The 65,894-nt window shown below is 41.0% G+C and overlaps 1 protein-coding gene across 1 annotated transcript; it reads left to right on the forward strand.

The window, feature by feature from the left end:
* Positions 1-35,982: 35,982 nt before the first annotated feature.
* On the forward strand, positions 35,983-45,490 carry ATF3 (activating transcription factor 3). The gene is made up of 4 exons (XM_038133202.1): positions 35,983-36,110; positions 40,355-40,598; positions 41,472-41,579; positions 42,548-45,490. Exons 2-4 carry the CDS (start codon positions 40,359-40,361, stop codon positions 42,743-42,745), a joined length of 546 nt encoding a protein of 181 aa, XP_037989130.1. The 5' UTR covers positions 35,983-36,110; positions 40,355-40,358; the 3' UTR covers positions 42,746-45,490.
* The last annotated feature ends 20,404 nt before the right edge of the window (positions 45,491-65,894 follow it).

A 65,894-nucleotide genomic window follows, 5' to 3' on the forward strand; every position in this document is an offset into this window, starting at 1 on the left:
TAATCAAGAGCTCAAAAGCTTCCTTATTCATATTTTACAGTATCTTACTTCCAGCACTTTCACAGTACTCTATTACTTAGACAAAAGCAAGAATGCAAAGTTTACCTCAAAGGGGTTAGAAGTTCAGGAAAAAAAATCTTGAAAATCTTCTTGAATAACTTTTTGAGTTTCCTTATGCTGCCTTCTAATTCTATGATTGTTCAGCCTCTCATAGGATTATCTTTGAGGGAATTACTTGAATACAGACCCTCCTCTGTGTCCTAAACTTGCCTTCTGGAATTAATATATCTGGTATAATCTTTAAAAAAGTACTCAGTTGGTTACATCTGTACTTATCTGGCCCTGAAGAAGAATGATATTCCAATTTCTTTCCTTTTCTCATCAGATGGGTCAATGTGACATAGAGGGGACCCGACCCCCTGCCTTTCACAGGCAAGTGAGTCACTCCAAGGATTAAGAACACACACATAAATGTACATCTGATCTTCAAACACCAAGGTCAAATCAAACTCTCTTCTCTTTCACATACTATTAACTTTGAGAATATGAGACATCTTTCTTTCCAATTTAGGTTTCATTGAGTTTTAATTCTAATTTATTTTTAATATAAAGGATTCCCTTCTTGAGTTCCATTTTTTAATAAAAGTTTTCTTAACATTTTCCCCCAGAATTTAAACTCTCCTTTCTTCCCAAGGTTTAGATGACGTTATAAAAGCAATGCTGTTTCTTTAAAGCTGACACAGTGAGAAGGAGCAGGCTGTCTTAGATTGCAGGCCATTTCATTTCTCATAAGCATGCTATCATTAGCTACCTTTAGGAGAATGAATTGTATTGATTGGTTCAAATCAAACCTGTGACCTGGTGGCAGCATTAGATGTTTGTTACAGAGCCTCATCTCGTCATTAATCTTTCATTAGGCAGCATGATCCGAGAAGCAGCAGCAGTCACACCACGCTTACTCTCTCGAGTGATGCCACCACAGAGCTCTCCCTTATTGGATCACAGCAATTACTGGCCTTACAACACAGATCCTGAAAGCTTTATCAAATTTCCTCCCAGGGATGGCAAGCTTACAAATAATCATGTGCTGTTTCTTGGGTGAGGACATCACAAAATTACACCAGAATGCAGTAAACTCAAGTCATTTGCAATTAAACATGTGACCCTCGTTTCTGAGATGATACATCTTCATTTACAGCATATGAAGTCTTTTACAGAAATCCCAAATACATCAAATTAAGGCGTCTTAAAAAGTTCCAGTCAAAGAATAGGTAGGTGAGTGCCAAATAACATTTCTGCCTGGGAGAAATGAAGCAGAACCTCTGCTATGTGGATTGCTGGCATCTCAGTGCAGTGATTTAAAGAGCTGGGAAACAACTGCAGGCAAGCAGCAGGAGAAAGATGTGTCTGCTTCCCAAGGACCTAAGCACTGCTATAACAGAGCCCAAGAGGGGGATATCAGTTCTTGTTTTCAGCTCAACAGCACATCATAACAAGGTTGGGAGGGGCAAAAGTTGGAAATTGTGCACCTCTAACAATCATGCAAATATCGAAAAGATTAACATTTTAGTGCCTCTGAGTGAAGATCCTTTACATACTGCAACTGGCCTATAAATCCACAGATCCTGTACTTCCTAAGGTTTACAAGTATAAGGGTTGTGTGTCTAAGCTATTTTCTGCAGCCACATAAAAGCAGCATTAAAATCTGAACACAAGACCCATTAACCTCAGCAACTATTAAAATACAAAGGCCTAGCAAAGGGCAAAGTAACTCCCTATTTGAAGAGAACTTAAAGACCCATACTGCAGAAAGGTTCTTACTCATGCAGTTTAATAATTATTCTGGCTAAATCATATTGATTTTATCAGGGATATGGAAAAGCAGCATGCACAGCACATCTGGACATAATGCAACCACCTCACTGTTGCCTCAGGCAAGGTGGTGAACCCCTTCGTGTCCTACAGATGTTACAGCTCCTACAAACACCACCCATGGCCATTCCCCTGGCAAGCCCAAGAGCTGTCCACCATCAGTATGGCTGTGAAAGGACTGGCAGCCTACCCAGAATATCAAAATTAAGATTAACATCTTTTCCCATCCTTTTCCCTTTCTTTCCATGAAAAAGACATGTCCAAGATAGGCAGATTCAGGTAAAATACAGAACAGGTAGGTGTGGCCAAATGCTCTAAGTTGTGGATTCATCTCCTCATAGGCAGTACAAAATGCCAGTGTCTCACTTACTACACAAACTCCAGAGGTTCAGAGTTTGGAATTCATTCTTGAAAGGTAATTTGAGCTTTAGGAAACTGAAGTGCCTCCTTTTTTATTATGCTGTTGACTTGGGCACTTAGTTTTATCTCCTCTTGTGTTCAGCAGGGAACATCTATCATTGCTCTCTCAAGTCCCTCCAGCCAAGCACACAATTTGCAGAACCAAAATAATACTACTTTAATTCATATGACCTACTCCATAAGATTTTGCATGATAAAAATCAGTCCCTAGTCTTGTACACCTGGGTTGTGATAACAGCAAAAACTGGCAAAGTGAGCTGACACAGATTTTTTTAAGAGGCAGATTCACTGTACAAATCTGGACTTGGTATTTATCATCCAAAAAAAAAAAATCAGCCTTCACTAACCTCAAAATATTTCATCATGTTGAGGTTCTTCAGTGAGGAACATGAACCTTGGAAAATTTGAACTGTAATGGGCTGGTTTAGTTCATGCACTCCTGTTCTCTGGAGCTACCAAAAAAATTTTGGTAAGATACAAGTACTAGGAATAAAATAAAAAAACAAAAAAAAAAGAAAGCTCTGCTGAAAAATTTCTCAAAAGTGAACATGCCATTTGATGGAAAAATTAAGACTCCTATGAGAGGAAGAAAATACATAAGCATTTCCAAGAGAAAATTAAAAAAGACCAGATATGATTATGTATCTTTATCTGCACATAACACATATTTTTTTTTTTAATACTGAAATTTAGTTTTTTCTAATGGAAAACTATGCATCTTTCATAGCCTTCCTGTGCATTTACATTACAGAATTTAACATTTTAGCAACAACAGTTGCTAGATTACAACAAATTTTCCAAATTCTAGAAATACAATTGTCAGGCTAACATGCCTCAGGAAAACTGCAAGCCAACAGACAAGACTTCCTGGGTGACAGCCCTATGTCTTGACAAAATGCATTAATCATAACAAAAATAAGCCTAAAAGCCTAATTAATACTGAAACACATAAGTATGAAGAATTTTAAGCAGTGAAGCTATCTTAGAAGTTAGCCAGAGGTTACTTCAGCCCTAACTGAAAGGTGAGCAGCATCCATGGGGCAAATGGTAACAGCTGTGTCACACAAGTGTTTTGGTAGGGGAACATATTCCAACTGAAACTGCAGAAATCCTTTAGGCAGCTATGTAAACACAATTCAGGAATACAGAGGTTAACGACCTTGAAAAGAATCTTTGCTCACCATAAATGGCTTCTTCTCAAGACACCTCTGTATCACAGCTTTCCACTGCACCTTCCCCAAATACTGAATCTCTGACACCAATTCCTAAAGCACAGAGTCAGTGGATGCTTCTAATCCAAGGCTTTTTTTGAATGTTTAGTGAACGTTGATCTTTAAATCCAGAAGCTTCCTGCACAAGGAGACCTTGAAAATAAAGACATAATAGCTGCACTTTTGTAAATGAAATAACTGTGTACCTCCACGCTGCCCTCAGGCTCTTGCTTGTTTGGCTGGAAAACAAAATTAAAGGAAGCAGCTCATCTGCTTCGCAACAAGATGACAAGAATTCTTTTCACTCTAAGAAAACATTTTACATTTGATTGACATCCAAAAAATCCTACCAGAATCCTCATATCACCAATCCTAATTTCAACCATTTCACCAACTGTTATTTCTCTGGTCTTTCATAATTCCTTACCCCCAAATCACAAGTCCCCGTCTTTCTGTTTTACGTGGTGGCTTCTAACTTTCTTTGCTTGACCATCCCGAAATGCTCCAAGGAGCTAAGGTACATAAAATTAAATAAACTTAACAGAAACTAGATCTGTTATATATAAGACACTCAGCTGAAAAATTCAAAATTATACCGAGGATATTCCTTGGAGTTTTGAAATAAACAGTGTGGCTTCATTAAAATATTAAGACATTGCAGTCAGAAATACTCCTGTCTTGAAGGTTAGACCTTACTTTGCTCAGAGAGTATCACTGATATCATTCTGTTGAATTAATAAATATAGTTGAATATGCTTACTGAATTTTGTCAGAAGCCTGGCAGCAAGTTCATTGCAAAAAGGAAATCCTTTGGAAAGCCTGTGTAGTGATACCCTTCTCAATATATAATCAGGGCAGGAAACAAAAAGTGAGACAAAAAACCCACTGGATTTCAGCTCAGAGAAGGACATGATGCATGCTTATATATGGATGACAGATTATGACATGACAGACACTGTAACTTATTTCTCATTTGATACAGAGAATTTAATCTCACAACTGTAACACAAAACCTCAAAAAGTAGTCCAATAATTTTTTTGTATTTGATTCTGTTCAGAACTCTTGTTCCTGCCTTCTTCATGTTTATCAGAGAATAACCTATTTCAAATTCTTTTCAGAAAATTCCAAACTCTCAAAGGCTCAAACCAGAAATGAAACAAGGAGGAAAAAATAGCTTGTCTGAGAGAATTTCCATTAACTGACAGTTCTTGTCAGATCAATACAGAAATTGGGTTCCTAGACTTATCCAGCCTGGCCACTGGCTTTTTAAATCTTGTATGGGTGATGCAATACTTAAGTGTTGCAAAGGATTAAATTGTTAAGCACCGACAGAGCAGAGCGTTTAAGCAAGTAAGCCTAATGAAGTGAGCAACTAAATAGGAGATGTGACCTCCACGAAAAAAGTCACTCTAGGAGAAGTTTAGCAGAGGTTTCTACAGCCAACTGTCAGACATACAGGATTAGAGGAGGAGGAATAACCCAGAAAAAGCAAAAATATACTTAATATGTTATGCAAATAGGTAAAGCAGGGTATAAAAACCCAAAAACCTATTTAGTACATTCACCTATGAAAACCTGAAAACAGTTCTGTCAAGACCAGTAGCAACTTCATATGCTATTAACAGAGCAAAACCCAATTTAAAATTCCCACATTGCATCTTATATGGTGAAGTACTGTGCTGCAGCCAGAGTAACAGGCTAATAGGACCTGATCGATTCATAGACAGAACATTTTTCCACAGGCATACATTAATAAACTCTATGACTGAACAGAGGAAATAATTCACCTGTACTGAAGGATGATAAAGCAGATATTTGGACTTTAGACATCAGCATTCATTTGGAATCTGGACTGTTTAGCTAAGAACACATGATATAAGGATGATTGGTAGTGAGAAGAAATACTGTGAACAAGTTCACATAAATCTCATTCCAAAAACAGACTTTCTGCTTTGTGAAACTTCAAGCTTAATGCCAAAACCCACCAAAATAGTTCACAACCCTGAATCTGAATAATTACATTGATGCTAGTTTTGTCACAAAATCATGCAATTTCATTAACTGTACTATTTCAACATCAGAAATACATAGTCTGCATGTTTGTGTATGTTAGTTAGCACACATTTCCCAGACATCCACATCAGCAATTACAGTGACATCCTCTTAAAAGATTTGCAAGCATGGATGAGCATTGCTCACATACAGAGTGCATAACAAATCATGAAAGTTTACCAAGAGCTTCTGGCACGGCATAACTCCATTCTATGATGTCATTCCAGATCACAGATTTGAGAAAAACAAAACATGCTCTCATTTACATTTCGGTCTGTGGTACACCATACCAAGGATGGAATTTCTCCGTAAGCAACAGTCACTCAAGTAGAGCATCATTTATCAAGAGTTTGGGAATGCATTAAGAATTCTGATACAATCAACAGTGTCCTTTCCAAGGACTGTCAAATGTATATTCTTCAGAGATTACGAATTACCTACCACAGTGAGTTGCACAAAATACCAATACTTGTTCTCTTTCCAAAACTGAAAACTAAATATTTACTGTAAATGACTGTTGTTTTTGTAATATGTTTTGCCATTCTATAAATCAATCATTTACAAAAAATGTTTCATTTGCATGTGACAATATGAAGCAACACCCACTACAAGGAAATAAATCCATTATCTGGCATGTGACAATATGAAGCAACACCCACTACAAGGAAATAAATCCATTATCTGTGCCAGGTAGTTTTTAATAACTTCCCTGTATTCTTTTTCTTCATGACAGAACTTTTGATTAGAAAGTCATATAGAAAATACTAAACTGGAAAATAAATCCAATTTACAACCAATAGGAAATATCAAACCCATTGGAATAGCAGTAAGTTACAGACAAAAATGATATTTTTATATGTATTCATACATATGCATAAAATAAACTACTTATTACTAAACTGTATGATCAGTACTCATCTAGAGCACCAGTCTAGTAAAGAATGGATACCAATATAGTGGTTTTTAAAAACCCAAATAACTTATCAACCAAAATACAGTAATTTTGACATTAGTTTGTGAAAAACCTGGCAGAAGATATAAGGTTTTAGATTAGCATAGACACACAAGTTGCATTACTGGAAGGTTACCCTGAGCAGTTCTGTATATATTTTGAGATGTATTTGACTCAGTAGCTATACTTTATAATTATGTATAACACAATGTGTTAAGAAAAATATTTAAATCCCAAACTGATATCACCAGGGGAACAGAACTGCCTGTTTTCATGTGAAAAATTAACATTGTCAGCTAAAAGGGATGGCCATTTGAACAGTAACTAAAAGGAGAAGTGCAGAACTCTAGATGGAAGATTTATTGGAGCAGGATTAATATTTGAAGAAAATGTCTGATCAGCATTCAGAGCAATAAAAGAAGTAGCACTGTACATCCAGCACAGGGAACAAAAAGAATCCATAAATCCTATTTTCCCAGGATGCCAACAGGACCTCCCAGTGCATGGAGGCAAGAGATAAAATAAAGTTCTTGAAGATGGCCATGGATATAGATACTCAGCAATGAAGGGAAGAGAGAGACCACTTTCACCTGGGAAATTCTGCACTCCATTAGCTCCCAGAAGAGCATTCTCATGAAGCCAAACTGCTGTGTGGATTTGACTTTTTTTGAGCCATTGATAGCTATATTTAGATTAAATGATACCTAGACTAGAAAACTTCAGGTCACTTAGAATTCTAACAAGTCTCTTTTTTCTACTATAAATAGTGATGTTCAAACTCTTACCTGTTGAGAATGAGTGAATTTAAGAGTGGGACTAAATCCCTAATGAATTTAAGTCAAACACTAAAGATTAATTCAATATGGCCCATTTCTGCTTTACATCCTGCACTGCTTGGTATGTCACTTCCCTACCAAAAACCATCTACAGAGCTATCTCTGGTTGATCCATACATGACTAAATCTGGGTATGTGGAAAAATAATTCTGTAATTAGAATGTCCAGAATTACACAAGATGCATGCATCATAAGGTCCTTTTTAAAGTTACTTTACAACCTCTTCTGTACATCATCATTTAGAATATTAAAAGCGTAGATTGCAACTGACTTACTTTCTGGTTTCATGCAAGATGTGTTCATACTGGCATACCATTTTTTTTTCATAAGAAAAAGCTTTTATACTCCTTTAGCCTGAGCAGTTTTTATCTTACACCAACAGAAACAATAAAATCAAAGAGAAACAGAAGTTTCTCCAAGAGCTGTCCTCATAAAGGAAAGAATTATGTTAACTCACAGTAATTATAAATGCAGTCATAACACTGGCTGCAATATAATCTAGACATGCCTGTTCTAGCTTTGCAATAATTTCCTGGGATACTTGCAGAGATCTAGGTGGGGCAGCACAGAGCTCAGAGATGACTGGCAAAATGGTCTATTTTGGGCAGTCAGAAGCTCAGTGGAATTGAAAGCTTTACAACAACAGTACTTTACAACAAAAATACAATTTGAATCCTTACACAAGATTAACAAATCAAATGTACAACTACACTTCCTCTTAGTCTTCAACATGCTTGGATGATCAGTGCCCTCACTTCCTTAAGTTTTGCCTTTATGTTTACTGGAATTAATATTTTCATTCTTCAAAAGGCACATACATGGATGAGACTGGAATTTCCAATCAACCATTTCTATTTGATCCAAGATACACAATCTCCTTCAGGCTCCTTTGAAATTCAGTATTAGATTTGATTTTGGTGTAATCTTAGCTCAAGTTGCAAGTTAAATATTGACATTAATTTAAGTCCTATCTATGCATTAAAAAACCCCAACAGCATAGCTTGATATGACACTGGAAAATTAAAGAACAGGTAAAGATCAATTTACACAACTTGTCAGTTGCTCACACCACAAATTGCTGCTTGCAACACTCATATGCTATTAAGAGTTTCACAGATATTCACAATTACTTCCACCTCTCCAGAATAAACAATCCTCTAATAATTCTAAGAATCCACTAATAATAACTAAGACACCAGCAAAATCCACTGTAATAAAAAGAACCAGGAAATGTGCACCTGAGTCCACCCTGCCACACAAAAATGAGTGATGAGTGGATTTCTTGTACGGACAATTTATCTCACCACCACTTTGCATTGTGGTGACTCTGGGCTAACAGGAGGACACGAGTTACACAGCAGAAAAAAACCCCAGTACCATGCTCTGGAGTCACAGTGGTTTTCCTTACTGTGTGATTTCTCTCAACACATACAGACTGCCCACACCAACTCAGATCCACTGCTCTTCCATCCCAGCAGTGGTAGAACAATGAAAGGGATGTGGCCTGTGCCTCCCTCAGTGAAGGTCAGGGTCACATACAACCATCAGCACAACTCAGGGCAGCCCTCCAAATTCCCCAATGTTGCTCCTGATGCAGTCCTTATAAATTATTCCAGGAGAGCTGGCCATAAAGCCATTCCAGGCTGTCTGCACATAAAAGCATTCTGATGGCTCAAATGACTCCTGTGCTCAGGCCATGTACAGGGGCCAGGAATGCAGAGATGCTGTAGTGGCTATGAAAAAAAGGAGATGGTGGAACAGTGCATAGGGAGGAAGACAAAAATCTTTTTACTCTATTGCCTCAGGGCAGCTATCAGAGGACAAAGCAGACAAAAAAAAACCACTCCTAAACATAGAATCAGTACAGAATTATGCTTCCATGTTAATAAAAACAAACAAAAAGCCCAAACAAACAAACAAAACAAAACATTTCCCCCTCTGTTACCGTTATTATCTATTTCTTTTTTTCCTCAGGTAGGAAATGAGACTTTAAGCAAGAAAATCACTGATACTTGAGGTAAAAGAAGATCCATCAGAAAATTTTCCTCCTAGAAACTTAATCTGCGAGTAGAGACATCACTAAAATATTCTAGGACATGCTTTGTTATCTAATTGCCTCTTATAAAGAATTAAAGTTGCATTACTGTGCAGAACAAAAATGCACTCTACAATCTACTTTAATACATTTCTTTTCCTAGGCATAAAGACAACAGCAACATTAATCAAAGAGATAGTAAGTAATTCTGCTACAGAAAAAGTAGCTCATCTTCCCTAAGAGATATAATGATTCCTTATACTGACTTTTATCTGTATACTATTCTGACCTGTTTTCTACTCCATCATGTGAAACTACTGAGGGATGCACATAGTGAAATGTAAGAAAAGGCAGAAGACACCTCACAGAGTGAGAAACTCTAAAAAGGAATAAAATGGTACTCTGATCATGTTAATAATTCTTCTTTATATGACTTCCAAAACATCCTTTATCTATCCTGAGAATCACAGGCTATTTAGGAGGTACAAACATTACCAAACCTGCACCAACCCTCAAAGTGACAGTTCTTTGCAATGATACAAATGGGTGACCAAGTAATTTGTTTGCAGAACTACAAAAAAAGGGTGACTTCTCAACTATATTGTGCATGTTGTTAATAAATTTTAAGGTAATTTAAGTGATGTATTAGTAAGGTAACCTAAAAACACATAACAAGCTGACACTTTATCTCCTCAGTAAGACAATACTTTCCAACAAATATTTGTTAGATGTTTTCAACTTTGTCCAATGTTATATGACATTTATATACAAGAAGCGATAGACATTTTGCTCCTAAAATAAGAAGTAACGCTGTAGCATGGGTACTTCCCCCCAGATTTCACAACTAAGAAAGGAACACTACAGGTTACTGCTTTGCTACAGTTCACTATTTCTAGTAGGTTTTGAAGGTGTTCATTGAACTGGCAGTGCTCTCTTCCAGCAGCGCTGTAGGGCACTTCCCGATAAGCAGAAGGAAGCAGGAGAAGCGGAATGAGTGTTACTCTCTGCAAAAACGGAGTCACAGTTACAAACCTTTATGCAACAAAGGCCCCGCCCTTTGTGCCCTCCCGCTTACAGGCCGCAGCAACCTTCAGCAGGCTGCAAGTCGAAAGTCGTGTTGAGAAACCGAACAATGAAATCAGCAACTTTTGTAACAGGTCACATGAACCTGTGACTATGGCTTTGAGAAAGTTCTAAGTTTAGCAAACGTTGCATCTACTATTCTAATAATGTGACAAGGAGGTATTGTTTACAGGGTTTATTTATAACTCTGTGTAGGATGGGGAGGTTCAGCCTGAAAATAAAAATGAGGTATTATTGGGAACTGACTAACGGCGACAATGGCCACTAATGGTTCTCCATTATTATGTGTGGGCTCATAGTAGGAACATAGCAGGGAATTAATCAACGCAGGCTTGTTATGTCATACAGTGACCAACTAATCCAAGTCAATGGGGAGATTTGTGCTGCTTTCAATAGCATTTGGATCAAACAAGCCACAATGCAAAAACAACCCAACCCCAAAACAACTGATATCAAACCCTTGGGCACGTGCTGAATGAGTACGACTGAGGTTCCCAAACTGACACATTGTCTGCGAACAGCCAGATCCCCAGACTTGTGAGCACTCACAAATAGAGATAATTGCCAGTAAATCTGGCAGCTGTCTCAGCTTTATGTAGGTCAGAGTTTATAGAGCCAGGCTTTGCAAACAGTGCTAGAAACTCTTGTCACTCTTAGAGACCTGTTAATGCATCTGCTGACACCCAAGATCTATTCACCCAGCAAACTGATGATGTTTAACATACTCTTGCCTTTCTGCAAAGGGTTAACACCACCAAACAGAGAGGAAAAAATGTATGAACAAACTTAAACAAGAAGCAGCCTGAACTCTGCTAAATGAACACACCCTCTGTGCAGCTGAACTGCACTGACAAAGCTGCACAAGCACCTAAATGCCAACTGCATTTTGAACTACTGTATCTCTAGTTCAGTGTACAGGATCAAGCTGTAATTGCATTTTGATGGTCAGTTTATATTATTACCAAATTTAGCTAAATGGAACAGGATGAGACTATTGTACATGTTTAGAAAATGACGGAGGCAAAGAACCAGCACTTGCCAGTTTCAAAAATGTTACCTGTATAAATGTTACATTTATACAATGCAACATGAGCTTTTATATTATCTGTATATTCCAATTGTGCCTCAATGGCCCAAACTACACACACTGTCATGACATATGGCTACCATGAACTCATTTATAACTTTGGGATCTCTCCATGAGCTCAATGAGATGGAATAGCATCCACAGAACACTTCAGAAAAGGACTCTTTGGATTTCCAGTGTCAGATGTAATAACGGCTCTCCATAGACCACAAAGCTTTTGAGAAGAGCTATCTGAAGATACCCAAAAGGGGTACAAGTGGCTTTCAATATGTTCTCTGTATATTGTTTCATACAATGAAAACAAAAGGAGACCTGAAGAAGGGGTCAAAAGCATAAAAGCATTTCTTCCTCTGTGTGACTTCTCTCCTTTTATTTACTTCTATTCTTAGATAAATGCTCTTTGACGAATCTAAGTATTTAGCAAAATCAGGCAAAGACCACACAAGTCAGCTTCCCAATCTCAAAACTCCTGTGACTGAATGATTCAAGAGTTAACGATACAACACATTGAAGGGACAGTTTACACGAATGAACTGTCCAAACTGTAGGTCTTATTAAGAATATCATCATAATAAAATATTAGTTACAAAATGTTAGAGAACGCAAATAACCAGAAACTGCCAAGCTCATCTTTGAGAAACATTGACTCTGTGTGTGTGCGTGTGTCTGTGCCTGTGTGTATGTGCGTGAAATAAAAAAGTAAAGACAACTTCGAGTAACATTCCTTGCTGGTGTTATTAGAAATTATATAAATCTACACTTATGGCATTTAACACATTCTAATACCATTACGTCCCACCTCTGCCCTGACCTTGTATAGAAAAGGGGAGAAGACACTAAAACTGGGGGCACAGGTTATCTCCTCTTGGAGGATTTGCAAGAAATTAATGGGACAGTGAAAGTTTCATAACGTGAATGTACTCCTGAATCAATGCAACTAAGTGTGGAACACTTCCACAACACTCATGTGTTTTTCAGTCCTAGAATCACTATTACACATCACCAGCTACTTGCTGACAGCCTCTTGTGTGCTCAGTGAGAGAACGGATATGGAAATCAATATTTAACCAAGCCTTTTAAATGATTGCTGAAAATAATTTTAAAAGAGTCTTTATTTGTGTTAAAGATCTAAATCAAACATGATTTATTTTCTTTCATACAGAGAGTCATTCTATTCTGTATCTAGGTTTTAATTGCAGCACCTAATGCTGTACAAGATTGCAGATTCTTGTCCACTTAGAAATAGCAAAATAACACTTAGAACACACATTTCCTCAATGCACAACTAGGAATACTGATTAAAAAATGTATCACCTCATTTTATAAATGTTCCCAAGAAACATCTGGTTTGTATTCACACCAGTTTGGTTTAAATACATATGTCAACAGGTAAACCTCATATTCAAAGTCAAGTGAAAACAGACCTTTTCAGCAAATTCAGCCTCACCCAAATTCATTCTGACATAAGTGATAATTTCTACTTTATTTGGTGGAGAAAATCATCCCCTAGTGCTAAAACTCTCAATGAACTTCAAAATCTTACCTTGAATAATCAATTCTTACCTCATCCTGTTATCACTGATCTCAGCAACACAGGAATATATGCTAAGGGATCGGGAATATATGCTAAGGGATCATTAAATAAACAAGCCTGTGCCTTTTTAGATTTGAAATTGTATTTTTCAGAGAACTGACAACAAACATAGAAATTAATCATGATAACCCTTATTACAGATGCAGTCTTACTCTCAACAGCTGAAAACTGTTTCTTCTCAGTGCAAAATAATTTAGCATTTAAACACAACAGCAATCATGAAACAACAAAACTCTGCAGCAGTTCCCAAGAAGCAAAATAATAAAACCTGGCTTTCTTCATCTGCATTTTCAAGCCCTTACAGAGATTGCAGTAAAGACAGCGTAACTACCCAGGAGGTAGAAAGACTACTACACTGTAACCACAGCTATTAAAAGCAATCTGAATCAGAGAAGTTGAAGCAAAATCAGGGGTAGTTTTAAGTCATCTTAATGATGTTTAGTGTACTAGAAAAGTTTTAAAAAATCAGTTTTTTTCCAGATTACAAAGGGCCTTTAGGATATAAGCTACCATGACAAGTTATTTTAATTAATCTTTCTAAAATAGGCATATAAATTATATGAAAATTAAATCAAAGAAAGTTTTTGTAGAGTTTTGAGTAACATTTAAGCAATATGCAACTCAATCCTTAAAAATAATTTCATTTTTGTAACACAAATCAAATTCAAAAGCCTAAAAAAATCAACTTATAATTAGGCATGTGGCAGCATCGAAATGCTTTTTCAAAAGTAATTTAGTGATGTTACTGAGGTGGGGGAGGAACCAAGCTTTTGCAGGAAATCTCTCAGTTCCAGAAAGTATGCCAAATTAGACAGAAGCTAATTAGAAAGCCTTAGAACACCCTGTTTTTACAACAACACAGACATAACAATCAATCTGTGTGAAGAAAGAAAACCAAGAAGGAGCAAACTCTGCCGCCCAAAAACCTCCACACCCAGTCATGCATCACTTCAGTTAGCAAGATATGTCACTGAGCTCCATAGGGACAGGGTCATGCCCCACTTGCAAAACAACTTTACCTTACCTTCCTTGCTTCTAAATGTTGGGCAGAAAGAAGATACCATCTCAGAACAATTCAATTAAAAAAATATTTTAAGATCTAAGCACGCAGAAAAGTCAACAAAATTAAAGATTAAATTCTCATAGGGCAACTTCTGATAACATTTAAATTTATTGCCATGACACGTGTTCATGCATTGGTTTTGCCTCTGCTGTGATTTCAACTGAATGAGCAACAGATTTAGAATTTCTGCTAAGCATTGTGTTCACTAGAGAAATGTTCCACAGTGCACAGTGCCCCATTGTTTATGGAAGTTTCAAAATGGTAGTCATGATCTACTGAGCTCATTTTCAACATCTCAAATTTAATTAGGCATTCCAAGGCAAAAGACAAATTCCAAAGAATTTACTAACCTAAACAGTTACAAAAACAGGAGCCTTTGGGGAAAACAATGAGGTTTTTGCTTGTTTTAAACTTCTTTACACAACTGTGCCTGCTTTGCAAAATTTATTTCTCATTGTGATTTACAGTATACCACAGATGTTTCTTTGTGAACTTAATAAAGTTATCCATGTTTTTTAAATAACAGCTGAACACCAGAGTTCCAGTCCACTGACAGTCCTAGATAAAGGCAAGTAACACTCCAGAGCAAAAAAAAAAAAAAAAAAAAAAGACACAGTGGATAAAGACCCAGTGGAGTCAGAGGAAGCAACAAGAAGAAACAGAAGAAACAAACAGAAGAGAACAAAAGTTTCAAAGAGCCTGAGCTGCATCAAGGAGATTTACGAGAAACATTTTGACTTTACCCTCTTGGAAACTTTGATCTAAGGGTGGAAAGCGAGGTGGGTGAGGACAGGAAGGATTAGAAGGGAGAACAGAGAAAGAGAGCATAATGTATTTCTGAATTTTGAGAGCCATATTTAATGTAAGTTTTCAAGTTGCACTGTTGGTATGCAGCAGTGGAAACAACAAAAAGTTCATAAATTCTGTAATTCATCCTGTCATGATAAACATAACCAGGTAACAATCCTGCACTAAACTTGAACAGTAAACCATCAGAAAAATCTTTAGAGTTGAATGCTTTAAACTCTTATCAAGATTTAAGAGAGAAATAAAAAGGCACCTTTTTTTGCTAAGATATCCAAATCAAGCATGTAACAAATGCCACAAACAGAATAAATACATTTGTGAGACTATTAGACCACAGCAGAATCTGTGAAAAGCTACCTTGTTTCAGTTCATCAAGATGCTGCAGTGGCTGTTCTGCAGAAAGTACTCAATGGTCAAAAGAAACAGGTAACACCTTTAATGTGTAATTTCTAATTCTCTCAGGTACTTACATGATTAACAGTCCTAACATTATGCTGACCACATTGCCCTGGTGGGCATGATACACCTCCTCGTCTTTGTCAGAAAGCATTGAACAACTTACCCAAAACACCCCAAGGCAGACTGCACATATCCTAAATTTCTTGCTCTTTTTTCTTCTTTTCTACCTGAAAAGAGGAGTCACCATCATCATTGACAATTCTGCTTTCCTCAGAGAAAGGAAGTTATCACCCAAGGAATGAGATAAAGTAATTCCTTTATTTCTTAAAAAGCCATGAATTCTTTACTTTGGTGCTGCTAGAAACACAGGAGACTCCCATGAAGAAAGTGACAGGATACTGTCTTAGTGCCTATGCCTGATCAAGGGTTGTTCATAAGTAACAGCAGAACTGCACACACTTTTAAAAATCTTTTTTTAAACATCAATGTTCTCATATACCTTCACCATCCAGATTATCCCCACTTCTACAAAAACTTCTGTCATGTCCCTTCTTGACTCCCATCTTCCCTCATTAGCTCCAGAGGCATGAGAGTGATAAATAGCTCTAAGGGTAACTGCCATTCCCCACCTTGCATAACGTAACCATCTAATGAGAAAATGGGATCTCAAACGCATTTCAGATGCATCACGTTTTCTCCAGAATGAAAAAGCCAGACTGCAAGAACCAACTTGACATTCAGCCCTGGATCATACCACAAGGAAATCCTTGGGATTGTGAAGGAGAGTAGCATGTTCAAGTCACAGAAGAGACTCCCAATTAACTTTTTGGAGAACTCCCACAAACCAGGAGTGCAACACTGCCAAATCTCCTCTACAGCCACAGGAAAGGTATAATTATCATTTAGCAACAAAACAGCAACTCCTCCAGGCTGAACTAAATCACAAACATCATACTGAGAAACAGAAATTACTCCTCCTTTCCCTCTGCCCTCAGGCTTATAACTAAAGGAAACTCAAGAGAGATCCTCTTTATTTCTATTCCTTGAAAACAAAGAACCCTGTTGAGTCAGGGAATCCATCTTCCTCCAAAAACTTTCTCTAGTCTGCCCTGAGAAATGGTTTCCAGAGATAGAAGGCAACAGAAAATATATGGTGCCTTTTTAAAAATAAGATCAATAGATCTGTTAAATGTACGTGGACCTTCATAAGTCCCATAAGAATTAGAATGCCTTGATTATGCTGAAAAGCTAGATGTTTTCAGATAAGAGGGTAACTGACACTTAGAAGTGAAGAGAGGCCATCATGGAACTTGAACAGCTGTTAATTATTACCTGTAAGAAAGCAAAGGGCTGACAGGAAGACAAAATTAGGTGCCAAATTCGTGTTTCTGCTGAAGCTACAGTTTTTAAGTGTCCACCTGGGTTAAAAAAGTTAAGCTCTGAGCTTATGTTTTAGAGGTGCTCTATTAGTCCACTTGGACTGCTTTGTGAAAACATTCTCCAGCTGCCAGCAGGCCATTTCTGTCCTTCAGTCTGTGGGAGCCATCCCATGCCTGGTAGCTGCTTGGGTTCATCCCAATAACTTCCATGAGGACAGTACATTGAGCAAATACCTCACATTCTGGGACGAGAATGAGTAGAATCCACAGCTCTGCAGTCGAAGGCATTTATTATGCAAGACTCACACACAGACTGATACTGCTCAGTGCTCTCAGACTTCCTGGAAGGTTGTTTCTGATGGGAGGCACCACCTCAAAGCCAGGAAGGGCACATGGAAAATTCCAGGAAAGCTTCACTGCAAATCACAGGACTTTTTTTTCCAAGGTTAACAAGATTATTTAACTATTTTGCAGGGAGGTTCTAGCATAGGCTAGTACACTACTGCAGAGATATACACTCAGTACAGATTTTCTCTTCAGGTTACAGTAAGGTTTGCAATGATATTCTGGTGGCTCATTCAGAAGCCTGTTTTATTGTCAGCACAGAGTCATCCAGGTGACTAAACAGTGAAGTAAGCATTGCAAATTCCCTCTTCAGAGGAGATGCAGTGTAATCTCCAGACAACAAGTGTAATCTCTCAGGGCTGCTTTGCTGCACTTCAAGCAGTTATCTGTGAAACTACACATTTAAGGGTCCAAACACAGTTCTGTTTGACAGGTGTGTCCCTAGCAGCATGTAACCAGGAACACCTTAGTGGAAAACTAGCAGCTATTACATTTCTAGAACCTAATGAGTAATCCAGGTTTTTGATGGAGAACACTATTTTAAGAACAGCACAAATTTACTGATACGGTTTTCCAGAATTTCTTTTTTAAGGCAGCTGAAGGAGAAAGGCTTGTGTTCCTGAAAGCTTGCCCACCTCTCTTTTCCTCTGTATGACTCAATCTAATAAAAGACACAGCCACTCTCGAATAACCACACTATTCTTCCTTGGAATGCTCTGGGACAGCACAATCCAGCTCAGGTTTGCACTGCACCACGACATCACTACTCTGCACAACAAAGCCCTTCAAATGCCACATTCAACCTTCACAAACAGATGCCACTGTATCACAAGGAAAGGCTGAAAAAGAAGGACAGCTAACATTGAACAGTGCACCGGCACATAAGAAGGGCTGAACCTCTACTTCCTTCAATTTTCCAGTCAAGATTCTGGCTAAGCCTACTCAAAACCACTTGTGAATAATCCCAAATTAACTATTTGGTTAAGCTGTGGAATGAAAATATCCCTGGCTTAGATTTAGTTCAGATTAGTTTAGTCTATATTTAGTTCAACACTGACCTTTCAAATAAAAAAACCTCCAAACTTAAGGGTGAGAGCATACTGATGCAGACACATCAGCCCTATGGGGACAGAACTTGGCACACTCAGTTTTGCCTTCTGGAAATTTCAACCGACTTTACAGCTCCTCTACAAGGACCTTGATTTGGTGCTTTATTTGGTGCATATTGTGCAACTCTTGGTGAACTTTTTCTAGATCTTCCACACGCTCACAGTGACTAGTGTACCAGAAGTTACTTGTTGATGATATAGTTCTTTGTTTCATGTGGTCCACCACATTTTCTGTGAACATGAGCAGTCTGGGAAGATGCCATCTCAAATTAGAGACGTATTTGCTGTCTGGTCTGTCTAGAGAAAGCAACAGCTTTGGGACACAGACAGACAGTCATTGACTTTTATGAACAATTTCACCAAAAAACCCCAACCAAACCAACCGACCACAAACCATGACACCCCCACCCCCCTTCAGAAGGGATCAAAGAGGACCCAGAAGCTTTTTAATACCCGGTAGTGAAATACAAAGAGTTACAGTAAAGAGTATGCAAGCCTCGTCCACCAAATACTACTACGAAAAGCTTACACATGTGGCCCACTACCATTTCACATTATCTGATTCTTTGAAAAAAGATGAGGCCAGCTCCAGCAGGGGACTGTAAACAATCCCAGGCTTCAGCCTTTCAGAGAGAGTCCATGACCACAAAGGCTACGGAACATCCTCGGGCTGCTCTTGAGAGGCCGACTTGGCAAGCAGAACAGAAATGAGCCAGCATCCTTTTAACATTCTAGATAGAAGCTACTGCTGTCATTGCCGTAATTGAGAGAGCCACCGTAATATCAATGGCATCCTTGACACGGCACTTATGTAATAATTAATTGTGGGGAATGTCGTGTTCCAGCGGGCGCAGAAACCATCCCCCGGGGGAACGCATTGCTTTTCTGTACAGGGAGAGCAGGGCACGGACAAGAGCAGCACGCGTTGCTGTTCGCCCTCGTCCGCACAGTTATCCTTTCACTCATCACCCCGCCAAGGGAGCTCTGGCAGCGGCTCCCTTGCCCGTGCCGAGCAAAGGCGAATCCCCGGCACGACGCAAAGAAGGCCCCCGCTGTTTCAAGGGCCATCAGTGCCGGGCTGCAGCCGGCGGCCGTGGCCCGAGGCGGGGGCAGCGGCAGCGCCCGGGCTGCCGCGCCTCGCCCCCGCCGCCCTGAGGGGGACGCGGAGCCCCGCACGTGACGTGACGCCGCACGCCCGGCGCCGCGTGACGTCACCGCGCCCGGCTTCCCACCGGCGGCGCCTATAAATAGCCGCGCGGGGCCGCGCAGGCGCGCGCCCGCGCCGTGACGTCACCGCCGACGCGGGCACGGCCCCGCCCCGCCCGGCGGGCACGGCGCTCCCCGCGCTCGCTCACCTTCTATTTTTATCCCGCCTTTGTTCCCTGGGCCCGCCCCGCCGCCGCGGCACAGACACCGGCACGGAGCGAGGGAAGGAGGGAGGGAGGGAGGGAGGGATGGCGGGGTGACGCCACCCGCTTCCCGGAACGGTGACGCGGCCGCCGGAATGCGCGCGGGGCTGCGCTGCCTTAAAGGGGCAGCGCTCGGCGGCTCCGCCCGGGGGGCGGCGCTGACGGACGGGCGCAGCTGCGGCGCGGGGGGCGCGGGGCGGCCCGCACCGCCCGCCGAAAGGGACCCCTCGGGCCGGTGCCCGGCGTCCCGCGGTGCGGCCCGAGCGCAGTCCGGGGTGTGCCCGCCCCGGCGGCCCCGGGCGGCTCAGCCGCGGTGGCCCCGGGTGATGCTCCCGGAGCGGTTCTCTCCATCGCCGCTCCCGCCTGTGTCGCTGCGCTCGCCCCGGAGCGCGGGAGCCTGGCGGACACGGGGAGAAGGGAAACGCCGGGTCCTGCCCCGGGGCGGCGGCGGCGGCAGCAGCAGCGCACGGACAGAGTCTGGCCGCCTCCGTGGGGCAAACCACAAACGCGCATCGCTAAAAAAGCGATGCTAGTTTACAAAGAAAGAACGCCTTGATGTATTTCCTGTACGTTCCCACGCGAAACACGAGAGAACCAAATACTACAAGTAAAGGTTTTATGGTGATGTGTTAGGCATGAACTGTTCTACATAATAAAGCACAATTTTAACTCAGCCGGGAGTCGAGGGCTTCAAACTACAGGAGTTATCCATAGTAGGTTATGTCTGGGTCGGGGATGTGCTCTGAAATAAAGCCCCTCACTCATTATAAGGTCGAGATGATGCTGTACCATCATATTTAGATCATGGCTCGTAGGGAAATCTGGGGGGTACTTAGTCACCTATGGCGTGACCTTATATTCTCACTCAATTTAGTAACAACAGTTGGTTTCTTACAGGACATGTGAGATTTAATTTATTAACGGTTTCTAGGATAAGTGGAGGGAACTCAGAAAAGGCATGAGATGAGAAGTCAGCAGATGAAGGGGAAATGCTCAGAGGGATGGAGCTCCCAGAGAAATGTAAGTCTTGTCTCCCTCTCAAATAGAACATTAATGGAAATGCAGTCACTTATCAATAAGAGATTTTTATTATGTTGCCCCAGGTGATTTTTTTTTTTCCTGACTAAAATTATATGGTTGTGATTTTCAATTCAGCTTTTGCCTTTTGCTTACTTTTGAGCCTTTTTATTGAATAGCACAGGGGAATCTGTCAGAATGCTTGAACTCTTGTGTTCTGAGAATGATGTTTCAGCCATCTGGGGAAAAAAAAAAGTTTCCCTTTACACCTATTCATCAGGATGGCACGTGTGAATATTGATATATGTTTGAGCATGTAAAATCCTGGTAGGCAAATACCAGAGGAACTTGCATGTTCCAGAAAAAAAGTGCTGCAGCTTAGCCCTGAGATAGCCAGTGTGCCACAGATGTTTTCCCCCTTGTCTTTAAACTCTGGAACAAATTCTGCTCTCATTGGCCATTTGTCTGCTTTAAGCTGGGACAAAATATGTTACAAGATCTTTTAGCTTGTTGAAGGACTTTTGGCTTTTTGCATTATGATCCAAGCATCAGCTGAAAGGGTGTTATTTTGTTGGTGGTTTTCCCCCTAGCTGATCACTAGCATTAACTAAACCAAGAAAGAGGTAAAAATAATAAAATATCAGAGGAGGTTGGCTCTGAAATGCAATCTAATTAAGATGTCAATTTAAATAAATCACTTACTGCCATTGAAACTAAATAACGAATGTGAAAAGCTGTTTATGTGTGAAAGAGATCCGAAGTTTCCTTGAAAAAGTAATTGTTTAAAAATTCGGTATTTTTCATTCTTGCTCTCGTAAATAATCAGGCAGGTTTACCTGCCAATTTTATGTTTCAGTGAATCTAAGTTTGATTGTCACTTAAGCTTCCTTTTGAGTAATTATTATCACAGTTTCATATCACTCATTAAATGAAAGTTGTTTTTTCCCCTAAATCCCCTAACCTACTTCTGTCATGCCAACAGGAGCATTCAGAAACTGGCACTGAGGTGCAGCTCTGATAAAAGTTTTCTGTTTCCCTGTGACTCATTTGACATTAACATAATTATGCTACAGGAGTCAAAGTGATTTTCCAACTATGAGTAATGCACAGCACTAGACCGAATGTTTACAGGACACCGAGGCATATCAGCCAGCTGAAGTAACCAGCTGCTGATAACAGCTGAAGTAAGTTGGGGAATTAAAAAGTCTTATAACACAATTACCCTTCTTTGGCACTCGGTGTCACGCAGGGCTGGGAGGTGTCGTGTGCCCCGTGGGGAAGGATCCAGAAGCAGGGCTGTAATGAGGAGAAGAGCGAGCCCGTGGGCAGTTCACACAACAAGTTCTTCATAGTTTTCTTCCCACTTGCATATTTATGGCAGAGTCGTGCTCAAAGGGGAGCAGTGATCTTTTCAAGAAGAGGCTGTATTTACCAGAGTTCATTTCAAAACACAAGTGACACACATCCTCTCAGCCAGGAAAACAAGATCAAAATGAAACAGCAACAACAAAAAAATGAGATCATCTCACAAATGCTTTGAACCATGTGTATAGGAATAGCACAAAAGAAGAAAACCAATAAGGCAAAGGCAAAATTGAGTGCTGTTAGCACAACGAGATATCTTTTCTCTGTAATTAAAATATCTGTGCAGTTTAGTGACAGAAAGTACAGAGAAGAATTACAATGAATATGTTCTGGATAAGTAGCAGAAACAGTAACTACAGAATGTGTTAGCTATATGAAAAAAACCCTAAAAATAAAAGAAAATCTTAGTGGTCAAGACTTATTTCAAGTGTTTCCTGAAATTTTTAGAAATTATTGACTTCTCGGGATTTTTAAAAGTAATTTGAGAAATTAGTTATTTTTTTCTGACTTGGTTTGTTTGTTTGCATACAAGTAGATTCTTGATTTAAACTGTGTCACTTTGTGTTTATATGTTTGTCAACTGTGGCTGCATATCCTTCTGATGAGGCCTAATTCAGTAATGTGCTGAGCACCCAGAACATCACTGGTTCAATCCGTCCCGCAAGGATTAGCTGTGAAGGTGGAAAGCTAATTTTGAAATACCAACTCAAACCCACTACAATTTGCTAGAGTACTAGAGTGGAAAATAACCTGTTAACAACTTCCTTATAAAATACCACAGTAATACAAGTAGGGGAGAGGGTCAAATGCAGAAAACGGTGCTGATAGCAGAACTGTTAGCAGGAAGAATGTATTCCAGGAGACATATCTGAAGAATTCAGAAGAAAATTGCGCGTCACACTGCGTTCTTTATTTCACAAGAAAATCTGCTGAGGTCAGATGCTTGGCATGCTCTGATTATCGTCACTGACTCTCAGAGCTGGATGAGGACCAGAAATGGGGAAAAATTTTTTCATGGCTGAGGAAGGCTGGAGGAGGAGAAGTATGCCACAGTACCTTGTACTTACAACATTCCCCATTTGCCAGCGGAGTTGGGACTTGGAGGTTTTCTGTTTTCTCTGCTATGGTTTTCATGCTGCATGACAATGGGCAAACTCTAAATCTGTTTCCTTCAGTTTGACCACCTCTCACTTAACTAAGGGATGACTTGGTGGAGATTGCATTCCAGCTGCTACCACAATGACCAGCATGAATGTATTTAACAATGTTGATAAAATCAGCCAGCAGAACCCAAACAAAACATAAACAGAACAAACCATGCCCTATCAACAGAAATAAATTCTCACAGCAAAATTTAGCAGTCTTAAATTTAATCTGATTTGCTATAAGCTCATCCAGGACTGCAGTTTTATAACTACAAACATCCACCTCCGTAGCATGCGGTGCCACTGGATTTACATCTGGTTTTGCCGCTTTTAATTACCAATATCGCTAACTACCAAAGCTCAGCCCTCAGCTCAGGTTGTCAAAACATATTCCAGTATTACCAGAGCAGGTTCCTTTACTTCAGGTGTTATTCCTTAGAGTAACACAACAGGAGATGTTTGCAACACAGTTCTGCTCAGCTCCATAATTACCTGGAGTCTCCTAATAAAGCAGCTTTGAAAGAAGCACCTCTGCAATACTCTGCATTTCTACCTCTTCCTTTCCCACTTGGCTCTAGAAGAATTGTCTTCTTTTAATGATGTTCAGAGCAGCTGTACCCATGCCCCACATTTTTTCTTCTTGGGGGAACTACCATGTATTTGTAACATTTATTTTGCATTCTGCATTGTACATACAACCTGTGCAAATTCCAAGTATTTAACCTTTGTTCCTTGTCAAAGCTTTGCAATTAACTTAAAATAGCAGAGGGAAATAGGCACCAAGGGGCATTTTCTGGAAGTAACTGATAACATCTGGCAAGTACTGCTTGCCCTTACTGGTTGGTTGGCTTTTGTTGTTAGCTTGTTGTTCAAGCTGAGCTCCCAAAACAAAACTTTCACAGACAATTATTCAGTACAGAACGTCGTTATGGTTGTAGAAAGCATGTAAAAGTAAACAAGTCTATCAAGACTTGGCTTATTTTCTAAAATATAGGAAAATTAACTGATAGTAATTTTTGGTGAGTTTTCAGAGTGTATATATGTTGTAGCAAGGCCCAATGTTTCTGTAATGAAAATAACTATTTTGGTGATATCTGGTAATACATGACTCTGAAGCAGCAGCAGAAAACCTTTGGAAGTAAATACCCATGCCAACAGCAATGAAAATAATTTCATCCCATTCTTACCTGGCTCTCACTAACCCTCTCCCCAAGGGTTTATTCTGTGATGTCACATGTCAGGTCCCTTGTGTGACTCAGGACTTTTCAGAAATATTATATATTATAATAGTTATAATTATGAATGTTAGATATAAAATAATGTATATCTCCATTAAAATTGATGTTATATACAGATTTATTTTTATAATTTGTTTCACAGAACAGCTTCTCTTGGAAAAAATGAATTTATTGAGGCATAAATTTTAACACGGAAAAACCAGACCTTAGATTTTGTGCTATATTAAAGCCCTGTCCTGCTGACACCTATGCACACATTTAAGTTTAAGCATCTGAGTAGTACCAAACTCAGTGTGATTACATGCACAACTAAAATTAAGCATGTGTGAAACCCTTTCAAGTCAGAATTTCCAAATTCGTCCACTAGTTTAGAGTAAAGAGAAAACCCAAATGGGTAACAACTCATTTATGTAATAAAATTGCAGTGGTATTTATGTCAAGGGATTTACTGTCATTTGATAGGCAAAGTAGCTTATAAAACAAATTTTTACTCAAAAAAATTAAACTCTCTAACACTGTGATTACCTGCCTGAGTGGCTGTCTTTTCTAGTAGGAAAGAGAAATTTATTCTCTAACACTTAGAGTATCAGCTGAGATGAATATGGTTATTTTAGAATAAGGTGGCATGTTTCTAAGAAGACATGAACTTTTTTTTTTAATGTGTGCATTTCATTCTTTTGTCAACATGAGTTTAATGTTTTCAGAAAAACTCTGAACAGCATTTTACTTTGGTATGAAAATATGCATTTTGTTTACAAGTGGTACTGATTTTGCTAAATCACTCCTTAAAATGTTCACGTGATAGCTCTGTCACATTACAAGTTCAAAATAGATGGTTGTGAAAGTATTGAGACTTTCTGCTCTCTGAACATTTCCCCACCTCTTTATAAAAGAGAATTGTCACTGTGCACTCAGATCATCATGGTAGAAAACAAATTGGTTTCTCCCATCTTGGTAATAATTGCTGTTCTTAACTGTATAGTGGAAAGTAACTGCAGAGGCTCAGGAGCCAGTAGAGTTCCCATAAAACCTCAGCCACCCAAAATCCAGTCACAGCAGTACCTGACTCTACATCCCCTGTCTTACATGACTTGATTCTCAGCTGGAAGATTTCAGCCCCTTCAAGTGGCTCCCTAATCAGCCAGCAAGGTGTGCAGGGAGCAGCTCAGCCTCCCAAGCAGGAGGTGGGGGACCACTTTTCCCTCCTGTTGTAGGGAGCCATCTCGCTCCTCTTGGGAGACACAAACCTGAGATCCCCACCTGTGTCTTGGCCACTTCTTTTTAGTTAAGCAAGGCATCACTCCTCTCTTGTAAGTGCTTGCAAGAAGGAAGGATTGAGGTGGTGCTGCTTCCTTTAAGCATCCAGTAGGGATATGTAAAAGCCAGGTACATCTCCAATGGCTGCCTGACAAGGTTTAATCTCTTCCTTCCATTGATCTGGGAGGTAACCTGAGCGATTAGGCTCAAAATGAGGACAGGAGCCCCCTCCATGTTCCTTGCTGAGGCCGTACAGAAAATAGAGGGCTGTTGGTTCAGGAGGAGGAGACTCTTCTCGCTCCCAGGGCTGCTCCAAGATTTTACACAAGCGTTTTTTAGGAGAAGAAATGTAGCCCTGTTCTCAATCCTTTAAAGCAAGTGCCTGAAAAGGCACCTGGTGTTTGAAAGGCATGACCACACCCTGCACTTGCTCACTCCCCCTGCATGGGGTAGGCACCACCAGGAAGCACATTCTTTGGAGGACCTAGGGAAAGATTTAATATCAGGAACCCACTGGAAATGGTCCTGAGGAAGGCTCCTAACTGGGTAGCAGATGTATTTGAGCACCATGCAGAAATGGGACTTTTGAGTGCATAGGGACATGAAGGCTGCTCATTGCAGCACATTTGGGGTCTGGGTGCCAGGGTGTCTGATAGCTCTGGGAAATGGTTTTGTATAAAGGACCTTGGGATTTGCTTGCCTTGGGTTACTACAGCTGGTCCATTCTAAAGCTCCCATTCTAATCCATCACAGGAGAGTTTGAAAAGGAGGAGGAGGAGGAGGAGGAGGAGTCTCTTAGGAAGAGCTCACAGAAGGAATATTTCCAGTGTAAAACAAACAAACTATAAATACTCCAGTATAAGGAAAGGATGTGTACTGGGTGAACTTTGAGATGTGCTCCAAAAATATGCTGCTGACCTCTCACTTGACATGATCTGTTTCCCTATTAAACTGTAATATAATTAGGGCTTGCTCTAACCCTGCCACTGATTTCATGCTTACATTGTTGGGAATGTGGCCTCACAGATCATAAAGACAATAAGGTGTACATGTAAAGACTAAAATAATCCAGGCCATAGTAGAAGGAAGGATAGCCTCGAGAAAATGCTTCTCTCTCCTACCTTGCAGCATATTTAGATGTCTTATCACATAAGTGTATATGGATGTTAGGCCAAAGGTCTTTGAGAACTTGGACTCAAAGCTCAACTCTTTTCATGGACTCCAGCTGAGCTGGAGTCCGGGAATTTACATAAGGAAGTGAAAAGGGAATTGGGGACAAAATGAACTGGAATTGGGAGTTGAGGACAACGACTCTAATATTGACCAAAGAGGGGATTTGAAAAATAGGTGATGACTCTGCTGGTAGTCAGTCATGGTGCTAGCAGTCACCGTGATGATAGAAGTCGGTGATTATTATCTCATTCCATCTCATCTTCTGTGTCTGCTGAATTTCACCCACCAAGCCCCAGTGGAGCTCTGGGAGGTATGCAGGAGACACTGGGAGAGACACGGATGGCTCTTGGCTAGGGTAGATCGTAGAAGAAGGGTGATCACAACCCCCTGGGTTTGGTGAGAGTCCCTCTAGGGCAGTCACGTGCACAACTAAGACTCAAGGAATGGATTTTGTCAGGAAAGCAAAGGATGCTGAAGTCCCTCTGTTACTCAGGAGTGAGTTTAGAGTGAAGGTCCGTTAGAGCTCTGTCCTACTGATACCCTGTGGAAGGAACACCCATGAAGGGGGAGAAGCTGCATCTGTGTTCTGGGACAGAACTGTGGCTGCTTTTACAGTACCTTATTTATTTGTAAAAAATATACACAACAGGCATTTTAGAACAAGAAAAGGGCTGCTCTTTGAACATTTATTCAAGTTGGTGATGAAACCTACAAAACCTACAAATACTTAGACATCTGCGTGAATGTTAAGTGTATGGAACATGTATGGAAAAATGAATTTATATATTACATTATGTTATTTAAAACATAATAAAATGTAACTTATATTATATTATATTATATTATTATAGTGACCTTTAATAATTGCAAACCAACCAAGTTTAATGCCCCTGCTCTGCAAAGAAAACAGTGTGCACCTCACATTTGCAGTGAGAGCCCTTTTTTCCTGCAAGCACTTGCTGCATAACGCGTGGTGGATTTACAGCCTGAGTTCAAGAGATTGCACAGACCGCTAAGGATATTTTGGAGAAGATTTTGGAGCCTAAACATCTGCTTTTGCACAAAGCACAAATCACCTGTAAAAAAAGACCTGGAGAACTGAAGTGTTGCCTGCTAGATTACATATTCTCTCCACGTCATACAGATTCTTTAATCACAAAACAAATCATCAACAAAAAATATCAACTAGACCATCCCAAGTCAAATCTTTGGGTGATGAAATTAAATTAGTTGTGCCACTTTGTTTCTGTGGGGAATTTGTGGCTTGTTTTGGGTACTCTGTCATATCTATACTTTCTGTTCCAGCCACGAAGCTGATGATTTATCTGACATTTTTTCTGATACAATGTAGAACATCTTGGCTTATGCAAAGGCAAAAAATATTTCTTCATTTACAAGGAAACTACCTTCCCCTTCAGAACATCTCTTCAAAATAGGACGGTAGAGCATGTTTTCCTTTGATCAGCTTTGAATTTATGAGGGGGAAAAAACCCAATAAATTTAAATAGTATTGAGCTACACTTTCCCTCTGTGGGAAAAAAAAATCAGGATCTACCAAAATTCTAAACATTTGGTTTAGAATAATAGTAATTATTCTTCTTCAGAAATCTGCAATTAATTAATTAATCAGCCCATACATTTAAGAAAATGCCCCTCTAACAAGACACCACAATATTTGACCTTGCCAAGTGGTCTCATCCCAAATATGTTAGAATAAATATAATTCCACAGAAATAAGAAATAATATTTATAGACACTATTTATATGAGATCTTTGTTAATAGCAAGTTTTAAGTTAGGCAAGGCTTTTGGACAGAGACTATTTAGCCATGTATTTAATTGCTGTGCTGAATCTGGGCTTCTGTTTGGCAGTAGAAATATTGTCATCATTTTTAGAGCTCGGTATAAAACTCTTGTATATATAATAAAACTCTTGTATATATAATAAAAACACACCAAGAATCTTTACTGGGGCTGCTAAAAACTACTGCCATGCACACATTCAGTAGAAAGAACAGATAATAAGCATCAAGAAAGCAAAAAAAAAGTCCTATAAGAGTGCTAATTAAAATTAGAAATGAAAATAAAATACAGCAGCCTTATCTATTATATCCATTTGGGAATCTCAGCTACTTTACCCTAAAGCACAAAATATTATCCATTTCAGCAGACTGGGAAACAGAACAAAAGGAAGATCATCAGGTTATCTTCACAAAGATGGTGAATAAGGAGCCCTCTCATTTCTCAGCCATCCTGATGTTATTTCCAGTGTAGGACTAAAGCCCAGCAGAAGGAGGCTGTGCATGGTGAAAATAAATTCCCATTTCTTCCCACTTAACTATCTAACCTGCAATGTGGCGTCCAGCATTGCTGTGAATCAGGACATCCATGACCTCAAACCTCCCTTCTAAACTTGGGCTTGGCTTTTAATAAAACCCCATCAGCAAGAACACTGGGTCTGGAGAGGAAGACCTGAGTTAGATTCTGACATCTGGCTGTGTGGGGTGAAACTTGTGTCTCCTCTTTCCGAGGAGAAATGATCTAAGCACACGCTGATCAGCTGTGCATTCTGGGGACTCTTACTCTGCATGTCTCTCACTCAACCTGTCCTGTCCTGAAGTTTCGAGCCGATTAGACAGGAAACCAGATGGTGCCTGACTTTTCAGCCTGTGGTGAGGACATGCCCTGGACCAGGGGCATCATGCAGTCTGCTTTTCACTCTCTGTAACTATTCTGCTTCTGAGAGTCACTGCAGAGAAGGTGGACCCTAACCCCACCATGGATAGCATTCCCCGCTGGACTGGCATCACTTGGGAAGCCCAGGTGGGTGCAGTGGCACCCTGCACTTCCCCTGTTGCTGGGGCTGCCCCAGCAGCAGCCTCACCACGTGCCCACAGAGCAGTCAGGGTCTGGGTTCTGGGGGTGCATTGTGACTGCAATCAGGACAGTCTCATTATAAAGCTGCGTGCAGCTCTATTGGTTAATTTTATTTACACTTTGTTCTCATTATCTGGGCAAGTTACTGTACAGTCAAAGCCAAAACAGTAAACCAAGGAAGATAAGAGGCTGAATGAACGTTGTGATCATTCATGTGCTCCTTTCATGGCGAGGCACATGTGAAGTAGGTGAGAGGACAAATGATAAGCACAGTGAAAGCTGCAGTGGCAGCCTTGTTTCTGTCTTCTGTAGGTTGCAATCTGTGCCATACAGTGTTTTTATTTGAAATTGTATTTATGTAGGAATCAATGTTTAATAATTAAAAATGTTAATTTGTAATTAATGTGACAAATTGCAATTTACATATTTACCAGCCAGATGAAAAGAGCTGTTTAAAGTGTCATAAATGATATTAAATTCCAGAGTATTCTTTATATATGTGCACAGTTCCAAGGACAATCAATTGGAAGAGCTGGATTTTATGGGAGGATGTGTGTGTGTGTGTGTGTGTTTGTATTTGTGTGCAGCAGCATGATTAATTCCATAATGTGTCCAAAATTCTCGTAACTTAGCACAGTAAAACTAGATGTATTCTCTCTCTTGCTCCCTCACATCCTTAGTGTTCACCTGGAAGACAGCAAGGACACAAACCATAATTACATTAGTCCACCCAAGGGGAGCATACACCTTCAGGAAATAATTCCTAGCCTTTCTTCCAAGTTACTTCAGGAGGAGAGTTTGTTTGCTGAGAAGCAGGGTGACTAAATGCTGATTTTTCATAGTCCCTGGGGGCTAAATTTACCTCTCATTGAAGTCAATGGGAATCTTTCCATTGACATAATTAACAGTTGCATCAGGTCTTAGTGCTTTCATTAGTGATAATTTTTTTACTTATGAAGACATTGATGAAGTTCAGAATGAGCTTATAACTGATCTCAAACAAAATCTGGGATGCTTTTTCAAGGTGGAAAGGATAAGAAGAGGGAGATGGAGGGCAGGATGTGTGAACAAGTAGTTTTCTTGCCATGAAATGGAAGGGACTATAAAGACACTTTGAGGAGATACAATTTGCACTTGCCTGAGGGCAGTTAATATACCTGACCTATCCTTTTGCTTGTTCAGTGAAGCCAGGGAGTTTGCTATATTCAATCTGTTTAAGATGTGATTCTTCCATCTGTGGGACCTATTTTTTTTGTTGTTTATTGCCTGGATGTATCCAAAGAGAACAAATTTTAATTGCAGGTTATTGTGCTTGGCCAGCTTCTAGGCTGGTGCACAAAGTCCATCTAATAAAAAAAAAAAAAAGCCTTGAAAACTTTCAGCAAAAGGGAACTAAAGATATACTTGAGACTGGGCCAGTGTCAGGGCTGTCTCTCATTTCGAGAGAATGGATGTTTGTAGAACTTGCACGTCCACCCTACACTTCTGAAACGCTGCCTATAACAATGACTGACAACTTTCTGGAACGTTAATTTAGTAAAGTTGCACTAAAATTCGTGGTAATGTTGTGCCCCAGAACCTGGTCCTGAAATGTGCATGTTGCACCCGGTGGTAATTTTGTTAGCAGTGCCTTCATCTCATTAAGGGAGAAGCAAAAATGAAAATTATAGAAAGCAAAAGAGAAATTAAAAATTACTCACTTAAATTTAGGAAGCTTCCAGGCAGAAGCAGAAGGATCAATGGGAGAAAAATTTCTAGGAAAAAAGGAACAGAAAAAAGGGGAATGATGAAGTCCAGGGATACAGGGAGGGAAAAGAGGGAAGTAAGAAGAGTAGAAACAGGGAAGTGGCAAAATAAAAAGAGAAGCTGCTGTTTTAAAGAAATGGGAAATGTGACTTATGGAAACAAAGCAAAAGAGACCAGGGAATGTGATTTTAAAGGAGAGAATAAATGAAGAGTAAATGGATTTAGAAGGATTGTGATGGAGAAGGCAGTAAGGAAAGAAAAGTAAGCTGTGGGGAGAAAAACAATAAGCAAAATAGTTTTATCTTCAGTGTTAAAGAATAAAAGTGGTTAAAACAGAGCACCTATTTCCCTCCACAAAATATATATTCATCTGCTCATCTGCTTGAGAAGTATTAAATGTAAGAGAGTGGCAGGGTTTGCCATACAGTCTCACTGAGAGTCAGTTCTCTAACCCTGTGGTTTTTAACTTCCATTTTTGGACCTTTTAGGTCCATAGAGATCCAACCCTTCCAGAGCAAATTTTGTCCTTGCTACTGTAGACTTGGAGGTCTTTCATTCACTTTTCGGAGAAAACCTTGGAAGTAGCCCACAGATACTCAAAGAGTCCCCATGCAGCTGCTGAAAAACTCTGGAATGGATGGAGGTGGCTGATGCTACTTCTGCTGCTGACTGCTCCCATAGTTCCAGCAGCAGCAACCCACATGCTGGAAAAACTAGTCCTGAGTTTCACCCCTGGTGTAAGTCCAGTCAGATGGGAAAATAATCTCAAAATTAGTGCATGTTTTGGTGAACAGGGGAGTCCTGCCACATAGATTCAAACCTGAATGTACCACGTAGCAAAAATTATGATGAAGGTTAGTTCCCATCACAGAAGTAGAGAGGAATATTTCAGGCAGAGTCAGAAAAGCTGATTCTGTGCAGATTTTACACGTGATAACTCTGAATTATGGAAACATATTTCTCTTATATGTGCTGTGCAGGGAAAGATTTGTCTTGTCAGGGTTACAGTAATTTCAAAACTTTAAACAATTCAAACCACAAAACACACAGAGAGGCAGGTTTTACTCATGTTATCACTACACATTTGATTTATTTACATCTCATTATATTTTCATCAGACTGAATGGGTTTAATGGAACTGTGTGACCAGAAACCAACATAGGATCTGGATGGGACTTGGAGATTTTATTTGTGTTGCTCTGACTGATGTCCTGCAGTAGCATAAATGTTAGGACAGGAGAAAGTTTCTGCTGTGAGACTGGGGGTCTGTTCCTCTGTATGATGGTGTCTGTAGCTCTTTTTAGTAATGAGACATCCATATTTTCATTTTAATCAAATATCCACAGTGTGTGAAGTAGTGTCAAGGGATGTGGAGGCAGGACTTCACCAGAAAGAGGTGAAGGAAAGAATTCTTTTCTCCACACTGGAGACTGCTGGAGGGCAGCAAGGACCACCCTGTGGGGTGGTATTCAGCCTGATTTCTCTGCAGAGAGGAAAGAACGCAGTACCCATCAGTCTGAGTGATGAGCTGTGTACCTGGCTTAAGGGAAACAGAAGTTAGGAACATGGATGTTACCTCTGTCAAAAAAATGCTGTTGCAGGGGATCTGCCCCCTGCAGTTTGTGAGGAAAGAGAGACATGGATTGGAAAAGGTCCGGCAAATGTTCAGGGGGAGGCAAATGAAAGGTGTTTTATGAGATGGAAAATTAAACTGGCAAGAACATCAGAGCATCTGGTGGGTGTACTGGGTGGTACTTTTAACTTCCTGATGGTCTTAATTTTTAATTTTTGTTTGTTTGTTTGTTTGTTTTAACTGGGGTGTGATCCAACTGAGATTCACTTAACTTTGGTTTCAAAAGGGATCTGGATAAAACCTATATGACACAGTGGAGCTGGGTTTATTTTTCACTGTGGTTTCATTTTCTTTTTTCACTGAAGAGTTTCAAGCCAGGACATGTTCAGTGGCCTAATCTCAAATGCGCACAGGAACAGTTTCTGTGTTTGCTTTGCAGGGAGGAGCTGGCTCACTTCAGGAGAAGTTCAAGAATGAACACAACTGGTTTGCTGTCAGATTTTAGAGCTGGCTGCAGCTCATGGGCAGTGGTGGGACCAGCACTGTGTAGCAAACAAGTAGATGTCAGTGAGCATCCACAACTGGATAACAACACTTGGATTTCCAAGGTACTTCTACCCACATGGAAGGAGAGAGCTGCTTTTTCCCCCCCAACTATTCTGCAACACTGCTTTATTTAGCTGAAAATACTCTAAATACATTCCCACTTCTGATACAGCTACCTAAATAAATAAGAACAGACAGTTGCTAATTTTCTGTCATAATTGCAGCAGGCACCTGTTCTTGGCCACTAAAACCGATGTTGCTAACACATTTCCACAGTGCTTAAAATTTTCCAACCAACTATCTTTTGGGAAGAAATTTTCCACATTTGGCTTCTGCTTGAGAGGAATTTTTTTTTTTTCTTCTAGGCTTGAGAAAAACAGTGCCAGCTGTCCTTGAGCACAGCATGAATTATAAAATTGTGCCTCTGAAGTAAAAAGAATTTCTTAGGCTGTACCAAGGTGAAATAAAAAGCTTTGTCTAGACCCTTTAAGAGCAAAGTTTTTTTGCCAGGCATTACACTTGACATTGATTTAGCTAGATTGATAAAAATGCAGCAATAACTATGTTTTGATAGAGCTAAGAATGCTTTATCTATAGGTGAGTGAAAAAGAAAAAAAGCTTGTAGCTCACAGGAGCTGTAAATGGAGAGCTGCCAGGTAGGTCAGAGGAGTTCACTGCTGCCCTCACAAAATGCACTTCTTTGTTTGCAGAGAACAGGGTGCGACTGCACCTTCCACAGGAGGGAAGCCCACGTCACTGCTCCAGACTTCTTCCTTTCCCACCAGAGCAGTAGTTTTCTTTCAAGAGCGGGCAAATAAATGTGAAATAGGAGTGTTAATTTTGCAAAGTAACTGGCAGTTGGACATTAAAAAAACCTAAGTTTACTACTCCAGACTGTGTGGCCAATATATATTTATATCTACCTATCTATCTATCTGTCTATCTATCTATATATATATATATACACACACACACACATATACATCCAGACAACCACATGCACATGGAAGGGAGATACAGAGGGATTTGAAGTTATTATTCTATATTCTACTTATTCTGTAAACTACTATTCTACTACTAATCTGTATTCTTGACAAAATGCTCCAAGTAATTAAAATATCCCAGAATATACCACTCAAGTCTTATTACCTATTATCAAAACTGGCAAATTGAACTTTATAAAATTAATGAACCGTTTGGAGCACTTGATTGGGATATACATTTTATATGTGAAGGTATACATTTTATGTTGGTTTAGTTACAATGTACTCAAGCATAAAATATCCTGGTCTTTCCAAGTCAAGTACAGACACTTGAAGACTGGCTTAATAACAAATTTGCATGTATTATATGTGAATTAATATTGTACTGGATAATCCCATGCATCTGTCTTTGTAAGCTTTTTGTGTCTCCCCCAGCTAAATGGTTTTTTCAGTGTTTTGTTTTTGTTTTTTGGGTTTTTTTAACGTCATATTTTCTAGCACATTGAAGGCTGTTAGAAGGTAATTTCTAGCTGTTAACAAACCAGAGGGGAAAAAAAGAAGTAAACTAAAACCCCTTTACCACAGCCACAACCATATTTCCCTCTCTGCTATAGGAATCCCCTGTTTTTTTCATGAGATCATAAGGAAATCGCATGCTGCTGTGTTTTAAGAAAAGTTTTTAAAAATACCCTAACAAAACAAACAAAAACCCCGAACAGTGGTATTTTTAGCTTTCTATAATTTAATTAAACGGGTCTTTCCTCCTCAGAGTAAAAAACGAGGCTTTCTTCTTTATGTGAGATGAACTTTTAGCTGTCAACTAAAGTAGCAGGGGGAGGAGGAGGGAGAACGGTCGAAACGGGGCGGGGGGGGCGGGGAGGGCAAGAACAATTTTTTTTTCCTCTAGAGAAAGTCCTTTCAAAAAAATACAACACAATTGCCACCTTTTTTTTTTTTTTTTTTTTTGGTTTGGTTTTTGGGGTGGTTTTTGTTTGTTTGGTTGGTTGGTTGGGTTTTTTGTTTTGTTTTGTTTTTTGTCGCTAGAGGGACACTTTGATTTATTGTCAGAAGCAAAATGGCCCGGAGAAAGAAACTCTCAGAGTCTTAATAAAAATAAATAAATAAATAAAGGGGAGAGCGGTGAAGAGGGAAGGCGAAGGGGTCTGTCGGGGTGCCGAGGGATGCTGCTCGGCGCGCTCCGGCCCGGCCCGGCTCGGCGGTGTCGTTCCGTGCCGTGCGGTGCCGTGCCGTGCCGGCGGGGAAGCCTTGCATCACCGCCACGGCCCGCTTCCCTCCTCCCTCTCTTTCGGAGAGGCTATTAATAGCATGACATCAGCCAGGGACTCGCCGCCAGAGTAAATACCAGCGCTGCCCGCTCGGCTATAAAAGGGGGGTGATGCAACCCGGGCGAGCGGCAGAGGAGCGGGGAGCCGAGGGAGCTGCTCTCCCGCAGGAGGCGGCGGAGCAGCGCGGACCGCAGCGCGGCGGGGCTGCGGAGCCCCTTCCCTCCTGCCGGGAGAGCGGCGGCGGGAGGAAGGTAGGTGGAAGCAGGAGAGGAGCGGCCGGGACTGCCCGTGCCGGCGGGACGAGGGGCTGCGCTCCGGGGAGGCTGTCCCGTCCCGCCGCGGAGGGATGGATGCCCGCCGCGGGACCCGCGCCGCGCCGCCGGCAAAAGTTTCGCCGCCCCGGGCGAAGTCTGGCGCGGCGCTGCCGCCGCCCGCCGTGAGCTCCGGGAGAGCCCCTGGCCCCGCCGAGCTCCGCCGGAGCCTCTCGCCCGCCCGGCGGCGCCGGCCCCGTGCCGGCGCTCACATCTGGGGGAACCCCGTGCCCGGGCTGCCGCCAGATGTGAGCGCCGGGGGAGCCCGCCCGGCCCCGGCCGTCCCCGGGCCGGCAGCGCCGCTCGGCACCGCGCGGTGGCGGCCGCGGCGGGGACGCGGCCCCGGGAGCCCGGGAGCCGCGGGATGCCCGAGCGGAGCGGCCGCGCCCGGCGCTGGGGACAGCCGGCGGCGGCACCGCGGGGACAGCGACCGGCGAGCTGTGGCGGGACAGCCCAGGCCGTGACAAACCCGCGCTGCTGACTCTAGAGTTATCTCTGATATTCCCGTAAACCGACCGGGAACTTCTCGTGACGGCCAGGGATATCCGCTCTCCTTTCTGTCCCGCTGTCTTGGCGTGAGGTAGATCAGTTGCTGAACTGTTGCCTAAGCAAATCAGGCATGACACAAGGGACAACTTCTTTCAGAGAACGAGTTTCCTGTTGGAAATCGATTTTCTCCTAGTAACAGCATTTGAGAAACCGAAAGGCAGCAGAAAATTCTTCGGGAGCGATGTGGGATGTCAGAAAACTTAAGGTCAACTAGCGTGCGCAGAGGTTGTGAACTGTAATTGCTCTTAATGCTGTTTAAGATTAACCTCGGTGGTTATCAAGGTTTATTGCATCAGCACCAGAGGAAAAGGAATTCGTATGAAGAAATAAAACCAAGAAGCACAGTCAGCCATCTGCTGTTAAGCAAGAAAAAACTGAAAGTAGTCACTTTCAATATTAAAATTAAACAAGAATGTCCTTAAATAATGGAAGTGCGCAGCTAGGAAGCCTGTTCGGATTTTAAAATCTTGGCAGAGGAGACGTAAAAGCTCATTGTAGATGAAAAGAATCGTCTTCAAAACAACAAACAAAAAGCAGAGGGAGAACGAATGAATTGAGTTGTTTGAACTTACCTGAATTGGGAGGGTAAAACTGTTGAGAATTCCAAAAGTAAGGCTAAAGCAATGAAGTATTAACTCAGCCCGGGAACAAACTGTGCCAGTAGCAGTGCAGGGCTGAGAAGCGTTCAGCACCTCCAGTGGCAGTAACTGCGGGACATGTGCATGGTCTAACACAGTAAACAGAGATTGTATCAGAAAGGCCAGGATGGAATCACGCTCCAAGGCTTGATACTCTTATTCCTACTGTTTCCCCAGCCTTCACAAACCCAGAGGAAATGAGATAGTGCTCTGCATGGCTTTCGGACAGAAGGACAGTTTGTATAAAAATTGGGATGAGAAAGGGCAACTTGTTGCATTTTTTTTAAATAGTAAAATGTAATTTTCCTATTTGTAAAATATTTCTGAAAACAGATTTGTTCCTCAGAAACTGCAAAACATCTACCTTTTTGGAGCAAGTAGAGATGCATTTCAGGATAATTGGGAGGGCAGTGAGCTGTCCGGGCAGGAGAGCAGCAAGTTCCTATGGTCAAGGACACTTTCTCCTGCTCTGGGCACCTGACTACTCCTCTTTTACACACCAGTGACAGGTGGGTGAGAGGACCTGAAGCCATTATAGCAGGGTTTTGGTGGTGTTTGTGGTACATCTAGCACGAACTACTACAAATCCACAATTAACGCAATTTCTCAGGCACATTCTTGGTTTCCTCTGGTGCTGCTGCTGGCCTTTATTAAAAGTTCACCTGAACTGAAAAATAATTGAGTAAAGTAGCAGAGCTTGAAAATTATTAGCCAAACTAATTATCTTAGAGGCTGGAAAAACAGTTTTACCGTTACTTTAAGAATCCTGGTTGGATTGAATTATACAGAATTAACTTTGTTGAATGAAGCCATCACCAGCATTCAAGGACACTGAGTCAGTGAAAATAACTGAAATTTCTGCTGGCAGCGAGGGGTTCAGTGTCATCTGGAATTAGCCTGTTTAAATTAGTTGAATGGTTGAATGTTGGTAAATGGTAAATAATACTGGGAGGACTTTAGCTGGAAATTAATAGGGCCGTTTCTGACTTGCTGGAAAAGAGTAACTGCTAGCTTTCTGAGATTATAGGATTAAACTGTATCAGTACTTTAAATGTGACTCATGAGCAGGGGCTTTCTGAAGAGAATTACATAAATTTCCCAAGGTCTTTCTGAATAACAAATTGTTCCAAATAATTTCCCCATCTTGAATAACTACGGGTGAAATCCTGGCCCCATTGAGGTCAACAGAAAAAGTCCTTTTGATTTCACAGGGGTCAGGATTTCACCCCGAGACTTTGGGAAATATTCAGCTCTTCTGTGGTGACTGGGTGAGGAAGAAGTGAGGAAGACTGCAGTTGGACCTGATATTTTCCAGCAACAGGCAATTCACACTCCTCTGATTCTTATGTTTGCCTCACAGCGATGAACCAGGTCCTATTCTCATTTGCACCAGTGTGGATTTACAGTGTATTTTTAGATATCTCTGAGCAAATTCTATCTTCTTCTCAAGGCACATGACCCCAAATATTTCTTGCTGGGTTCCAGAAGTAACGTCCAGGGAACTGTGCAGTTCTAGGTTGACCATGTGGAAATTTAGCTCACCCACACTGCTACCCTGAGGCAGCTGTTTGCTTACCTGCACTAAGTTAATTACAATTGACTTTCCTGTAATTATTGTGGTTCTAATCCAGAGTAGATAATTACATATTGTAGTTATCCATACCACTATTAAAAAAAAAAAAAAACAACCCCACAACAACAACAACAACAATGAAAATCTAGGCACCAAAGACAGCTGGAAAACCAACATAGTAAAATCCAATTTAACACAAGTCACTTTGTGAACCAGGGAAGTATTACAATCTGTTTTCCTGTGGATTTGCACCTTTTGTCCCTTGGACCATGCACAAAAGGTGCTCCGTTTTCTTCCAGACCTCTTATCTCGCCTCTGCTGGGTGAGAGATGGGCTGTGACTTGCAGGGATGTGTGCATCAGCAAACCCACTGTGTTTGGATGACTGACTGCTGAGTTTTGCCTCTTTCTCCCTCAGTGGGGCCACCAGTTTGCACAAAGTACATAGGGCCTCTCTCCCTTCAAAACTGGCTAAAAATAAATAATAAGAATGACTAAAAAGAAAAAAGTAGAGAGCAGTGTTGGATAGGTTTGCTTTCTTCAGAAATCTACTAGAAATGAGGTTTCTCCACGGGTTTACATTTACATAATTCCCCTAAAGAGTCTTCAATCGCACTGTTTTATGTCAGCAGAAGACCCAGCCATAAATATTTAAGAATTTCAAGCCTCTCGTAGAGGGCACATAAGGACAGTTTTTAATTTTACAAGAGCAAAGGAATGAAAAAAATGGCTTCACATTTTTCATGAGTCAATCCCTCCAACTCAGCCTGTGCTGTGGAGCCACAGAGCATGTAGAGACTTTTGCCTTTGTGTCAGCTCTTATTGTTAACTATTTTTCAGGGGTTTATAGCCAAATTTACAACTGTGTGTAAAATTGAGTATGATAACTTTGTGACAGATCCTGTTGTGGTTAGCAAGTTTCAGTTTCTAGTGGAACTCATTGAGCTAATTGTAGCTGAGAACAAGGTATGCTCTGTCCATTTGAAGCTGGACTTTGTGGTGGTATAGCTCTGAAGATGAAGATACTCTTCTTCTATGCTTTTAATAATAACACTACTTGGCTTTCTGATTTTTGTTCTTATTTTCTTTCTCTTCCTATTCACTCGATTCTCATTTGCCACACACTACCAGTTTAAAACTTAATAGTATACATACTTGCACACAATTTTTTAAATATTAAGTTTCAGAAAGACCTAGAAATTGTGCCATGTGCTGATACTATTCTTACTTATAAAATTTTGACTTATCATAAAGGTTTTTTTAGTGTCCAAATTCTTAACTGCTTGTCTCTGTTGAGAAATTGGGGTAGACTAGGAATGGGGACTGAAGCATTGTAACACAGTATGAAATCTACCTCTAAGACGTATTATTTGCCTTTCTATAGTTGTTGAAAAACTATCAATATTATCTCTTTTTATCTTTCAGCAAAATGATGGTCCAGCACTCAGGCCAGGTATCTGCATTAGAAGTCAGCGCCTCCGCAATTGTCCCCACTTTGTCCCCTGCAGGGTCACTGGGGTTTGATGATTTCACAAATTTAACCCCACTGGTGAAGGAGGAACTGAGGTTTGCCATTCAGAACAAGCGTCAGTTCCACAGGATGTCTTCCACTTTGGACACGGTGACTGTTTCTGAAAGGCCAGTTGAAACATCAATGCTGAAAACAGAGGTAGGGCTCTTTAAACAGAGTTTTGGTGTGATTTATTAATCCTCTAACAAAGTTTTGCCACAAGACCACTAATTGTATATAGACAACCCTCTGTACCATACTTGTTTCCTCTTAAGCCAGCTGCTTGGCTTTCTGTTGAGTGCTTCAGGCAAACCCTCTGGTATTTCTCATAGTTGGATATTTGATTATGGACTACAGACAATGTTTCACAGTGCTTAGAGCAAGTGCTAATCTGGTTTCCCTGCCCAGTGGTGGCTGAGCTTGGAATAAGTCACTGCTGAAGTTCTGTTTCCCTGAGGACAGTCCAGCAGAACCCATGGGAGTTAAGACATGGACCTACTGTGCCCACACCATGTTTTTGCTTAAAGATGACACTATCCATGAAAAGCATTCCTCTTTGAAAGTGGAGAAATAGCTTTGGTTGATGAAAGAGTTACACCTTGGTCTGAGCTTCCTCAGGAAACAGAAGGAAGTGTGACAGTATGCCCTTTTCAGTGCTGCCTTTAATTCACTCACTTCTTGCTGCCTTACTCATGACACATCCTCCATTCTGCTGCTTTTCTTCCCTGGGAAATGGAGGAGAGACAGAGGTGTGGGAGGCTGGGGAGACATTCAGAAAGTTTTTTGAGTACCACTGATTTTAAATGAGCCATCATACAGATTACATACAACCCCGCTCCAGTCAGGTTTTTATTGACATTTCGAATGGAGTTTCTACCCTTCTACAAGGTCAGAATCACGTTTTTGTGTAACACATGATGTGAGCACTGACAGCGCTCTCCATGTTGATTTTAAAAATCCAGAAGTTATCAAAATACAGTTCTCCTGTTTACAGCATCTTATGGATTGTGTTTATCTGTTTTTGTGGGACAGTTTTCTCCTGAAGAGGATGAAAGAAAAAAGAGAAGAAGGGAAAGGAATAAAATTGCCGCGGCAAAGTGCCGAAACAAAAAGAAGGAAAAAACAGAATGTTTGCAAAAAGTAAGTGACTGTCTAGAATTGTTCTTAATCTGTCATCCTGCCAGGATCCAAACAGATAGCATAGGGTACTGTCATAGTAGGAAATCAAAAAGATGTCCCTCAAAACTCTGTAAACCCTTAAAAACATTAGTTATGAAAAATAAACATGCCATATATTAAATCCAAACCTGGTTGAAACTGGCCTAAAGTGAAAGCATGGTAGGAGTGAAAAGCGATTACTGCTTCAGTGACCCATCTTGTCTGTGGGGATAATGTTAATTTGAATGGGTACACTGCACACAAAAAGAAGTAAAATCACATTTGATAAAATATTCACTGTGGAGAGCCCACAAGAACATACAAGAAATTTCTGACTTCTTTATGAACAGAGTGGCATGGTAGCTTGAATTCTCTGTCCTGGGAGCCCAGTCACATCTTCACCTCCTGTGCTGTGATATAAAACTGTATTTCAGTAGCACCAGGCCTGTATCTAGGTATACAGGCCTATATATGCCTATATCTAGGGGCAGGGGAAAAAAGCTGTGTTTGTACTTTGCTAGCTTAACATGGGTTTATAGATATGTGAGCTGATGTTTCAAGGAGTTAAAAAGCAGTGTTGATAATTTTGCGTCAATTTTTGACCCAAAATTTTGCATCAATTTTTGACCTAAAAGCTCAGAATAATTTTGCAGAAGATAGCAGTAATGCTTTGGGTATCTGTCACTGTAAGTGAATACAAGTTTGAGTCTCGCTTTTTGACTTCCATTATGTTCTCTAGAGGCCAAAAGAGGTAACTCTCAATCTGGTTTTCAGGCCATTACTGATTGGGGAATGTACAGTTTCATCATTACAGCACACTAAACACGTGTGCTTCCTTTCTCTGTCAGCCATGCGCTTTCCCACCCATAAAAGACAGCAACTATAAGAAAAAAACAGCGACTCGCTATTTGAACTGCTCGGTGTAAAATTGTGTGTGTCCTTTGTGCCAGGAATCAGAGAAGCTGGAGACGATCAATGCGGAGTTGAAAGCCCAGATCGAGGAGCTGAAGAATGAGAAGCAGCATTTGATATACATGCTCAATCTGCACAGGCCCACGTGTATAGTCCGTGCACAGAACGGAAGGACACCTGAAGATGAAAGAAATCTTTTTATTCAACAGATCAAAGAAGGCACATTACAAGGTTAAGTGATACGACAAATGTGGAAATATTTAAAATGTTTTTAACAGCTACCAGAATCCATGGGAGAGTCTGACATAATGTGTAGGATTCTATTAGTCAAGAGCCTTTAGAAAGGGCAGATTGCTTTCATAAGTGGAAAGAATCATTTTGGCTTGACGGCGATTCTTGCCCTTGGAAGATCTGGTCTCAATCAAATTGAAGAGCCTTCTGCCTCCAATGTAGGGTTTGCACCTGTCATACTTGCTGTTCCTAGGAGCTACAGACAACAGCTTCCAAAGTTTTAGCTCTGCTAGTATACAGTATCTGCACTCACAAGGTTTGTGCTAGAACACTATGACTTCCAGTGATGCGCGGGGTACAGACAGCTGTGCTGGATGGACACTACTCTTCCTTGCTGGTAGGGAAAGAAGACTGAGTATTTTTAAATTTCCAGGAGGATGGTTTCTGGCAGATGGTACTGATGTGTAACATTGCATTCTAACCTAACATACACACACACAAAAAAAAACCGCAACCCTGTAGTTCCAACCAAGCTTTGTCATTTTTTTCACACCACTCATGTGGGTTTTTTTCTGTGACTCATCTCAGTGGCTGAATTTGAAGGGTCTAGTAAGTGTGACAAAGAAATGTTTCTTGCAAAACATCTAGGTAGCCTAGCTTGTATTTTATGAGCTATCACCCCAGATATTACCCCCTGGGGACTACAATTTTTCATTGAATTGCTGAAGAGCACCTTGTACCATCACTTACTGACTTGGTGAATCGAACCCACTGAATTGGAAAGAAGAAACTAAGTGTGCATGGGGTATTGATAGAGGTTTTGCTCAAGTAAAGAGCTGCAGGAGTGAATCCCAGACTCCTGAACCTTGAAAAAATAAATATTATTTTTAATTCATCTAGAATCTAATCCTACAAGCCTTAATTAATGCTATTACCCCTCAGTCACAGAAGAGGTTCAGTGGATTTCAGTGGGTCTGCTCATGCAGATAGCTCTTACAGGCATAAGAGCTTGGCAAAGCTTTTTCCATCCTGGTCAGGCTTAGTTCCTTTTGCCAGGTGACTCAGAGGGAAAAATTACGATTGTAGCTACTTTTGTTTTACATTTGAGTGGCAACTACAGTCGATGAAAAGTGTTACTTAGAATCTAAAGGAGGCTAGAGTTTTGATGTAGTGAATAATTGTTTAATTTTTTTATTAAATACTAACCTTGGATGTTTTTGAACTGGTAGAAGAGCTGCTGGACAAAACAGTTGGAGCTATGAGTGTTGAAATTCTGATGTTTCTGTGAAATTCTCAGATTGTTTATTTCTATAAAATATACCCTTACAATTTTTTTTGTAAAAAAAAGTATTATCCTTATTTATCACTAATATCATAATGAGAAGAGCTAATAAATACTGCGAGCAAGATAAAACTGAAAACACAAGTGTTGCGCTGTCTTTTTACTTTTATCTCTTGGTGTTTAATATTATATATTCCTAAACTTCACCAGTTGTACTTGAGACACCACTGTTAAAAACACTTATCCTTCATATTTTTTGAAGATGAGGCACTGAGTGTCTGGAATGATTGGGTGCAGATAATGTACCTTTCAACATTTCGTACCTCCATCAGTGGTGTCTGACTGTTCAATGTCACAATTTAAACAAAGCAAAATACAAGTGGAGCTTACAGTGCATAATATTTTACACCAGTTCTGCAGTGTTGAAATTGTGTGTTTGTTCTAAAGGCTAAACTTGAAGATACCTCAGCCATGAGCTTCTTACCCTGCAAGTCTCGCATGAGTCCATCACATATTGTACCTGGTCCTCGTATGATTGTTATATTCTGCAACAGAACTACTTAGTACCATTTCCTAAGATCTGGATATATTGTAATGTCCTATATCACATGTTGAAGGTATGTACTTCATGTATCTGAAAAATGAATGTATTACAAAGGTGACATTCTAGGTCCAATTCTGTCTTAAGAATCCATGATCTTTCTGTATATTGGAAGGAGGTTCTATTGACTTCACTGAGAGTTTTTTTCATGTTCTGTAAGCAGAGTTTGGAGCCTCTGTGGCAACTTCTCTGGTTTAAAGGGCAAGTTCTGCATGTAATTGGGCCAGCTGTTTACCAGACAACAGATCTACATGGAGTGTGTACAATAAACTTGTCAAACGATGTTCATTATTTCACTTCTGTAATGTGGAAATACAAAACCAAGGCATTGCCCAGGTATCGTACACCTTGGCTTTGCTTTTTGCCTCTCAAATACCAGCAGACAGGGCTGTTTGTCTCACAATTGGTTATAAAGTGTTACCACAGAGACTGTAATGACAGAATTCATGTGTGTCCCTTAGGGAATTTGTATGGTTGCTTTTAACCATATCACCGGTGACGCAGGCGTCATGCTTTTGTTGCTTGATCTTATTTACTCGGCATGCCAAATGTTAATATTGTACCACTACTATTGTCAGAAGATAATCTATTTTTATTTCTTTACATGTGCAGTCATAGCTGCTCTGTATTGCTTTTGTATGTGCGTGTGTGTGCGTGCTCTCGCACGCTGCTCTGGAAATGATGGTACTCAGGGTCACTCGACTGTGCCCAGGAAAAGAGTCTTTAAACAGCTACACAATATGTTGCATGAGTTTTCTCAAAGTACACTTTATTCAGGAGAACCTTTAAAATGCATTAAAAAGCAATTTGTTTTCTATTCTGAAGTTTGTTTTGATACTTTAATAAAAAATACTTAATATATATTTATTCACGTGTCATTTAATTCATTCTACATGTCAAGGTCCAAGAGCAACTTCATTCTCTTGAAACAACACTGAGAGATTAAAAAGCAAACACTCTTTACAGGTTTGCAACAATGAGCATCTTACAAAGTGAAACTGGTACTGTTCACAGCTTGTCAATGTGTAAACAAAATTTTGCTGTTGCAAGGTTGATTGTGAATTCCAGGCTAACTTCTTATTTGTGGCCTAGAGCTTAGATTAAAGGACTGGAAATTCCTGAACCTTTCCTAACCTTGCAACCAACCAGCTGTTAGGTTTTTCAACTTTCTGATTCCCTAATGAGTTTAATGCTTTTGCTACTCTGAAGCTTTAATATTTCTAGATCGCTTTCTATTATTACATGTAAGATACTAAGGAAGTATGGCATGATTAGGGCTTTGGGTTTTTTCTCTGTGTCTGTGTATTGGTGTGTCTGGGGAGAAACATGAGGAAAGATGAACAAAATGTTCCCTCCTGCTTTTCCAAAACTGAGTATCTACACACCCAGACAGAAGTCCCTGTGTTTTGACAGCCGGTGGTGTGGACAAAAACTTTTGGCTTCAATCCATTGCAAGCAGTCATAACTTGTAACACAGAGGCCAGATAGAAGGCCAGGAGCTCCAGGGATCAGGAAATCCATTGCTCTATTGCAAAATCCAGTTAAAAATATCATCTGGAAGGAAGATCTGGGCTACTCTGAGCTTGGCACCGTTGAATGTTTACTTTCCTTATTGGTCCATCCATTTACAGTTGTGCAGTCCCCGTAAGTATATTCACCCTTTCAGGCATTCTCCTATAGCTGCTATCAAACTCTGCTTTTGAATACCCAGTTAACACTAAATTGGCCAACTTCAAAATCATCTGCCTGGCCTGGTTTAGAGAACCTTACCAACAAAATTAGGGCTACGATTTCCCGAACTGGTATTTTGTATTTTTTTTTTTAAATGGCATGAGTTGAAAGCATGAAACCACCATTGGTCTCTGACATATTCCTAATGGCACAGTTGGTATTCCTTGAGAAATTGTATGCCACACCTTCTCCTCAGGTCTTGTTCTAGATGCTAAATCTCTCTTTCCAGGCCCATGTAGACCTCAAAGCATGCTAGGCTATACAATGTACTTTGACAAGGAGCATCTTCTGTTTCTTTTCTAGCTCTTTCCCTGATACAAATGAATAAATAGCAATGTTAAAGGTAGGTAGAGACAATGATTTATACAAGGCTGGAAATGTTTAATGAAACTGAATGGCAACAAATTTAAATTTACAATACTTTTTCTACCTGGGCCCATTAGAATTTGAAGTTATTGATTAAAGGGATGGTTTTTCTAAAGAATCTGAATGATTTATGAATAATGAAAATAAAAGCTTACAACTGTTTGTCACTAGCAAAAGAGTTTTGAAAGTAAAATCTACTTCGTCTTAGGAAATCCTCAAATCCAGGGTGATGACTGTATCTCACATCCATTTTGCTTGGTTTTGGTTTCCCTGCCTTCTCCCCTGCAGCGCAGTTGTGGTCTAGGTGCGAGTCTCGCTCCCGCGGGCCATTGCCAGGTTTCCGTGTTTGCCCAGTGCCCCCAGCTGGAGACCTTGAGAATCATCCCGCGATTACACGTGCGACGGTATTAATTAACATAACTACTTTCGAACAGTCTTCATTAGTTTGTAATAACACCAATAGAATATTTTCATTTCTATAATAGATGCCATTCCTTTTTAAGTGTATTTAAGATAATGAGGGACAATAATTTTTAAGAATCCTGTTGTTTAAAATTCATTTCCTTAATGGACACTCTGAGTCAGAACTGCTGACTCTAGGGATAAAAATAGTTATTTGCTAATTTTCAGTGCTATTAGAGCTTCAAAGCCATCACAGTGAAAACGAGAATACACTGGAATCTATTCTTAATACAGCATCAGTTCTGGCTGCAAATATTTACTATTGCTGACAGTGATCCAGCCTAATGATTTTCAGACCCCAATGTAAGTGTACTAGAGCTGACACTCAGAAAAAAAAATCCTTAGATCTATGAAATAAATAAATAGAAAATGGAAGCAAACTAAGAGAGTTAAAGCTGGAGTACTTCTTCTCCTTTGATAATTTAGCATCTTTATATTTGTAGACTCCACCAAAATAATTGGTGCACGACTGTGCCCTCTGGGTGGGAATGCCCACGCAGCAAATAGCAGTGAGGAATGGCAATATTTTCTATCAGCTAGCTCAGAGCTGGGACCATCCCAGCGATGACAGCAAGAATCTCAGCTCAGGCTGACCGGTGCCAGCCGGAGGATGAGCTCTGCGTGCAGCCGGGGCTCGGGCCGCTGCCGGCATCTGAGGTGGCTCATGCAGAGCCAGCTGGGCTCTCGTTCTGCTGCCCAGGTTAGCACGGCACGTAGCTGCCTGCATTCCAGCTGAGCAGCCCCAGCAGCTCGCTCCAAGGGCCCACCCAGCCCAGCTCTCTTCCTACAGCTCTGATCAAAAGCAGCTGTCCAAGGAAGAATAAGAACAGGGCGAGTATGCTTCCCCTGGGTGCTTTCCCACACCAACTATTTTCAGCTGGTGAGTCACACAAGCTTTCCATGAATTCTTTAGGTAGTACCCTTCCACAGATCTTTCTGTCAAATGTTTTGACCGGTTTCTCATCCATAGTACCAGCATCTGCAGTAACTTCTGGCAGCAAGTTCCATAGGGCTATCACCACTTAGAAGAGGAAAACTTATTGTTTGACCCTGTTCCCAGTAAATCTGCTTGTCCTAGCCTAAGCAGTCTTTTCTCTTTTTTCTTTTTTTCTTTTTTTTTTCTTTTTTTTCTTTTTTTTTTTTTTTTCTTTTGGCAGCCATTTTACATCCTTGATAATCCCTCTTACCCATTTTTTTTCTGGGAAAATCGTGACTTTTCCTAAGACAAAAGAAACCCTTTCCCTAACCATTTTCTCATCCTTTAACATAAAAGAACTGTAACTACATTAGCAGTATTCAAGTTGTGGTCAAGCCATGGATTGATACAAAAGGATCTTGATGTTCACTGTCCCTTTCCTAAGAACTCCAGAAAATAGGTTTGCAGTTTTGATGATTGCCCAGCATCAAGTCCCACACAATGCAACAATCTATCATAATCCCGAGATCTCCTTCCTGAGCAGCAATGATAAACTCAAGGCAAACTCTTCATATATGATGCTAGGACTGATTTTTTCCCATATACACTACCTCATGTTTACTTACATTGAATTTTATCTGCTGAATCGTATCAATCTATTTTTATTTCCAAAATGTAAATATAAAGTCTTCCAGTCTTCTGAAACTGCCTTTCTCCTGTCTGTCCTGAGTAAAGTTGCACCATCATCAACCTTCTTGCTACTTTACTCATGCTCCAACCAGATCATTCATGAAAGAGTTGAGCTCTGCAGGTCCCAGTAAAGTTCCCTGTGGAACATCACTAGATGACCTACCCCTCAGGGGAGAGTTCATAGCTTAGTTTTACTCTCTTTTCTACCTTTTAATCACATATATGCATTTTCTCTATTCATAACTATTCAGTCTCTTGAAATAATTATTTGTTGAGTGAATTCACTGAAACCCTTTTAGAGGTGCCATAAAATGCACCTACTGGATATCCCTGATCCACATATCTGCCAGTTCTTTCAAGAACTCCAGATGTGACTGTAAGCCTGCATTAAATGTTATAAAATCCACTCTGGCTCTCTTCAAGTATTTCTCTAGGTACCTACTAATTGACAGGTCCTTTATCTTAATTCCCGTTAACTCGCCTGTTCAGATTACAGGCCTATAGTTCCTTGGATTCTCCTGGAACCTTTCAAAAAGTTTGGTGGCGTATTTGCCACCCTCCAGTCCTCAGATACTATCAAAGATTGAGCCAGAGTGACAGTGAGAATGTTATGCATTATTTTAGTATTTCAGCAATTTTCTTTTTGCACTTTGTTTGAGCTTTTTACTGAAAACTCTTTTGGTTAGTGCTGATTCTTCTCAAAAACGCAACCTATAGTCACTTCAGTGTCAGAAAGATCCTCTGCTTGTGTTCTTCTCTTTGTCCTATCCTGGAGAGGGTTCTGGCTGGGGAGTTATCTCTATATCTTTATCTTCTCAGACCTCTGAGTACTCCCTTTGTACCCTGATCATCAATTCTCGCTAGACTTTCTAACAGGTTAATTATTACTAATATATCTGAAGGGTGATTTAGAATTCTTTTCAGTTCCTTTAGCCACTTTATTTCCCCAGCTTCCCTCTGATAGGCTTCTGATCTAAGTGCCATCTCCTGAATGTCCCCTGCAATGGGGTCTTCATCATTCTCAATCGCATTTGAAGCTTTTAGAGTCTGTCAGCTACTTTTCTGATTTTCTGTGGCATTAAAGAGTCATTACACATCTAATTATCAGATTTTAATTCCTGCTATGCTTTGTGACTTAAATACACAAACTACCCAATGCCTCAATTCCTCCATCTGAAAGACAAGGATAATAATACCATTCTTTCTACCCTTTCTTCATTCCAAGGAAAATAAAATCCCTTACTTTTGAAGGCTGGGTCTTTTGAGCCAGCCTTATGAAGATTCACAAATTGTGTTAAGTCACCAGAAAGCTCCTGAACAGAAGAGTAAATTTTATTGCCATGTGATTATCACTTACAGTCAAGTGAAACCATCTAAAACACTGGTAATTAATGGTACTCCTCTCAATCCCAGGAAAACTCACAGTGTTTTGGGGTCTTTTTTGTTGGGGTGGGTGTGTGTGTGTGTGTGTGTTGTTAGTTTGTTTGTTTTCTTTCTTTTTTTTTTTTTTTTTTCACTTGTTTGTTTGAGTTTGGGAATTGAGTGGGGAGTTTTTTGTTGTTAATGTGTTTTGCACTTTCTATCCTAACCAGCAATATTGACACCACAAGTGTAAACAATCTGTGAATCAAATATGCATTAAAAGATAAAAGAATCCTCTGTATAATACAAATAAAACATCAGTTGCCCAGGTTACAGAACAGTTACAGGCTATTTTGTAACCTAAGTGGGAAATGTACATTTGGCCAATTTTCCTGCCTCCAAAGGATTTATTTTACACGCAGAATTGCCCACGTGTAGAACTGAAAGAGTTCAGTCAGAGTTCCCCTGGACACACAGAAGACATTTTTCTGTGAGGGAAGAGCACGTGTGCTTTGGATGCCGTTATCCAAACCACTACCACAGTCCAAACTCTCCATCCATTGACAATTGCTTGGTTGAGAGGTGAGATGAGAGCAGGAGTTAGCTGGGAACAAGTAAATGTACAATAATCTCTCTGCTGAATGAAATGCTGCTACCTTTCATCGGCTAAAACCAGGTTTCCTTTCTCATCTGCCTTGGAGAAGCACAGCCCTCTGCTTCTGGCATGGTGAGAACTTCCCCTCTTATTTTAGTCTACTACAACCATGGAAAGTGGATCACACAGGGCCGGTAACTCCCACATTTGCTGCTAACCCCCTGGGTTTGTCACACATTCTCCAAGCCCCACATCTGACGGTGTGACATCGTCATTCCTCATGACTGTAGAAAAAGACTTAGAAAAATTACTTGTGTGTACTAATTTCAGAAACCAATAGAAAAGAAAATAAATTTAGTGTATTAGACTGTTCACTTTTCATGTTTAGCATCAAAGGTTCTGCTTTGTTTGTTTGTGCATGGGTGTGTGTTGGGTGTATTTGTTCGAATGTCTGAGCTTGGCCACACCACATTTCCCTGTAGCAGTAAAACTATCTATGAACAGGGAAAAGGTGGTGAGAGAAACCAGTTATCTTTTCTAATTCTGAAGGGTTTACCAATACTGAGTTAAAAAAAAGAAATCCTTAAAATTAGTAACAAAAGGAAGGAGAGATTTATTTTAAAAAATGTACCCACCTTTCAAGTAATACCATGCTTCTCTGCATCTAGCAAAAAGCACCAAGAAGCATTCTGTTTATCTGTTATTACTTTTATCTGAGTTTCTTCACAGCATTTTTCCCTTCCTACCTCCATTTCCCCCTCCTCTTGCACTGACACTTCCCATCTTTCTAGGAGTCGATACTCAAATGAGCAGAATGTTACAAAACTAGTTTGCAGCACACAGCAAAATATTTCCCTTAAAGAGAAGGGAAACTATTCTACAGGAAGCCAAAGCAGATATCAAATTGCACAAACACTTACTCAAAAGGAGGAAATGCTACCAAAACCTGGCCACACAAACCTAGTACAATGTCCATGGACAGCAATAAGTGCACCTGAGAAGAAGGACACAGAACATTGATGTAGGACCATTTTCTATATTTTCCCAAAAATATAGTGCCGTCCTTTAAAGCCATTTAGAGATTGGTGGGTTTTTACAGGTACTTTAAGATGCATTTAATTGTTTCATTTTCCAAATTGCTTGCACAGTCCCCCACCAGCATTCACAATTGTTGTTTAACAATTTCCTAAAGCACAGGAAAGGTCATTCTGGACACTACTTGTTCAGAAACAGCAATACAAATATGGGAAATGGTTTCCTTCTGAAAGCCAACCTGCCACAAGCAAAAGCAGAAAAAAAATTAAAATTAAATTCTTTCACAACTGACCCCTTCACTCTAAATATTCACTGACACTGAGCACACTGTAGGATTCTATTCTCTTTGCCAAGCCTCTAGTTCTGCTGCTCACAGACATTTAATCAGTGTTGTAGCTGCTGAGAGGCTATCCAGTTATGTCTGGCATTCCAGACTGCTCCTTAAGTAGTAAAGCATTAATGCACTACTCCTGTGCACGCAAATGAAAGAAGGATATGAATGCAGGGGCTGAACAAGACATCCTGCCGAAAAAAAAACAACTGCCAGAGTTGATAAAGAACCTTGAGTTTTAAAGAGAGATTTCGATGCCCACAGCCCCCTGACTAGCATGTGCCTTCCACATAATCAGGGTGGCAAAACCACTGGCTTGTGAATTTTTTAAGCAAGCCTTCTAAATAAACACACAGCTCCCATGGCACAGCTCCATGCTCCTCCCGGGAAGTGTTCATGGCCAGACTGGCCAAGTCCTTCAGCAACCTGGCCTAGTGGAAGGTATCCCTGTCCATGGCAGAGGAACTGGAACTAGGTGGTCTCAAATGTCCCCTCCAATCCAAACCATTCCATGGCTTCATGAAATGTGTGTGTGGTCAAAATAAAAGCCAAGTTAGATCCTGATGGTCAGACAGGCAGGCAGATTCCTACTCAGAGCACATTCCTAGAGCTACGGGTGCATGCGAGCACACAGAATGAAAATGCAAGTGATAAATCCTGACGTTTGTGCATGGGCAGAAACAGAACAGAAATTTGGGGTTAGGCAGCATGGAGTTGGAATTATGGCTTAAATCCTTTTGGGGATTTAAGTGCCACTAAGGTACTTTAGTGCTCGGACTAAAATTCAAGCACTAAAGTGTATTTCTAAGTATGGATAAGCATATGCATTAGTAAGGGAACAGAAGTTAATGCCCAGTTTCCTTTAAAATGAATTCTGTGTAAAACACACTTGGTTAATGTTTTTACATCACCCTAGTAACATGATCAACATTACCATAGAAGCATCTTATATGGAAAGACAGATCACGCTAACCTCATGAAAAGGTAATTCTACTTCCATGACTCATGGCCATAAATCCACACTTGCGGAGTGAAATGGACAGACACCAACCATTCTGAGCTCCCAATGATGTCAGGTTCATTGGCTATTCAGTATATGTAAATTTGGAGAAAAAAAAAGGCAAAACTAAAACAAACCCAGAGTACATGTCATACTGAAATTTATAACCCTCCGAAGTTCAGCCTGTTCTGAGCAATTAACACAAAATTACTGCCAGAGCTGTGATATATTAGAATAAATAACTCTTTAAAGAGATACAGATGTTAAATGTGTATGTCTTTGGAGAGTCATGTTAAACATTTAAAAATAACCTCAGTGATTATTGGTGTGTTTAGATTTTATAAGATCTAGGGCTGGCAGAGGTCTCTGTGGTTCTTGTTCCGTACACCACCACATGTGTGATCTGGATTAAATTTCAGAGGGAGGTCTCTTTTTGTCCCTTCCAGACTTCTACTTAGTAAGAGTGCGGTGAGCTAAATTCAGAAGCAGGGTAGGAATATGCATCTCCAAAAACTGCATGGGTCACATTTAGCAGTGACTAAATAGTGGTACAAACTACGATGCTGGTGTCCAAGAAATGTAAATCATAGGCTTCAGTGGTTATTCTTCAGAGTATGTAGGACGAGAATCAACCTAAGACAACAAACTTTTCACACACAGGTGCTGAGCAGAGTGACCTGCACAAATTTAACACATACGGGCTTATAAAATTAATAAATTATTATCTGCCTGATGACAAAGAGCAAGGATATCCATGTCAATAGCAACCTCAAGAGCAAGCATTGTGACACTGGGCTGGAAGTTTTTGCTTTCAAACTCTCTATTATGTATTGATATATAGCTACCCTCCTCAGCAGGTAAACTACAGTTTGAAGCTGAAAAAAAAAAATCTGTCTCATCACAACAATGCCACAAAAACTGTTCTGGCAGAGAAAGATGAAGGCCAATAGGGAAATAAAACATTTATTTTGCATTCTGTCTTTTTGGATGAGCAGAACTTGGAAGTATTACAGTAAAGGGTAAGAGAAATTAGAAAACTACAGTTTTGCCTCTTTTTCAGCTAGCTTTATGGTAGCCTACCCTCCTACTCTGGGTCCCGACCTCCCTACTCAAAACACAAGCCAACCGCACATCTATAACAAATTCTCTTTCCTGCAGCTCCCAAGACTGCCAACTCAGCCTAGTGTGCAACAAGCTCCTTCAAACTCAGTCACATTTCCCAGTGGTGCTGCTCTGAGCACATGCTCCACGGGTTCCGCAGGAAGGCTGAGTTCATGGTTACCAGCAATTATTTCAAAAGCACCTAAGGTCCAGCCTGTGGTGACATGGATAACTAACAGGAAAGTTTAAGATTTGATTGTTCTCCCCAAATATATAGGTTATCTTTCCTCACTTTTTCCTCTTAAGCATCTCCAGTACACTTGTTTGCATACTTGCTGAGGGCTGAATTAGCTGCAGTTATTGCATTTTTCACATGTTCCTGTTTTAGGAATAATTTACACACAATGAGAAACTTACACCATGATATAAGTCATTGTTAAGCTTGTCTCAGTCTTCATTGTACTAAACACTACTTAGAAACCACACATAAATTTCTTGCTTTCTTATGCCACCAAACAGCAGACAAATACAAAGTAATGGGCCATTCTTTGAAGTGCTAAAATCCAGTCTAGGAAAAAACAGACATGGTACGAAGAGTTACTTCAATTCCCAGTTTCTGTGTGAGGACCAAGGAATTCGATCACAAGGTAGTTTTCCCATTTTAAATGGACAGGAAGCCCAGCACATGAAGCTTGTTGGGAGATCTGTAGAACTCCACACATTCTCATTCAGTAGAACATTTCACAAGTAAGAGTGAGAACTGTTTTTGTTTTGAAATAGGAAAAAAAAGGACTCTTTAAAAAAAAAGTAATTAGCAAAAGAGTCTGTTTCAAACTTCTGGCACTAAAAACCTCTTGCTATTGTTTTACAATACCAGTTTCAGTTTTCAGTAAACTTAACTGCCACATAACTGTTCCCACTGGACATGGGTGAACAAACCCCTGTAATGCAAGGCTTCACCAGGAGCAAGCAGCCCATTGAGCTCAAGCTCAGCTTCTTAACCCTTGGAAAAGACAGAAAGTTTCCTATTACCTCATCTTTCATCAACCTGTTAAGAGACAAACCAAAGCAAAGTTATCCTTTTCAGCCTTTCAAAAAATTCTGATCAATCTGGGCTTTAAATGGAGCATCTGTGGTTTTGTTCATCCCAGAGAAGATGATGTCATTTTCTTGCTAGTATGTATCTGAACCTTTCTCTTGACTGTAAGTTTTTAGATGGTTACACACAGCTAGAGATTCCAAATCATAAATTTTGATCAGTAAACAGTCCTAGAATCAAAGAATGGTTTGGACTGGAAGGATTATCTAGTTCCAACCCCCATGCCCTGGGCAGGGGCACTTCCCACTAGACCAGGTTGCTCAGAGCCCCAGTCAGCCTGGGGCTTGAACACTTCCAGGGGTGGAAGTGGGCAACCTGTTCTAGCACTTCATCACCCTCACAGTAAAGAATTTCTTCCTGATAACTGATCTGATGCCATCTTCTTTCATGGAATCATAGAATCATCAAGGTTGGAAGAGACCTTCCAGATCATCCAGTCCACCCAGCAATGCCACTAAACCACTAAACCACACCAGCCGGTGCCAGATCCAGACACCTCATGAACACCTCCACAGATGGTCACTCCATCACCTCCCTGGACAACATATTCCAATGCCTGACCACCCTAACAGTGGAGTTTTTTCCCTAATATTTACATGGAAGTCTAAGGCCATTGCCTCTTGTTCTCTCAGTGTAGGTACAGCAGAAAAGACCAATCCCCACCTCACTACACCCTGCTTTACAGAACAGGGTACTTGAGGTTAAAACCAGTGCTATGTGTCCTATCACTACCTGACACAGCACAACATCCTTTTCCAGCTGTCTTGTAGCCCCCTTTAGGTACTGGAATGTGAGAGCCAGAGCCTTCTCTTCTCCAGGCTGAACAGCCCCAACCCTTTCAGTCTGTCTGCATAGCAGAAGATCCCAAGCTTGTCAGGCACAATTTGCCCTTAGTGAAGCCATGCTGGTTGTTGCAAATCACCTTATTTTCCATGTGCTTTAGCACAGCTTCCAGGAGGATCTGCTCCATGATTTTGTCAGGCAGACTGGCCTGTAGCTCCCTGGATTTTCCCTTTTTAAAATCTGGGTTATGTTTCTCCTTTTCCAGCCAGTGGGAACTTCTTTGGACTGCCATGATTTCTCAAGTATGATGGATAGTGCTTAACCACTTCCTTCAGGATGTGCAGATGCATCTCATCAGCTCCCATGGCCTTGTGCACCATCCTTAGATGGTCTAGGTTCCTTAGATGGTCTTGAACCAAAACTTCTCCTAGAGCAGGAAGTTCCTCATTGTCCCAGTCCCTGAAAATCTGGATTTGTTTTCTATAAAAAGCTCAGAGGGAGGCATTTCTTCATAAAGAGAGGGAAAAGGATTCTCTTTGAATCTACCATTGTAAATTTCCATTTACCTAATACAGCAAAACAGAGAACATTATTTTACCAGAATAAAAAGCAAGACAAATGATGGCAAACATCCTCTGCAGAGAAATGCCAGAAATACTTATCAGATTGAAAGATTCAAAAAACTGAAGTTTGGCTCTGGGGTTTATATCCTATAGTCCTGAGCTGGTAAAGATGGGAAATTGTGCCAAAAAGCTGTGAGACTATTTAAGGCAGAGGAAAATATATTCATCTGTTTTTAAATAGGAACAGACGTAAACAGTAACATAATCTACAGACAAAAATATAAGAGAAAATATTGAAAGAGAAAAATTATTTCAGGCCCCCCCTCAGAAATTACCATTCCCAGAAAGATGATTCTGAGACACTTCCCTGAAATACCCTCACTTCTGATAAATCATGGATCAGAATATGCAGTCTGTGCAAGAAGATGGTTTCTTGCATCTCCTTTGACTTTTTTAAGGAAAACAGTCGCCATCCACGGGAATGAAAATAGGGGAAAGGAACTATTAGGGACTGTGGACAATTAGAGGGACAGAACATAATGCAAAATCACTTCTTTTCATAGGCAACATGAGGGATGAAGGTTTTTGCTCCTAGTAAGATTGTCATAAATGACACTGACGCCTGATTTCAAGAGATACAACAAAAGGCAAAATTCAGTTCTTGCAATCTAATCTTCCTCTATCAGGTGGCTTGGTTCTTGTACATAATTTGGTCACCCAAACCCAGAAAAACCTAGTTCACACGGAGACCTTTCAACTCAGTTGTGTGCAAAGCACTTCCACTGCTTCACCACAAGCTGAGAGCATGCAATGAGCAGCACAACACTGAGTCACAAAGCTGTGGGCTGCTTCATTTCTAGTAAGGATAGTGAGAAATAAGATAGAACCCAAACGTAGGGTTTCTGTCACAGTCTCCTTCTATGAAATGTGGTATTTCCAGCGTGTGTTTCTCAATCAAACCATTGGCAGATCAGCTTGTGTGAACAGCTCAAGGATGGTAACCAGATACTCGCTGCTTGCATAGTAGGCAGCACCAAGGAGAAGTGAAACAAGCTTTCAAGTGCACTTTATTCACAGCAGCCCCATTCCTTCTCCCCCACGGACTAAAGATAGGACAGCACATTAACACTTAATATCCAAGTGTAAGTAGCCTTTCCGTTTCCTCTCCCTTCCTCCAAACAACAAGCACAATTCTTTGAAGCATTAACGTGTTCTGCTTCTCAGATGAACTCAGCACCGTGTCAGCAAATAACAAGTACAAGTGCTGGCGCCAAAAAGATGCAATTATTATGCATGGCTTGTGCAGGACCTTTACATATTTCTGGCACTAAAATATAAGTCTGTTTTGCATCATCTGGATGTGATTCTAGTGTTTTAGTTAATTTGAAACAGCATTGCATGCAGTACGCTGTGAGGAGTTTGGCTCTTTAATGGTAAGCCAACATTAAGCAGATAGTCTGTCTACCCACACCAAGGCTGCTGGAATTTCTATTGGAATGAGGATTATTCTCTTGTAACAGTGATGGTTTTGGCTGCTTGCAGCAGGCTGGGCAGAATCATCAGAAGCAGATCATTAAAGCTCAACACATTCCCAAAACTCAGACTGAATTGGCTGGGCTGGAAGGCAGTTTATACATTTTCTATTTTTATCCAATAATAAAAACTTGGTTACTTTGGCCCAAATCCCACAGCAGGTTTCCTTACAGCAGCTCAGGGATGTGCCAACCTCTCTCATTGGCAGGGAGACCCTCTGCCCGTAAGTTGGGGTGGGCCAGGGGTTGGCCCAAGCTTTCCCTCACCAGGAAGAGGCATTTGGATCATAGAATCATGGAGTGGCTTGGTCTGGAGAGGACCCTAAAGATCATCCAGTTCCAACCTCCTGCCATGAACAGGGACACCTTCCACTAGACCAGGTTGCTCAGAGCCCCATCCAAGGTGGCCTTGAACAATGGGGCATCCACAGCTTCTCTGGGCAACCTGTGCCAGTGCCTCACTACCCTCACAGCAAAGAACTTCATCCTAATATCTAATCTAAACATACTTTCTTTTAGTTTGAAGCTGTTCCCCCTTGTTTTAGTTTGAATCCATTCTCCCTTGTCGTGTCACTGCATGTTCTTGTAAAGAGCTCCTTTCCATTGTTTTTGTAGTTTCCCTTCAGGTACCAAAAACCTGCAATTAGGTTACCCCAAAGGCGTTTTTTTGGTTTTTTTTTCCAGGCTGAGCAATCCCCTTTCAGCCTTTCCTCATAAGAGAGATGCTCCATTCCTCAATCCACTTGGTGGCCTCCGCTGGACTCGCTCCATCAGGTCCGTGTCCTCCCTGCGCTGGATGCAGCACTGCAGGAGGGGTCCAGGCGGAGCAGACAGAGAGGCAGAATCCCTTCCCTCGCCCCGCTGCCCTCACTGCTTTGCTGGCAGCCGGGATCGCTGTCGAGCTCTTCACCGTGGCCCCGAAACTCCCTCCGTGCACCGAGAGCCTTTCGCTTTCTGCTGCCGCGGGGCCGGGCGGGCGCGCCGCCGCCAGGGGACACTGCGGGCACGGCTTGGGGACACCGCGGGCACGGCTTGGGGACAACGCGGGCACGGCTTGGGGACACTGAGGGCACGGCCACGGCCACCGCGGCGGAACACGGGGCCCGAGCGGCCCGGCCCGGCCCCGCACAGCCCCAGAGCCGGGAGAAGGAGGGCAGCCCCTCCGTCAGGCCGAAGGGAGAGCGGGCGTGGAGGCGCTGCTGCGGCCCCGCTCGCCCCCTGCCCCGGGACACCGCAGCCCGGCCACCCCGCTGTGCCTGCCGGGGCTCCGGGCGGGTGTCCCGGGGCTGCTGAGCCGATCGTGCCCGGGGAACACCCGCAGGAGCCGTGCGGCAGCGCACGGACACGGGCTGCACGTCCCAGAGAGGGACTTCCAGGCGTGTCAAACCTGCGCCGCGCTTTGGCACACGCGGGGACTTCCCCTCATGTCAGAGAGCCCGGATCCAGTAAATGAAAATTCTGAGCCTGCTAGTTGTTTGGATGGAGAGTCCCTGATGGCAATTTATAGACCGAATGATTGTGACTAACGAACACTGGGATTTTCTGACAGCTTTCAGGTATTGCCCGGCGAGCTGCCTTAACTAGAGTGGAACATGAAGATGGCAGTGATGACAGCCAACAAAACACTGAGCCTATTCCACTGCATGGGTGAGATACCAGAACGGCTCTGAGACACCGAGCACCTCCAATGATAGCTGCACAGCCAGTGCTGTGTGCACACAGTGAACAAAGCGGTGGGCCAGAGTTACAGAATAATTGCTAACCCTGAGCCAACACCTTTAATGTGTGTCCTCAGAGCACACAAACAGAAGCACCAGCTCAAATCCCCCAAGTGGGGTGGCCATCAGAGGAAACGCCGATTCTAACAGCACAAGGATTGCTACACGTCGACCTTGCCAAAGCCACAAAACTGAAAACACTGCACAGTTGTGCAGTTTGCACTCCAGTACTGTTCCAATGTAGCCCTGAATAAGAAAAAAAAATTATTATTAGCTCTGCGGCTCAGCAAGGCTAACTATCCCATCCTGTCAATTCATCTGCATTGCTTCCCACACAGAGGTTTTTCATTTATTGCACACTGCATTGTTCCACACACACTTGAGCTTGGATTTGCAAGTGCACTCGGAGAGCAAGCATGCACAGTGATTCTATAAGCAACTCAGAAGAGGGTATGTGAAGCAAATCACATCATCTCTTGGGTAGTCACTTTAGTACAAAGATTGGGAGGCAGCTCAAGGAATAGTTTGATCATTACTAAACAATAATTGATCATTACTAAACAATAATCTGGTCGGCTGATTCTGCTATAGAACTGGAAACTTCTGGCGAGAAGGGAGGATCAAACATCTCCAAGGTCATCTTGACAGGAGTGGCCTCCCACAACTTAAGCCACATTGTCTTTGAAATTATGACCAAAGGAATATGTATCTGCTTTTTAAAAGCCGGCATTGAACTCACTAACACAATGGTTAAATAGAAAAACACTACCCCAGATAATTTTCTCTCATTTGGAAGCAGAATGTACTTCGTATCAAGTGCAATTTCTCTTTTAAACAGCTTTATCTTAATGCTTCTAGTATTTTACTTGTACAGCTACTTGTACAACTGCAGCCAACATTTCATTCACTGCTTTTCAGTCAAGGTTCGAGTTCCCTCAGAGAGACACATAAATCCTGGGCTGTGCTGATCACGCCTAGTCAGCAAGAGTAACACTCAGGGGCTAAAGCACTGTCCCCCAAGGCAGCAAACTTGGTGTAAACTCTGAAAGGATACCCTAGGCATTGCTTTCCATGTGATTGTTGCAGTCCCTTACACAATATTATAAAGGACAAGTCCTAAAGGAGTTTATACTAGCCAAATGGTTTTATTTTGTGCACGAATATCCCAGAAGAAAATCAGAGAGAACTGAAATACGGGATATGTAGGGGAAAGTACACATGATTCTGTAAAAACACTTAGTATTCTGAGTGCCTTTTTGGGGAGCTAAATGTCACCTGAGAAAATTGTTAATGTTTTGCAGCTCCCAAGGGAATAGTGTGAAACATATTCCTGCATGACACAGACTCATGTCTCACCTGGAAGCCCTGATTCATTGCTTGGGTACACTGTTCTGTACATCAGATGCTGTGTAAGACATGATTTTTCCACTGTGCATTATGCAACTTCTTCTGTAATAAAAACTGCGTGAGGAAACTGCAAGAAGCTCTCCGTTCCAAATGAGCTTATTCCATTTTATTGGTGCTGGCAAACCTTTCTGCAGAGTGGCACATAGATGAGCTGCCTATCCTGCCTAATTCATGGGATTCAAATGCAATGTGCATATTGTGATCACACTACTGCAAAGGCTACTTTAGGGTTTTGAAATGCCATGAACAATTATGAAGTGTAATCTCTGAGTACTGCAATTGTACTGCTGTAGCAAGTATTGATATAGACATGAAAAGGGTTTATCACTTAATGCCTTCTCTTGAAGGCACAAATTTCTTTGAAAATAAAGCTCTGTGTGACATCTAAAGCTTCACAACATACCCAAGAAGACATGACCATAAAAAAATATCTCCACATATGAAATAAAGAAGTCATCATTCTAGTCACAGGAAAACTTCCAAATCTCTACCTTGCTTATTCCCAAAGGAAAGTGGAGAAAGAAATTAATTTTTTCATGTTATTACATCTGAATCAAAAAAGCTCCAGAGGAGCACGGACCATGAAGAACATAGCTCTGAGTAACCAGCTGGTTCAGCCTGGAGAAGAGAAGACTGAGGGGAGAGCTCACTGTGGTCTTCAATATCCTCATGAGGGGAAGTGGAGGGGCATGCATCAATCTCTTTGCTCTCCTGACCAGTGACAGGGCTCAAGAAAACATGTCAGAGAAGGTTTAGGTTGGTATTAGGACAAGGCTCTTCATCCAGAGGGTGGCTGGGCACTGGAACAGGCTCCCCAGGAAAGTGTTCACAGCAGCAAGCCTGACAGAGTTCAAGAGACATTTGGACAATGCTCTCAGGCACATGGTGTGACTCTTAGCGTGTCCTGTGCAGGGCCAGGGACTGCACTCGATGATCCTAGTCGGTCCTTTCCAGCTCAGGGTATTCAGTGCTCCGTGTCAAAGTGGTCAGTTCAGGAGATCCGTGACAGCACCATGGCCGCCCATCAGCACCCAGGAGTTCAGCTATTACTGAAGCATGTTAACAAGCCAGCTGAGATATTTACGCAGCTATCAAATGACAGATGATCTGTCCAGTTTATGTATACAAATGTTGGATGCCAAATGAGGGTGAAGGGGTTCATAACACAATGTGTTCAGTAGCAAGCACGACCTCCTAATTCAAGGCATTCCCCAGCCTTTACTTCTGTCTCTCTGTCATAGCTGTCTCTCCTTTTTCAGCTGTGCCATGTCTGTTGTTTGCCAAGTCATTCCAAACAGAATCAGGCAACTGCTGCTCAAAAGAGGCTCTTTTTTCACACAAGATCTCTTTTCAGCCATCTACGGTTCGATGACCAAGTTTATTACACAGCCTATAAACATTGTGCTGCCAATAGAGGGAGAGCAGCAATATGGTAGAAGGGTGGGAGAGAGAGGTTAAAACCTGCTTTAGCTGGTGTTGCCACCTGGAAAATTGCATGTGCGCCTACTCTCTCGTGCAAAGGATTGACATTCTAGGCTGGGCAGTTTTCAGAGACAAAGTTCATTTTTTCCTCTGAGTGGCTGAAGTCTCTTCCCTTTCCCTTTCTCTCTCCCCACTCTGAGTAGGAGCAGAGCATCTTGGTTAAAACCCTGACAGAAAGGCATTCCCTGATGGCAAATACCACTGACCTGAGGAGTGGAGAGAAGCAGGTTTCACCCTGACGTTTCTCACGAGATTAAAACCAAAACTTCTCCCTCTTTGACTGGACCAGTAATAAACCACAAGTAAGCATACTGCGGTACACTTACCTTAAAGCCTTGGTGGCATTTCAAGTGAACCAAGACATTTGAGTGAGAACTGAAGTGGGTTAAGCAGAGGTTTGTCCCTTTCTGTCAGTTCTGGTAATCAATGGGCAGAGGAGCAGAGCAACATCCATGCAGTCAAAACTGTGGCTGCTGCATTTACCAGAAGCTATTTCTCAGTGCTCTTACTCAGCTGGAATGTACCCACATAAACACCCCTACTGAAATCAGTTCGTAAACTAGCTGTCATCCACACCCATTTTAAAACTCCTCTGTACTGCCAGGATGGCATAAAGGTGGGGTATAGGGAAAAAAAGCAGGAGTGATGTTTCATTTTATTAGTTAAGTTGGTAGGACCACGGTTTTGAGAACAGCAAATCATTCAAGCACTTAACAACATATGCAGCTGTTTGCAATTTCCCCCAAGATGTTGAGAAAATCTAGACTGCAATGTGCAGCTTCACAGCCTGAATATGGATATGTGCATGCAAAACTCTTTCACCCTCATTGGGAGTATCAGCACACAATTAAATGAAAATATTTTAATTTGCTAACTGCAGTGCTGTAACAGTAATGCAAATCTTTTTTTTTTTTTTTTTTGCAATCTAAGAAAGTCCACTTTCATGCCAAATATACATTAATTTAACTTGCCTCATACAATTCCCTGAGTGGACTGAAGGTTGAAAAGAAGTCTGCTCTATTAAACTCCAGAGAATAACCCCACAGAACTAACCCTGGGTTGCTAATTGGATGACATCAGAAAGCAGCCATCAGCCGTGTTCTGCCAATTTCCTAGACGCTGGAGAGCTTTGTCAAGAGTTGCATTAAACGATCTGTCATCAACTGAATATTAATCTCTCAGTATTTTATTACTCAGACCTAAACAGGGCCTTCTGGAGGGCATGAATTATTGGCAATGGGAGGCAGTAATTACAAAGTGAGGTATAGTGTAGAAAATATGACGAGTGAGTTTAAATGGTGTCTGGGGACCGTTTAATATTGTGCTGGCAAACATTGCATGCAATAAAATCATTTGAGAGAGAAGAGATACAACGCAGGAAACCCAGCCTCTAAGCAACAAAAAGGAACCCCAAAGCAGAAAATTACATTTTTTTTGTTTCTCACACTAAGGTATAACCGGCCAGGCTCTGCTGATATAACAGAGAAGTAGGTTCTGACAATGCCTTATGGATGTGCCGAGTTTCTTGTATGTGCCTCAGGATGGACACATTTTTTAACACATGGTAATTTCTATAAATGAGATGTCATATTCCATGGCCTGCCTTTTGGGTGCCATGTGGCTGATGAGAGTCTTGCTGAACCCAGTGGTGAAAGGGATCCAAGTAAAAGAGAGGTAATTTGAGGAAATTTACACTATTTGTGCATAATATGGATGTGATTCTGTTGTAGCTAAGAAAAGATTTCAGCACAGAGAAAACAAAATGCCAATGAATTATTACAGTTGAAATATCACAACCTGAGCCAAGCATGAACAGACACTATGTATTCTTAAGGGATGGTAAGGAAAAATAAAAGCACACTCATACAGGGGATCAGCTGTTACAGTCAAGGCATATGGCTGATAAAAAGATAAGAGGCTTTGGAAAGCATCACTGAATTATTAGGAAGCCTCAGTCCCTGAAACACAGAACCAACCTATCCAGGTTACAGAATACAGCTTGATGTTCCCACAACCACCATTATTGCATGAGAAAGCATGAGTAAAAGCAGAAGAGTTTTGTTCAGGTATATCAGGGCATGGAAAAACCAGGAAAGTACTGGAGCATTTCCCTGAATTGCCGCTCAGTGCAACAAACCCCCTGCCTTGAAGAACTTGTATTAATTGGCAAAATGGGCAGATGGTGCTGGGAAGAGATATATCTAACCTGATAAATGGCAAACAGAAATGTACCTTGTGAAGCACAATGGACCCAAATGAAGAAAATTCGTTTATTAAACAGGAGTTGAAAATGCATAGCATAAAAGAAAAGTCAGTATTGTTAGGGAAGCTGGAATGCTCCTGTGCACAAAAAGTAAAGCATATTGACTTGGGATAGATTTTTGCTTTCTTACTCACTACTATTTTTAATTTACATTCAGTAACTGAATCTCTGCTCTTGAAATGTTACTGTTTCACATAAAACACTATTTCAGTATAAAACAAGCAGCAGATGTGCAATGAGATTTTTATTTAAAATATTGCTTATTAATAATTAACAAATACTAATTTATTAATGCAACAGCTCAATATCCTTGTGTTACCATTTGTGATGGTACATACCTCAAATTTTTGAGAGTAAACTAGGAAAATGACAGCTAAGAATCTCTGCATATGCATTTGATATCAGATATTGAGATAAAAGTGAAATTAAAAACACATCATCTGGTTTTTCTTTTGAATGTATACAGCTGGTACTTAAAAAGTAAAATAATTTAATTTTCCTGAACATTATAAAATATATAACTTGGTATCAAAGTAATTATCTACGCATGTATGTTGTTTGTGAATTTGTAGCTGGAGGTGCAAGGAAACCCCAAATAAATAATGATGGAAAACTAATTAGTGGAAACTGTGAGAATTGTTTTTAATGTGAATTAAGTGGAATTTATGGAGCTTTGCAAAATATCAACCAAAATTATATAAAAAGCCGATAATGTAATAATTTAGAGTGAATATATTTTGATTACACAGTCTCTTAAAAAGATGATAAAAATACAGGTGTGTTCAGATGTGAGTGCCATTCAGCATTTCTCATAAAAAGCCTGACTGGTTATGTA

This window comes from Motacilla alba, chromosome 3 (assembly GCF_015832195.1).
Source record: "Motacilla alba alba isolate MOTALB_02 chromosome 3, Motacilla_alba_V1.0_pri, whole genome shotgun sequence".
In the NCBI taxonomy this organism is placed as follows: Eukaryota; Metazoa; Chordata; class Aves; order Passeriformes; family Motacillidae; genus Motacilla; species Motacilla alba.

Excerpts from the sequence above, each read along its gene's own strand:
- ATF3 (XM_038133202.1), top strand. The coding sequence starts at position 40,359 with ATGATGGTCCAGCACTCAGGCCAGGTATCTGCATTAGAAGTCAGCGCC. Across the intron at positions 40,599-41,471 it reads CATCAATGCTGAAAACAGAG|TTTTCTCCTGAAGAGGATGA; the intron begins GTAGGGCTCTTT and ends TTTGTGGGACAG. Across the intron at positions 41,580-42,547 it reads AAACAGAATGTTTGCAAAAA|GAATCAGAGAAGCTGGAGAC; the intron begins GTAAGTGACTGT and ends CCTTTGTGCCAG.